General features: G+C 50.1%; 1 protein-coding gene across 1 annotated transcript; it reads right to left on the bottom strand.

Moving 5' to 3' along the window:
• Positions 1-21,605: 21,605 nt before the first annotated feature.
• LOC125424637 (AP-3 complex subunit beta-2-like) lies at positions 21,606-56,527 on the bottom strand. The gene is made up of 17 exons (XM_048482041.1): positions 56,283-56,527; positions 47,152-47,227; positions 45,843-45,917; positions 45,573-45,668; positions 43,910-44,070; positions 41,314-41,380; positions 39,803-39,985; positions 38,354-38,530; positions 36,851-36,948; positions 35,545-35,724; positions 35,201-35,277; positions 31,797-31,912; positions 31,390-31,621; positions 30,335-30,419; positions 29,208-29,305; positions 23,071-23,209; positions 21,606-22,149 (listed from the first exon to the last, which is right to left on the bottom strand). The coding sequence occupies exons 1-17, from the start codon at positions 56,510-56,512 to the stop codon at positions 21,999-22,001; spliced, it is 2,241 nt and encodes a 746-aa protein (XP_048337998.1). The 5' UTR covers positions 56,513-56,527; the 3' UTR covers positions 21,606-21,998.
• Positions 56,528-67,476: the final 10,949 nt, after the last annotated feature.

The following is a 67,476-nucleotide window of genomic DNA, read 5'->3' as shown; positions in this document are numbered from 1 at the left end:
ACCCAGTGTGCCGATCACCACTGGGACCACCTTTACGGTTTGTGCCAAAGTCTTTGTAGTTCAATCCTTAAATCCTCGTATCGTGTAAGTTTTTCCGGTTGCTTCTCATCAATTCTGCTGTCACCAGGAATTGCAACTTCGACTATCCACATTTTCTTTTTTTCCACAATCGTGAAGTCAGGAGTATTGTGTTCCAAAACTTTGTCAGTCTGAATTTGGAAGTCCCAGAGTAGTTTTACGTGTTCATTTTCAGTGACCTTTTCAGGTTTGTGATTCCACCAGTTCTTTGTCACAGGCAGATGGGACCGTTCTATCCCCGAAGGGCTCAGAGCGGCGTACAAATTAAACAAACGACAATAAATAACAGTATGCAAACAAATCGAATAACATCATTACAGTCCAATTAAAAACAGTAGCAATAATGCATCCCATCCTCAAATTGATAGATGGCATCCGGTCCCAACCCCGTGAGGGGGCCGGCAAATCGCCAAAGATAAACAGGTGGTACATGGGCATCAGAGGATCAAATGATTCATCTTCTCGATTTAACAGACTGAAAAGTGTGTTAGCCATGATCCATGGTTTTGCAGCTGTTGGATCAGTGAAAGGAGAGATTATCCCGATCAATTATTATTTACAGCTAACAGTTATGCCAGGATTGGACAAATCCCAGGTGCCATGGTGCCTAGAAACTTCCATTACAATGCTGATCTTTTTAATTACCGGAAAACACTACCGTGTTTCCCCGAATATAAGACGGTGTCTTATATTAATTTTTGCTCCCAAAGATGTGCTATGTCTAATTTTCAGGGGATGTCTTATTTTTCCTGTGTTCTGTTCGTCGGGCATGCTTCCAAACAAAAACTTTGCTATGTCTTACTTTCGGGGGATGCCTTATATTTTGCACTTCAGCAAAACCTCTACTATGTCTTATTTTTCGGGGATGTCTTATATTAGGGGAAACAGGGTAATTGCCGCTAGGGTGCCAAAAGATCACAGATGGACAATCCATGGCTGGTAAAACGGGCAGGAGGAAACTCTTCACTCCTTCAAAAAAAGATGGGGATTGAGGGATAGTGAATTCTAAGCTGTATGGGAAAACTCTTGAGTCCCACTGGTTGAGACCCACGGCTTTGAGCCACCGAAACCACCTCTAACTCCTGACCTGAAGCCTCTGAAAAGAGGCTTTCTTTTCTACCTGGTGTTACGTTTACCAGGAAACAGAATGGATTTTTATGGAAGCATAAAGCTGTTTCACAGTACACAACATCTGGCAACGACTGGGAATCTGCTGTAGCGGCTGTCTCTTCCCCCACCGACTGTCAATAGGCAGGCTGTCAACTGGAGTTCGATACAAGCAAGAGGGCCAGATGGCATTTCCGCCCACCGAGCGCAGACGAGGGTTCCTCACTACTGGAGCTTCCAGATCCCAGGAGTAAGCTTTGAAATGGGGTGGGAGGGCGGGCGGGATACATGGGGAAGATCCAGGATCCTTGGACTGGATCTAACCCAATGCAAGCGCACAAATGTGTGAGATTTTGCTATGTCGTATTAACCAAGTGCCTTAAGTACAGAAGTCAAAATATAATACGTTACAGCAATTCCTTGCTACGTTCGTGTTCATTCTCTCTAGCTGCTGGTTTTTATATAGTTTCTCTGTGGAGTACAGACCATCAGTGATCTGGAAGGCACCTAAATGGGATCCACTGCAAATCACTGCTCTGAAGGCAGGATCTGGTACGGATTAGGATGGAAAAAGACGGAGGATGTACTGCAAAGTTTATGAATTGCTGCTAAACACCAAAGAGTTCCCTTTAAAGAGCTGCTATTTATGCTTGTTTCTGGTTAAAATTTTGTCTGGTTTTTAGCTTTGCACAGGTTAGGTATTGCCATTTGCAATCCTTAAGTCCTCAATCAACTTTGTGGAATGGTTACCGGCGGAGTGTTGGGTATATATATTAGAGTAGAACAGAAGAATGGTTCTGGAGGGTTTTCCAGGCTGTGTGGCCATGGTCTGGTGGATTTTGTTCCAAACGTTTCGCCTGCATCTGTGGCTGGCATCTTCAGAGGTGTATCACAGACAAAAGTCTGTTTCTCACTGTGTCTAAGTGAGAAGGGAAAGTTTAGTGTGGTATATTATCCATGTCCTAGGGTGGGGAACCAATCATTAACTGTTTGGGTGGAACTTGCTTTGCAAAGGTGTGGTTGAGTGCACTGTTTTGCGGGTGGGGTTATCAGTCCATTTTTTAAGTACTAGGAGCCAGGCCCTGCTAATCTTCAAAGTCTCTTCTTTGAAACGTTAGGAACAAAATCCACCAGACCACGGCCACACAGCCCGGAAAACCCTCCAGAACCAGTTTGAATCCGGCCGTGAAAACCTTCGACAATACATAGAACAGAAGAGACAGATTCTCAGTTGCTTTTTACATATGAGTTTACTAACTATAAAGGGAGGGCTACATGCAGATAAAGTAAGAAATCCTTTCTTTCCTGTTACACATCTACATTATTGCACGTTTGGTTGCATCTTGGCACCTCTATCTGCTGTCTTGTGCTGGTTTGCTCAAACAAAAAAAACAGAGCTAACTTTATAACTTCAGATGTACGTGCTGACTAACATGTAAGCGATGGGTTATTTGACTGACCGATTGCTAATCAATAGATCAGGTCATCAACAGTGACTTCGGCAACTTGTTTACATACAAACAGTTAACCCTTTTATAACTGAGTTGTGACAGACGCTTGCAAAATCCCAACAGGCAGGCCCCTTCCGCCCATGCAGAATAATGCACTTTCAATGCACTTTGCAGCTGGATTTTACTGTGCGGAATAGCAAAAATCCATTTGCAAACAATTGTGGAAGTGGATTGAAAGTGTATTATTCTGCATGTGCAGAAGGGGCCTATAAAAAGGCGTTTTAAAACTGCCTTGAGTGTGACTAAAAGTCTGTTTTTAATGTATTTTTTAGCATTAAAACTGCACAAATTTCACCTTGGCCTCTCTCTCCAGCATGCACACATGCCTGTTTTACATGTACATCCAGCCCCTGGGGGTGTGTGTGTGTGTGTGTGTGTGTGTGTGTGTGTGTGTGTGTGTGTGTGTGTGTGTGTGTGTGTGTGTGTGTGTGTGAGAGAGAGAGAGAGAGAGAGAGAGAGAGAGAGAGAGAGAGAGAGAGAGAGAGAGAGAGAGAGAGAGAGAGTGAGTAGATGGTCTGCAGAGAGAGATGAGAACTGGTGAAAACGGCCAGTTCTTTCCCACAAATGGAAATGCTGTTCCCTCAAAGAAAAAGAGTTGGATTTATATCCACCCTTTCTCTCTTTTAAGGAGAATCAAAGGGGCTTACAATCTCCTTTCCCTCCCCTCCACCACAACAAACACCCTGTGAGGAGGGTGGGGATGAGAGAGCTCTGAAGAACTGTGACTAGCTCAAGGTCACCCAGCTGGCATGTGTCGGAATGCACAAGCTAATCTAGTTCACCAGATAAAGCCTCCACCAGCTCAAGCGGCAGAGCGGGGAATCAAACCCTGTTTTCCAGATTAGAGTTCACCTGCTTTTAACCACTACACCACACTGGCTCGATGTGGCTGGCCAGTGAATTCAGCTGCAGCTCCATCAATCTGGGGAGAGGGTGTGGCTTAGTGAAAAGAGAATTCGGATTCAGTTCTGCAGTTTAAAAGGACCAGGTGATTGGTGATGTGAAAGGCCTTCTACCCGAGGCTCGAGAGTAGACAATATTGCCCAAGTAGACAATATTGACTTTAAGAACATAAGAACAAGCCAGCTGGATCAGACCAGAGTCCATCTAGTCCAGCTCTCTGCTACTCGCAGTGGCCCACCAGGTGCCTTTGGGAGTTCGCATGCAGGTTGTGAAAGCAATGGCCTTCTGCGGCTGTTGCTCCCGATCACCTGGCCTGTTAAGGCATTTGCAATCTCAGATCAAAGAGGATCAAGATTGGTAGCCATAAATCGACTTCTCCATAAATCTGTCCAAGCCCCTTTTAAAGCATCATCTTTTGATGAACCAAAGATCTGATGGAGTATAAGACAGCTTCACTAGTGTTTTTAATTTTCTAAGCATAAGAAATGCATAAGTAAATCAAAGTAAATGGGGTTCAGCACAGCTAACCGGCCTTGTTTAAAGCAGCTAGTAAAAGCAAGTTAAGTTTCTTTTTGGAAATAAAGGGGCAGGGGGCCATGACCGAGAACCTTCTGTTTCAATAAGGTGTTAGCAATTCAGCTCTGTTTGCACTCACCAGCTCGCAAGCAGCCGATATGGGTCAGAACAAGCTACGAAACAGATCTGATGCTTCCCAGGTCAGCTTTGTCAACATTCTCGGTTGCAAAAACTGACTACAAGATGCAACCTGTGCAGTCAGATCTTCTGGAATCAGGACTAACAGCTTTGAGACAAGTGTGTGAGAAAGTAAAAACCAGCCGGGGAATCATGTCCACAAATTTCAGCCTCGTGGCAATTCATGTTTTGACAGACCATTCATCTCACCTCTTTTGGGCACGAGTTGCACATTTTTTTAGAAAGAGCAGACCGCGTTCCTTTTACATAGCTGTTACCTCATCATCCATCTTCCGCAAAAGTGGAATTTCCTTACTAACAAGGTATCCTCAAGAGATTTTGGCCACTGTCAGTCCAAAAACTCTCCCCACAAAAAATGTGCACATATAAATCATGGTACTGTGTGCCACTTTTAAAGCAGACCAGGAAATCTACTGCCTGGTGTCCTTTTACTGCTGTGCTATAGAGAGTGTCTTAACCTACTGCATCTGTGTATGGTTCTCCAGTTGCACAGTGGCGGATAGGAAGCCGCTCCAAAGGGTGATCACTACTGCACAGAGGATTATCGGCTACCCTCTCCCCTCCTTGGAAGAACTCTAGAATTCCCTGAAGCCTAAAAAAAAAGCCCAAAGTATCTCTCTGAGGAGACCCGTCTCATCCAGCACACTCTCTTTTTGAACTGTTACCATCCGGCAGACGATACAGGTCTATCAAAACTAGGACAAAGAGGCTTAGAGACAGCTTCTACTCTAGAGCTGTGGCTATGCTAAACTCCGCGGCTTCGTGTTGATGTGTCTGGGGCTGTGTAGGGATGGGTGGAGGAAGGGGAAAGTGAGGATGGGGTATGAATCTGAAATTGCGTGCATCGAGGAATGCTGCTGTAAATTTCGTTGTGCGTGCACAATGACAATAAAATGCTTATGCTATTACAGAACTACCACTAGTGCGATAGTAACAAAATGAAGAACCCGCTGTTAGTTTCCCCAAAAGTACTTTTTGCAGGTGGTACGGCCAGGGCAGATTTGGGTCCTATATACCTCTGCGGTCACTTCTTCTCAAAACCCACCGGTAATCCAAGAATATCATAATTCCTTTGTGGGGAAAAAGCACACCTGTGCGCGTGCACACAGAGACAAGATTTGGGTATGGCTGTTCTCTAGTGCTCAAACTCTCTCCTTGGGCCTTTTACATCTTTTAGAAGATGAGCCAGGTGTTCATTGCTGAGCTTACAAGCATTTGCACAAGACATTCTGTTCCTTTTAACATCAGGTCCTGCCTGGGGCTCAACAGAAACAGAAGAGTGCTTCCTTTTTCTAACAGTTGTTTTCAGAGGTTCGCTCCCATCCTCAGATCTGGCTCTTCTTCACCCATCATTTGTAGATCAAGCAACATTCGTGCGGACCGGCCTGCTTCTCTAGTTATGTTCAAGAATTGGTGCAGAACGTTATCGTGACGTAACTAAAATGCTTCTTACAAAAGACCTCCTGTGTCACTGTAAGCTATTTTGGATTGCTTGGTTTGAACACACGAATAAAAAGAACATAATTCAGGATAGCTACTGAGATTATTATGCGAGACGCTGTGTGCCCAGAGTGTGGTATGGCAGGCGGACGGACTTTCATTTTAATTCTCATTCCATTTTCATAAGCAACAACAGCTGTGGGGTGGTGCTGTTTGCCCCACTGCCAGGATCCACAAGTTTGCCCTCATATTTTGGACAGACAGCAGGGCAAACGAGCCCCTCCCCCAGCTATTTTTGCTTATGATAAAAGCAAGGTGTAATTCCCACCACCCCTCCAGAGCAAAATACTGCCCCACAGTGCAGAGAATCCCCCATCACACCTGAATGAAAGCCAGGTCAAGGGATATCCAACTCCAATTCATACCACGTCTCATGTAATGAGGGCCACATACAAGTCAGGAATACATCAACATTTCTGGCAAATGAAAACAGCAGCTTGATACATCTGTTTAAACTAGCCTTCTTCCATTAAAAGGTGGTCCAAACCTATGTTGTCTCTTAATAAATTATGGGTTGTGTCCTGATCTCTTGGCAGAAGGTGCGAAATCAGCATATGAATGAAATTAAAAGCATCGTATTTCAGGAATACTGTCTTCCAACACAGTTAACACTTCCCTTAGATCCATGGTGGCGAACCTTTGGCACTCCAGATGTTAAGGACTACGATTCCCATCAGCCCCTGCTAACATGACCAATTGTAGGAGCTGATGGGAATTGTAGTCCATAACATCTGGAGTGCCAAAGGTTCGCAACCACTGCCTTAGGTCATACTTTTAAGGGGAAAGGTTACAGAGACACAAATACTAAGGTGGTGATATGAGGTAAGCTATGGCAGTGCTTATACCAGTGTCTTCAGTCCTGGAGTAGTACTCCGCAGAGAATTTTATCTAAAAATTAACTGGAAGCCGGGAAATGCATTTCGAGTATTTGTATTGCCATTTACTTCATCTGGATTCCTTTAGGGGAGGTATGGTTATAAATTACCAGATATAATAAAGCCAATAAAAGCACAAAAGTGATGATGATGATGATGATGATGATGATGATGATGATGATGATGATGATGATGATGATAAAACCTACCTTACTACCCAATGGGGACTTAAACCAGTTTAGAAAAAGAAGAGTTTGGATTTATACCCCCCCTTCCCTCATGTAAGGAGACTCAAAGGGGCTTACAAACTCCTTTCCCTTCCCCCCTCACAACAAACACCCTGTGAAGTAGGTGAGGCTGAGAGAGCTCCAAAGAACTGTGACTAGCCCAATGTCACCCAGTTGGAATGTGTTGGAGTGCACAAGCTAATCTGGCTCCCCAGATAATCCTCCACAGCTCAAGTGGCAGAGCGGGGGAATCAAACCCGGTTCTCCAGATTAGAGTGCACCTGCTCTTAACGACTAAACCACGCTGGTTCTCATTTACAGTGTTCTCCCCTACTCTATCTTCACAATAACCCTAAGAGGGAGGTCAGGCTGAGAGTGTGCGACTGGCTCATGGTCACCCAGCAATCTTCCGTGGCAGAGTGGGGATTTGAACCTGGACCTCCCAGATTCTAGTCGGACACCCCAGCACTCACCAACACGGGATCTCATGCTGCACACAGACTCCTAAATGGCATAATAAGCCAAACAGTCTAACTTCAGATGCTGCCCTGTTGAAGCAGTCAAACAAGTTTAGGCTTGATACAGTACATATGACATACATTTTAATGTTGTCGTTCCCAGATTCCTGGGTTTTGTTCCCCCATTCTGTGTGTGTGTGTGTTGTTCTCCATGACGCCAAAATTTCCATTTCTCACCGACCCTATTACCTGGCAGCAGTTCCCTTCGGTCTCTCATGGTGGGCGTCGTGCAGACTCCTCTGAAGTCGAGAGAGTTATCCAGCATGGCGTTTATTCGTCGGAAAATATCTGCATTGCTGCATGTAGTCAGAGCAGGAACATCCGAGTTGTCCCAGCAGTCCTTTGTGGTCCTGCCAACCCCTTCCTTCTGGTAAAAAAAGGGACACTATTCAGACCACGGCATCAAAGTCCAGCCGTCAACTATGTAAGCGTTGTGAGCGTTGTTTGCCACCAAGCTGTTTCTGACTCATGGTGAACCTATGAATTAATGGCCTCCAAAAGTCCTATAATTAATAGCCTTGCTCAGTTCTTGAAGATGGAGGGCAGTGACGTTCTTTATAGAAGAAGAGGAGTTTGGATTTATATCTCCCCTTTCTCTCCTGTAGGAGACTCAAAGGGGCTTACAATCTCCTTGCCCTTCCCCCCTCACAACAAACACCCTGTGAGGTGGGTGGGGCTGAGAGAGCTCCGAGAAGCTGTGACTAGCCCAAGGTCACCCAGCCGGCGTGTGTGGGAGTGTACAGGCTAATCTGAATTCCCCAGATAAGCCTCCACAGTTCAGGCGGCAGAGCGGAGAATCAAACCCAGAATCAAACTGGCTCCTCCAGATTAGATACACGAACTCTTAACCTCCTACGCCACTGCTGCTCCTTATAGTCAATCCATCTCATTTTGGGCATCCCTCTTTTCCTGTTGCCTTTAATTTTTCTAGCGTTATTGTCAGGATTAACACATCTTAGAATCGACCAGTTTCAGGAATTTTCACACAGAAGATGGCTGAGCAAATGCTCACGTTAATACCGCCAACTTCAAGTACATTTGTTTATTTACTTTATACCTTGCCTTTCTCTCTGAAGTGGATTACACTATTTTCCTCTCTTCCATTTTATCCTTACAAAAACAACCCTGTAAGGTTGGTTAGGTTAAGAGTCTGTGACTGGCCGAAGAGAACTCAGCGACAGTAGGAATTCGAACTTGGGTCTTGGAAATCCTAGCCTGACACTCTCAGCTGCACCACATCAGCTAGAAATATATCACGCTGGTTAGAAATCAGGTCTAACAAGGAAGGGCTGGCTACTTTCAAACCAATAAATCCCCTACATCATAGGGTCAAATTCATGGCCCTCCAGATGTTATGGACTACAGTTCCCATCATCCCCTGCCAGCATCATGCTGGGAGGGGATGATGGGAACTGTAGTCCATAACATCTGGAGGGCCGTGAGTTTGACACCTGTGCCCTACATCTAATAGACAAAAGACGGCCCCCCAATAGACTGAAGCTTAGATGTAGGGACTTAGGGATTCAGAAAACAGCTTTTATTCCAGTGAGAATTCAGATCTAAATCGGCACCCTTGCAAGGTAGGTAGGATAATTGGATCATAGACCTGCACATTAACCTCTGTATTGTTCACTCCTGGCTTGCGATTAACAAATCTTGTCAATTCCGAAAATATACTTTTTATACATTTTCTTTCCCTGTGCAAAGAATGAAGCCTTGATTGCAAACCCTTTTTCCGGGCGATCGAAGTGGAAGAAGCTGGAATCAGTCGGACGCGGGTCATAAAAAGACTACGTTGACCATACACTCAGGTTCCAATTACCATAAATATAGACTATGCGCGTTCTTTCGGCAGTGCCGCGTTTATATTATACAAACAGGAGTGAGAGATTTAATGGCAGGGATCCATGCCTTTTGCTTTTCACCTAATCGCAAAGCACTTGTAGGGTCTCTTGCAGACAAGTGGAATGCTAAACCACATGGAGCACAGAGTCAGAAACTGAAGAGATTATCTATATAGGTTCTTGTAACGTACAGTATACAAGACTGTGAACCCAACTGGGTCTCTAATTCAGTAGGCAAAAAAATCAAATTGTAGGAAGTCTTGTCAATTCCAAAGGACTGCATGTAGAACCCAAAAGCTCCACTACTAATAAATATACCCAGCAAAAGGTCCCAGCTTGGAATTCAGTGGAATGGGAATTTCCTACCCCTTCCCCCCCCCCCCCACCGCCCCGCAGCCCGCAACACACAATTTCTTTGCAAGCCCAGCACAGGCCCTTCTACACTTGCAGAATAATGTACTTCCAATCCACTTTGCAGCTGGGTTTTACTGTGCGGAATAGCAAAATCCATTTGCAAACAATTGCGAAAGTGGATTGAAAGTGCCTTACTATGATTTGCGGAAGGGGCCCCACAGTGTCTCCAAAACAAGAAACATTGATTTGCATGCCAAAAGTCTGTTTACATCCCCAGCCGCCTGAAACTGAAGCACTTTTAATACCAGATGTCTAAAGTCTTTCTTCACCTAGAAATCTGTAGTACAGGTGTACAGTAGACCAGATGTCACCAGCCTTATTGAATTTGCACGCCCTTCTGCAATTTTGAAGGCCGGTACGGGCACTACATCAAAATGGTTGCCTCAGAATCCAGGTGCACAAAATATTGGAAGCCCCTCCAATATTAGGATGTTCCAAGCCAAAACTTATGAGGGAACCATCTCTTTCAAACAATCCACTCTCTATATTGTTCATGGTATGTTTTGCCTTGGTTTTCTCTTGGCACTGATTTCTAATTTTGAAATACTAATCTTGATGAATTGTTTGTTGGATGTCTTACTCTGCCTGCTTGCACTTTAACACCTATTTTGTAACCCAATTTACATATACATACATACACACACACACAGAAAATCCTTATATACATAAACCTATATATATATATAAACATCCATCCATCCATCCCTCCCAGTGATGGCAAACCTTTTTGAGACCGAGTGCCCAAATTGCAACCCAAAACCCACTTATTTATTGCAAAGTGCCAACACGGCAATTTAACCTGAATACTGAGGTTTTAGTTTAGAAAAACCGGTTGGCTCCGAGGCATGCGTTACTCAGGAGTAAGCTTGGTGGAAGTGAGTGGCTTTGCTTTGAAGCAACCATGCAACTCTTCCAACTGGTGAATCACGACCCTAGGAGGTTTACTCAGAAGCAGGCCCCATTGCCAGCAACCGAGCTTACTCCCAGGTAAAGGATTGTGCTTTAGTTCAGCGCATGAAAATCAGTGGGGTTTAACTGCGCTTAACAGGGTTACCTATACTGCTTCCCCGAAACTAGGTGTTAGCGTTTCCAATCGCTAATAATCGAAGCCTAGTGCGGCCCAGGCCACAGCCTAGATGTTGGTATCTTCTAGCTTTGTGCTCAGAGAGGGCTCTGAGTGCCACCTCTGGCACCCATGCCATAGGTTTGCCACCACTAATCTAAACCTTTACCACTACAGATCTACTGCCCTAAAAAAAGGTATAGCACTCCACACCTAAAGTCACTTCAAACTCTGGTGTCCGAAGAGTCCCCTTTAAATGGTGTGACACCCATCCCAATATACAAAGCAATTGAGTGCAGCATCCACGTCTCCACAGTAACAAAGATCACCTGCAGTTAAGTTTTTCTCCGACGGCAATCATCTAAAGTAGGTTATCCTGCTCACAACTTAATATATAACATATGCCCGTTTTATGCACCAATTATTTATGAAACAAGAATTGGTACATAAAACGGAATATATTGTATGTTTATGAGTTGTGAATGATAACCTACTTTAGATCATTGCAGCTGGAGAGCAACGGGTGGTCTTTTGTGACACCCATCCCACCAATACTTTCCGTCTGCTGTTAAAAGTAAAGTGGGGTCGTCAAAAACTCGCAAGGAAGACCCTACAAAATTCCACCCTACTTCCTTGGCAGTTCTGGAGGGCTCCTTTTTCTATCAACAAGAGAAAGACACGGAAAAAGGGGTTGAGGATTGGGGGAGAGAGACTGAAAAATGGCAGCATGGTGCAGTGGTTAAGGCGTCGGACTAGAACAGTGATGGCGAACCTATGGCACGGGTGCCAGAGGTGGCACTCAGAGCCCTCTCTGTGGGCACGCGCAAACAGAGTTCGTTGTGGGGGGGGGGGGGAATCGCCCCACCACACACATCTAGGCTGGCCTGGGCCGCTGGGCTCGATTATTAGCATTAAACTTAAGACCTAGTTTTGGGGAAGCAGTGTAGGTAACCCTGTTAAGTGCTGTTAAACCCCACTGATTTTCATGTGAAGAACTAAAGCGTGATCTTTTACCTGGGAATAAGCTCTTTGGCTGGCAATGGGCCGGGTTTTGAGGTAAATTAGAATCCCGCCTGATAAATTAGGAATCCACCCTATCAGCTCTTCGTCAGCATGGCCAATTGGCCATGCTGGTAGGGGCTGATGGGAATTGTAGTTCCTGAACATCTGGAGAGCCGCAGGTTCCCTACCCCTGGAGTAAACCCTCCTAGGGTCGTGATTCACCCGCTTGAAGAGTTCCATGGTTGCTTCAAAGCAAAGCCAACAACTACCACCAAGCTTACTCCCGAGTAACGCATGCCTCGGAGCCAACCATTTTTTTCTAAACTAAAACCTCAGTATTCAGATTAAGTTGCCGTGTTGGCACTTTGAGATAAATAAGTGGGTTTTGGGTTCCAGTTTGGCACTCGATCTCAAAAAGGTTCGCCATCACCGGACTAGAATCTGGGACGCCCAGGTTCGAATCCCCACTCAGCCATGGAAAGCTTGGCTGACCTTGGCCCAGCCACACACTCAGAAATTTGAATGGGAGGCCTGGAGGGCACAGGAGAGGCGGGCAATAGCAAAACCGCCTCTGGAAGGTACCTTGCCTTGAAATCCCTCCCCGGTCGCCCTAAATCACCTGCGGCTCGCCAGCAAAACAGGCCCACTCACGCCCAGTCGTTCGTGCACCAGGCTTAAAAAGCCGAGCCTCCATGCGGGCTGCAAACGCGTGCAGACATGCAGGAGACATTGCGCAGTCCGGGTCAAACCTGAAAACTGGGAGCCAACCCGGCGCCCCCACCCCCACCCCCACCCCCACCCCCTTTAGCAGCTCGTCTCGGTTGCAAACACCGACGGGAGCATTCAGGGGCGGTTGCATACCCCCGGACAGCCGCCTTTGCAGCCTTGCAAACGGAGAAGCAAACTCTTCAGCGCAGGTTTGCAAAACGCGCGTTTGCAACTATGAAACTATTAAGAACGATACGATATTTTTTTTTTTGCAAAAATTAAAAGTTGAACCAATCCCCCCCCCCCCTCACCGCCCTTGGAAAGAGAGAGAGGGGGGGGGGCTTCACTGCCCACAAGATAAACTTTGGGTAGCCCCCTCCGGGGAAGCGGGGCCTGCACTGCCTAAGCTTGGCTTTTGCAACCCATTACGGTGACCCCCGCTTGGGTGTCCCCACCCCACCGCTCACCGGGGACGCAAAAGCCATCTCGAGCCAATCCTGCGGCAACCCCACGCCGACGGCTGGGCCGGGAGATTTATACGCCTCCATGTGGACACGCGACTTGCGCTTCCCTCCCGCCTGCGCGCGCAAGGGAGGGCCGGGGCTGAATGCACGGTTTTTGCAAAGAAACGAAAAATGCAAGGCAGCCGGGGCCGAGGGGGGAAAGGACCTCGGCCACCGGCGGGGAGGAAATGATCGACGGTCCCTTGGCGGGAGGGTGCTTTAAAAAAAGGGGGCACATGTGTGCAATTAAGACGCTTCGGGGCTCGTGAGGTTTACGCACGTGAGGGCCCCCCCGAAGGGCACGTGATGAAAGTCCTTTTGGACCGCAGGAAACATAAACGCGTCATTTGGCCCCTTGGAAAAATAAATGCGCATTTTAGACCCCAGGAAACATAAATACGTCATTTGGCTTCTTGGAAAAATAAGTGCGCATTTTAGACCCCAGGAAAAATAAATGTGTCATTTGGCCCCTTGGAAAAATAAATGCGTGTTTTGGACCCCAGGAAACATAAATGCGTCATTTGGCTTCTTGGAAAAATAAGTGCGCATTTTGGACCCCAGGAAAAATAAATGTGTCATTTGGCCCCTTGGAAAAATAAATGCGCGTTTTGGACCCCAGGAAAAACAAATGCGTCATTTGGCCCCTTGGAAAAATAAATGCGCGTTTTGGACCCCAGGAGAAACAAATGCGTCATTTGGCCCCTTGGAAAAATAAATGCGCGTTTTGGACCCCAGGAGAAACAAATGCGTCATTTGGCCCCTTGGAAAAATAAATGCGCGTTTTGGACCCCAGGAAAAATAAATGTGCCATAACCACAGTTGGGAAAAATGCACAACAACCACTCCTGAGTGTGTCCATTCTTAAGACATGTTTATTTGTTTACACCTTGCTCCCCCCCCCCAAAAAAAAACCCCCACTTTCCTCCATTTTGTTTTCACAACAATCCTGTTAGGAATAAGTTTTGCCAACTCTGGGTAGGGGAATTCCGGAAAATTTGGGGGAGAGGACAATGATTAATTTCTAACCCGCTGACTTCAAAGGCCAAGGTGGGCATTGGGCCTGGCAGTCTTGCAAATGTAGGCTTCTTGGCCTAGGCCTGGCCTTTCAGTGTCAAAGACAACAACTGGCAAAATGTAAACAAGTAATGAAAGGCCTTTCCTTGGCCTGTAGGCCTGAGATGAAAATTCTCATCCTGTGTATAATTTAGTGGTGGGGCTGGGAGAGGAGGGGGGAGATACTTCCCTGTTAACCTGGCTTAAATTTATGGGGCATAAATTAGACTCCAGCATTAGTGGATAAATTTTCAGTGTCCTTGGAAGTTTGCCATTTTGTTAAATGGACCATGTTTGTTGCTAACTCCAGGTTAGGAAATTTCTGCAGATTTGGGGGTGACGGTCAACTTTGCTGAGGGAAGGAACTTCAGTGGGGTATAATACCACCAAACATTGGGTCTCAGACTTTTTGGTACCATGACCCACAAGTTCAAATGTCTTTGACGCATGGATTTTGGGCCGTAGGTTTTACGCAGCCATTGTTTTCGTGCATGTAAATGGCAAGTTTGCCTGTTTTATTACCGCTGCTTAAGTTACCCAAGCAAAAATGTACTTAACACAGCATGCTGACTTTGTTGAAATATTTATTGCACTTAGGAAGTTATTCGCGATTTTTTCTTATGCTGATGTGAAGAACTGACGAGATTACAGACCCAGCAGAAAGGATCTTGTTGAATGAACCCTGAAGGCTACCGGATCGGTATGTTCTTTGGCTGTTCAAAATTTAATTTAAAACACAGCATCAAGAATTCATACAGCCTTTTACTAAAGTTGTGTTTTCAAACATGCTAGAAACCGGCTTGATTAGGATGCATACCAAAATGTAAGTCTTGGCTGGTGTCGCAGAACGGTCAGTGCAATGCCCTTGAGATATGCAAAAAAACCCATAGCTAATTGGACAAAGCAATTAAATTGCTACGATGTGATTCAAAGGGTCCTACCCAAGACCCCTCAGGGATTACCCACCCACACCCCCAAAGCCATACTTCTCAGGCCCTCAAGACACGCCAGGGCCAATGCATTTTCAAACCACTTTCACAACTGTTTGCAAGTGGATTTTGCTATTCCGCACAGCTTCAAAGAGCACTGAAAGCAGTTTGAAAGTGCATTATTCTGCATGTGCGGAATGAGCCTCAGACTTGCTATAACTTCAACAACGTGACTGTATCCTGCTCCATTAAGCCCTCAAATGCACTGGGACCATTTAAGAATGCTATTTTTCTGGTTATCCAATTGGATATATTCGTCTTATTTTTATTTTCAGTACCAAGCTTCTTCAGAGCCAGCTGAAGAAGAAGAGGAGGAAGAGGAGGAGTTTGGATTTATACCCCACCTTTCTCTCCTGTAAGGAGCCTCAAGGTGGCTTATAGGCTTCTTTCCCCTCCTCTCCCCACAACAGACACCTTGTGAGATAGGTGGGGCTGAGAGAGTTCCAAAGAATTGTGACTATCCTAAGGTCACCCAGCAGGAATTTAGGAGTGCGGAAACACATGTGGTTCACCAGATAAGCCTCTGCCACTCAGGTGGAGGAGTGGGGGATCAAACCCGGTTTTCCAGATTAGAATCCACCTGGTCTTAGCCACTACACCACGCTGGCTCTCGGTGTTGGATGACTGGGCGAATTTCTAATCTGGCACCACTACAGGACCTGTTCTGTTTTGCTGGACTTGCTCTTTGGACAGGACCCCAGGGACAGGAGTACTCACTGCTCATGGCTCTGGCCTTCTCTGAGGATCAGCAAGGAATCTTTTTAAGAGTCCTTTTAGACCAAATTTCCTTGCTTTGTCTTGTCCCGATTCTTCTTTTTTCCTCAGCATTATGCCTTTGGTAGCTGGCAGATGATTTCATTTCGTAGTCACCCCTTTATAGGACCACTGGACTTCAATTGGATAGAAAAAGCAGGACTCTACTTCGGAGGGCATTGTTATCTCTTGGAAACTGGACACCTCTCGGATACAGTGGAACCTCGGTTTTCATTGTTTTCGGTTTTCATCAGTTTCTGTTTTCATCTATTTTTTTCAGTGAAAAATTTCTCGGTTTTCATCGATTTGCAGTCAGGTGCAGGGGTTTGTGGAGAAAAATCACCCGGACAAAGCTGTTGCAGGCCGTGTCTGCAACTTGTTTAATGACAATGTCTTGCCCCATTTCAGACAAATCTTAAAGAGGCGTCAGAAACAGACCTCTTTGGACAGCTTTCTGGTGTGACATTGGCCCACTGGCTCTGAAGCTGGTCCTAGTGCTATTGTTTGTTACTGTTTTCAGCATTAAACACAGAAGTGGGATCCAATCAGTTCTCACCACTTCTCTAGAAGTGGTTACTAATTTTTTCTGAATGCCGAGAAGGGGTTACTAAAGCAACCTCCCTGCCCAATAGGGACTGGAGGTGTGTGTGTGCGGCGGCGCCACTGTTTGAATCCCACCACCATCGGAACCTGTTATTAAAATTTTTGGATCCCACCACTGATTAAACACTATGTTTATTCACCCAAAAAATGTGTTTTTGGTATGTTTTTTGGAGTGCCTAGAACGAATTAACTGGATTTACATGGATTCCTATGGAAAAGTTTGCCTCGGTTTTCATTGGTTTCGGTTATCATCGATTCTTTTCGGACGGATTACCAACGAAAACCAAGGTTCCACTGTACCTTGATTCCTTCAGTACAGTACAGTAAACCTTTATTAGGCATAAATAATTCTACATACAGTATGTTCGTTTCATAAACAACAATACAACAAGGCATCCAATACACTAAGTTAGGATAAATTATACACAAACTTTCTGGAGACCTATTGTGATATCCATATGTTAATTAAAGCTGATATGAACAACTTCTCATGAGCCTCAGACATTAAATCAATGTAATTTAGATGATTTGGATGATCAATGTAATTTAGATGATTTGGTTTTGGTTATCATCGATTCTTTTCGGACGGATTACCAACGAAAACCGAGGTTCCACTGTACCTTGATTCCTTCAGTGAAGGAGGAGTACATTAAAGCTCAACTGACTTCTAGGCTAAGGCACTCAGTGTCCCAAACTGCGTGCCAATTTCCCTGGGCAGAGGTGGCTGGGAAAATTGATGCCGGCTGAAATGAGAAGGGGAAAACGCTAGTGCCCCTTTACTTGATGACAGGATCCTGGCCTGGAAAGGGCAAATTGCACTTTATTTGTTTTTATTCTACAACTCTGCTCAGCCAAGATTGAAGCTCTTCCTCCGGTGGGAGGGCCCTAAGATAGGAGGGAGGCTGTGAATTTGGCCGAGCAGAACGATAGTATGCACACCATAGTGTTTGTCAGTGCATGATAACCTCTGGGTTGAAAACTGGGTAAGATACAGTCCTAAATAGGAAAAAGCACCCCAGCGATTGACAGAGAGTACGTCATCCTTCAGAAAGGCCTGCTTGATGCAACTCCAGTATGACCGGTTCTGGTGGGTTTTCCGGGATGCATGGCCATGGTCTGATGGACCACGCAGCAGTGACGTAGTGGCTAAGAGCAGTGGCTAAGAGCAGGTGCACTCTGATCTGGAGGAACCGGGTTTGATTCCCAGCTCTACCGCTGAGTTGTGGGAGGCTTTCATCTGGGGAATTCAAATCAGCCTGTACACTTCCTCACACATGCCAGTTGGGTGATTCTTGGGCTAGTTCACAGCCGGAAGTTCTCTCAGCTCCCCACCCACCTCACAGGGTGTTTGTTGTGAGGGGGGAAGGACAAGGAGATTATAAGCCCCTTTGAGTCTCCTGCAGGAGAGAAAGGGGGATAGAAATCCAAACTCTTCTTCTTATTATTCCTAACATTTCGCCTGCATCTGTGGCTGGTATCTTCAGAGGTGTATCACAGACTTCCCTCTGTGATACGCCTCTGAAGATGCCAGCCACAGATGCAGGCGAAACGTTAGGAACAAGATCCACCAGACCACGGCCACACAGCCCAGAAAACCCACCAGAACCAGTTGAATCCAGCCGTGAAAGCCTTCGACAATATATCCAGTATGACTATCTTTCTCTCCCTCTGCTGCTGTGCTGATGTATTTTCAGTCTAGCTGCTCAAAATTCATAACCCTAAGAACATCACTTTGGTCTGACGTTAGTGGGATGCGCTTTCCCAAGCCAAGGCAGGGCATTCCAGCTTGGCAGGCGGTCTGTAGGAGCTACCTCATGTGTTCTTTGCTGGGAAGCAAGGTTTTAGCCAATAGTTTGTGCACAGTTTGTGTTCAGATAGCTGCATGTTTGAATGCCCTCCACAGCGACAACAAAATTCTTTCCAGGGAGGTAACTAACAGGCAGAAGCATTCCCTGATATTATATCTTTCTATATGCAGGTGAGAAGAAGAAGAAGAAGAAGAAGAAGAAGAGGAGAAGGAGGAGGAGGAGGAGGAGTTTGGATTTATATCCCCCCTTTCTCTCCTGTGGGAGACTCAAAGGGGCTTACAATCTCCTTGCCCTTCCCCCCTCACAACAAACACCCTGTGAAGTGGGTGGGGCTGAGAGAGTTCCGAGAAGCTGTGACTAGCCCAAGGTCACCCAGCTGGCGTGTGTGGGAGTGTACAGGCTAATCTGAATTCCCCAGATAAGCCTCCACAGCTCAGGCGGCAGAGCGGAGAATCAAACCCGGTTCCTCCAGATTAGATACATGCGCTCTTAACCTCCTACGCCACTGCTGCTCCCATTAAAAAAAAAGTTCTAAGAAAAAGCATGACACATTTGGTTTCGCTCTGTATAAGGTGGCCTGCACTGTTCCCTTTTGAAAGGGAAATGGAAAAGACAAACAAGAGGAAGCCAGAAGCTGTTGTCTGAATGACAACAGGAAATACTGAGAGCTTTCCTACTTTTTCCACACTCACTGTTTACAGATTGTACAGGGATAATTAACATGATAGGATAGAAAAGGTAGATTTGAGTCCAGTAGCACCTTAGCGATCAACAAGGTTTTGGGAGTGTAAGCTTTTGAGAGTAAAAGCTCTCTTTGTTAGATATAAGACAAAAGGAGTGTTAACTCTCGAAAGGTCATACCCCAGGAGCCTTGTTGGTCTCTAAAGTGCTACTGGATTCAACTGTTGACCAACATACCTACCTTTTGAAATTATTGTTAAGAGTATTTGGCATCCATGTATATTTAATTTTTGTAGGAGCAATACCACTTGCATCCTTGGGTTAATGCTGAGCAGCTGCCTAATTGGAGTGACCTTTGCCAGGTGCTTAATTGGGGTTTGGCTTCAGAGGCGGAGCTACAAGGGGATGCAAGTTGCACCGGGCACGCGTCTGGTGGGGGGGCAGCAAAAATTTCAGGTTTGTTTTTTGCATTAGTGTTTTCCAGTTTTTGGCCAGCAGGGGGTGCAGTTTTTAAATTTCAGGGAATTTTCAGGGGGTTAGGTGAGGTTTGGTCCAGGGGGTGCCCCCCACTCCCCGTTGTTTCCAATGGGAGCTAATAGGAGATGGGGGTTACACCTTTGAGAGTCCATAACTTTGGACCCCCTGAACCAAACTTCACCAAACCTGGCTGGTATCATTAGGAGAGTCTCCTAAAGATACCCTGAAATTTTGATGCTGCTAGCCTAAAAACTGCTCCCCCTGCAGGCCGAAAACTGAAAAAACAGTTAAAAAATACAAAAAACACAAACAAACATGAGGGGGGCAGCAAAACTCAGATTTTGCACCGGGCTCCATTTTCCCTAGCTATGCCTCTGCTTGGCTTCTACATTCTTCCCTACCTACTATTGCTACCTCTCTCTTCATTCATTCACGTTATTGTGTATGATTCTTCTTCCTAATATAGCTGTGTATGTTTTGTGCCAGTGCTTATGCACTCAAGTTTTTTTACTGCTTTTTTGTATATATGTTTTGTAGCCTGCCTTATCTTTTTAAACTCTACATAAAAAGAAGTAACTTTCTTAACAGTTCTGCTGCGTGTATCATTCAACTCTGCTAAGCAAACCTTTTATCAGGTTTTGCACCCAGGTTCTATCAATTATGATAGCCGGAAGCATGAAGTGCAGATTCACTAAACTGCGAGGAAGCCATTCTCCAGTGAGAACAGGAAGAGAACGATAGGGACATTATCTTATAATGTATTTAAGCCAAAATATATTTAATCACACCAAATATATTAGAAGCGACTTACTCACTTATAAAGATTAAACACTTTATAAGAAAAATGTATTAGTCAGAAAAGCATGGAGGAGAAACCCACAGAGGAAACACAGGCTGTACTTTTTAGAAAGTTTGGTAAGAGCATGTTGGAATTTGTGACCTCGCAGCACAGAGATAAGGTGGAAGGCAGAAAGTTACAAAAGACACAGACAAAGGCTTGATTGATATAGCAACCGTTGGTTGACATGACAACCTTTGTGCAAGATGATTTTAAATTTAGGGGAGGACCATAAGAAGGTGGATAGAAGGTGAGGAGATGATGACCAAGTCTGTACGTCTTCCTGACCCAAACCAATGGCCAGAAGGCAGGGAGGGATGTTTTGTGGAGGTATAAATTATGTTACGTTGACACTCAGCCCTTTGAACCTCCTCTTGCCTGCTTGTAGAGAGAGAGTTCCCATTCTGCGACAACAATAAATCTCTGAGCACTGACGAAGTTTTTGGATGGTTATTTTTGTAAACCGGTCAGACCTTTTGCTCTGAGGACAGAACTTGCTCTGTGCCTATCAAGAACGTACACACCTTTGCTTAATCTTTGCAAATACGGCGTCACAGATTGTGCAAAACTTATTACTTGGAAACCAAAAAGCATGTGAGAGTAGGACCGCAGTATGTACATCCAGGCCTTCCAGTCTGCACAAATATCAATATTATATGCCGGTGATGCATTTTTAAAGATGCAATCCGGTAGCCGTCAGCTTTGACTGATGTTTATAGTTCCTGTCTTTGCCCTTTTGACCTATGATGGATGACAAATACACTGAGGAGGGTGTGGTAGGGTGGGAGGAAATGATGACAAAAAGGGCGATTCCGCACACGAGTAAAATAGGTTCGACCCAGTTCCCTGAGAAGGGTACTAACCTAGGTCGAAGCCATTGTTGTTCCCCTACTGCAACCAGCTTTGATCCCAGATCGAGGGCTGAATCATCTCTGTGCTCTTCGGCCAGCTTCCCGTCTGAAGTTGGCTACTGTTCCCACGGCCATGTTCCGCCTCATCCTCAATAATATCGCTATTAGAAAAAAAAAAAAAAAAAAAAAAAAACCGCTACAGGAATGTGGAGGGACAAGGTGGCATTTTGATTGGCCGCTACATTGGTATCGCCGGAAATTGTGTGTCATGCAGTATTGGCTTGAATGAGGGACTCCTGGCAATCAGAGATTCCCGCGACTTTTACCGGAATCGAAAGCTGAGTTCTCGAGCGGGTTCCTGAAAAGTAGCAGTTCCCCAACTGGAGTCGGAAATGTGACCGCTACACGGGGCTTAAGCTGGTAATAAAACCATCGCCGATCCCAGTGGTTGTGCGGAGCACTTAGGTCGAACGCAGCTGAACTTAGGTCGCTATCACGCAAGTGCGGAATCGACCAAAGACCCCTTGCTCAAAATTCCACTCTCAGCTTCCACCCTGATTACTCCATATAGAAGAACCGGTAGAGCCAGCTGCAGGAAGAATTTTATTGAAACGTCTCCGCCAAATTATCATTAATAAATACAGCCACAAAACAGAAACTAGAGGAACGGAACAGACCCACCCCCCTGTGCAGCAAAGGAAACTGAACAAATTCTTCAGCATTCCCCAGAACCCCCAAATCCTTCTATTTTCTGCTGTGCTAATTCCCACCCCAGTGTCGGCTCTCCATGATCTATGGTGAATTATTCCCTGCTCCCCTCCTTTAGACTCAACCTGTACTTTACACAGGGACATAACATAGCAAGGCAAGCCGGGGACAGGGACGCAGTGGGCCAAACCACGGACTGGCTGCGGACAGAAAAGGAAGGAAAGGTGGGTTGTTGGAAGCAGCCACGGCTACAGAGAGAAGCCGCCCAGGTTACTGCGTCAAGGAGTGGATGATGTCCTTCACCAGCATGGTGCCGATCAACATCTTCTCGCTGTTGATGGTCAGGTGTGCCGCATTTCCGGCCTTCTTCTCCAGGGTGATAAGGATGAGGCTTCCACTGCTAACCGTCTTAGCAGCAAATCTACCCAAAGGGGAAAAGCCACACAGAAGCGATGAAGGGTGATGGTTTAAATGAAAGGCAACTTTCACAGTCCTCGTCCCACACCCCTGCTCTCGCTCCATCCAAGGATTGCAATGTGATTGTATGCAGCAGGTAGACCAAGTTCTCCCAGACATGGCATCTTTTCTTTGCTATGCCAAAGGAAGTTAGGATGAACATCCCTCCCCTCCCCCAAATTGATTTCCAGCTAGGAAAGGAAAATGCCAGCATGGCTTAACACAATAAGTAGTAATATCCCCGTCCTCCCAAATTTGTTCCTTATTTGTTTTCAGTGAGGAAAAACAAAATGCCAGCATGGCTTAACACTAGGATCTCTCAGCACTGGAATTACCAGTTCCAAACAAAGGACATGCTGAATTTGCAGTTTTTGAAATAGCAGGAATTTAGGTGCTGCAGGACATTCAGGTCATACAGTAAAAGGGAAATAGACCCAATGGGGTACGCTGGTGATTTCAGTCAGCCCTCCATCTGCAAAACCACCTAAGCTTAGCCCATCGAAGCTTGGGCTTATTCCAACCGTTACACCAACACAACTTGTATATCTACAATTCCAGATGATTCAGAGCAGGATGGTGAATCCCAGGTCTCCATAGCAGGATTACTATTGCCCCTGCCAGCATAGCCAATTGGCCATGCTGGCAGGGGCTGATGGGAATTGTAGTCCATAACATCTGGAGTGCCAAAGGTTCGCCACCACGGACCTAGAGGTAAGCTTGGAAATCTCTGCCCAGCTAAAGCCAATCTCTCTCTGGATCTCAACCAATGGCAGAGAAGACCAGGGCTTAGCCAATAGCAGAGGGATCTGGCAATGGCCCAAGAAAACAAGGATGGTATTAAGGGAAAAGAGACGGCCATTTTGACCAGCCAGAGCCAGCTTCTCACCGATATTCCTTGTCCGACCCACAGGGCACACGGCTAACGTTGGCGGCGGCTGTTACTTGTTGCACAAGCACATGGTCGCTCTGGCATTTTTCGGGCAGGGTCAGCTTCTCTGTGATCTCACTCATACCCGTCAGCTTTCCTGCAGGGCAGAAGAAGACATCAGTATACATTTGCTGGCCAAAGGCAAACCCATTTCTAAGACAGTGTGCGGCTGGGTCAGGACGGGGTGTCGGAGAGAACCCTTTACTGCCTCCTGGGACAGGCAACAAATTCGTCAGCTGCAAACTTTTGTCTTTATGCACCGGGCTAAAATTCCCAGCCTCTCCCCCCCCCCCCCAAATGTGGCGCTGTCAGCTGAGAAACGTAAAATATTTTCCTCCCACCTCTGTTTCTCCACCAGCTTCCTGAGATTTGGAAAGCTTAAAACAAAACATAACTGACTTGGCTCTGCAAATTCACCCGGGAAAAGCCTGCCAACACATTTCTCGTCTGGCCCTGAAGAGAAAGCGGCAGCTTGTAAACAGCTAAAGCAATCTCAGCAACGAGGGAATCTAAATATGACATTTCACAGCCACCACCTCTTCCTAGCCACACCTGGATGACTTCTGTGTCTGTTTCCCCATATTTGCACCATCATATGTCTATATCACTACCATCCTGAACAGATGCAAAATGTGGTATCTTTTTAAAGTCATAGCTGGGATGGCATCAGTGGCCACTAGAAACAGGGCCCTAGAAACTAGAAAACTATCTACACTCGCCTAAAGAGAAGGCCATTTCCTGCCTGAATTCCATCCGGTCTGCCATCTAGGATGAGCTGACCAGGTTGATGATGATGATGATGATGATGATGAAGAAGGAGGAGGAGGAGGAGGGGGGGGAAGGGGAAGGGGAAGAGGAAGAAGAAGAAGATGAGGAAGAAGAAGAAAAAGAAGAAGAAGAAGAGGAAGAGAAAAAAGGAAGAAGAGGAAGAAGAAGAGGAAGAAGAGGAGGAGGAGGAGGAAGAAGAAGAAGAGGAAGAAGAAGAAGAAGAAGAAGAAGAAGAAGAAGAAGAAGAAGAAGAAGAAGAAGAAGAAGAAGAAGAAGAAGAAGAAGAAGAGAAAGAAGAAGAAGAGGAAGAAGAAGAGGAAGAAGAATGTGGATTTATACCCTCACCTTCCTCTCCTGCAAGGAGACGCAAGGTGGCTTACAAGCTCCTTTCCCTTCCTCTCCCCACAACAGACACCTTGTGAGGTAGGTAGGGCTGAGAGAGCTCCGAAGGGCTGTGACCAGCCCAAGGTCACCTAGCAGGAATGTAGGAGAGCAGAAACACATCTGGTTCACCAGATAAGCCTCTGCCACTCAGATGGAGGCGTGGAGAATCAAACCGGGTTCTCCAGATTAGAATCCACCTGCTCCTAACCACTACACAGCACTGTTTCAAGTCTACCGAGCAAAATTACATAATCTGAACCTCGTAGAAGTGTTATTGGGGTCTTCAGTGGTCCTGCGAATGCAAAAGTGAAGCCATGACTGGGATAGTCTAGCCCAACAATTCTTTGCAAAAGTTGCAGCAGCTGCTAAATGGTTCCCCATAGCTGCTTACTGGCCTTCTACCCTTCCACCCACCCCTGATCTAGCTGTTCACTGATCTCAGCTAGAGGGGTGTTCAAATCCACCAACTGCGATCTGGGGCTCCAGAGAGATACAAACTTGTACTTTTGTATCGCAACAGCTGGTTTTTATTGCCCCTACTCTAATGTGGCACGAACAGGGCGATCTGCCATTTTACATACAGGGGCCAGCAAAGTGAAGTGCCAGCCCCTGCCGGACAACCCCATATTGCTTCTCAGCCCTATTGACTCCCAGTCATGGTTATTTGCAGAGCTCAAGTGAGTCTCTATTGTAAAACTGCTCAGCAATGCATAAGAGCAGGAAGGTGCCATGGTGGCGAACCTATGGCACTCCAGATGTTCATGGACTACAATTCCCATCAGCCCCTGCCAGCATGGCCAATTGGTGAAGTGCCAGCCCCTGCTGGACAACCCCATCTCAGCTTCTCAGCCCTATTGACTCCCAATTGGCCATGCTGGCAGGGGCTGATGGGAATTGTAGTTCATGAACATCTGGGGTGCCATAGGTTCGCCACCACTTGTCTAGAGGCAGAAAAGGGCATCCAAGTGAGATACAAACATCTACAAGCAGGTCCAGTTCCAGGTGTTGGGGCCCCTTGGGCAGAGAGTTTCCAGGAAGAAGAAGAGTTTATGTATACCGTGCTTTCCTCTCCTTTAAGGAGTCTCAAAGCATCTCACAAACTCCTTTTCTCTTCTTCTCCCCACAAAAGACTCCTTATAAGGTAGGTGGGGCTGAGAGAGTTCCGAGAGAACCGTGACCAGTCCAAGGTTGCCCGGCAGGCTTCATGCGGAGGAGTGAGGAAACAAATCCGGTTCACCAGATTAGTCTGCAGCTCATGTGGAGGAGTGGGGAATCAAACCAGGTTCTCCAGATTAGAACCGCTCTTAACTACACCACACGGGGCCATTGTCCCCACCTCTGCTCCTCTCACACCCTGCCTCTTTCCCACCCTTTCAGATGCCTTTCTCTGGACAGCGTGTCCATCAGCTGCCTGCCTGCAAGCCCTCCCATACCCAGTGCTCACAGTTGCTTGCACGGCCTACATCCCCTTCCCCAACAGCACTACCCATAAGACCATCTGGATGCCTGTAAGTGTGTGGGTGTGTGTGTGTGTGACAGTACTGCCCCTCCCAGAAACCCTAAGCCCCGGCAGCTACCCCATCTCAAGGTATGCAAGCCACCAACCTGAAAGAGCTGGGCACGCATCAGAATATCCTCAGAGGCAGAACTTCCATTAAATAAAGCATGCCTACAATTATCTTTCCCCACCCAGTTGTGGGTTTTCCAGGCTGTGTGGCCGTGGTCTGGAAGATCTTGTCCCTAACGTTTCGCCTGCATCTGTGGCCGGCATCTTCAGAGGTGTATCACAGAGAGAAGTGTGCTACACACTGTGTCCAGTCACCAGATTTGCCAGAAGTGTGCAACAGACTTCTCTCTGTGATACACCTCTGAAGATTCCGGTCACAGATGCAGGCAAAACGTCAGGGACAAGTATTGCTGAAGGATTTCACGGCCGGATTCAACTGGTTCTGGTGGGTTTTCCAGGCTGTGTGGTCGTGGTCTGGCGGATCTCGTTCCTAACGTTTCGCCAGCATCTGTGGCTGGCATCTTCAGAGGTGTATCACAGAGGGAAGTCTGTTACACACTGTGTCAGACTTCCCTCTGTGATACACCTCTGTGATACTCCTCTGAAGATGCCAGCTGCAGATGCAGGCAAAACGTTAGGAACAAGATCCACCAGACCACGGCCACACAGCCCAGAAAACCCACCAGAACCAGTGAGGGACAAGATCTACCAGACCACGGCCACACAGCCCGGAAAACCCACCACAACCAGTGAGGGACAAGATCTACCAGACCACGGCCACACAGCCTGGAAAACCCACCAGAACCAGTTAGGGACAAGATCTACCAGACCACGGCCACACAGCCCGGAAAACCCAGTTAGGGACAAGGTCTACCAGACCACGGCCACACAGTCCGGAAAACCCACCAGAACCAGTTAGGGACAAGATCTACCAGACCACGGCCACACAGCCCGGAAAACCCACCACAACCAGTTAGGGACAAGGTCTACCAGACCACAGCCCAGAAAACCCACCACAACTGGCTGAATCTGGCCGTGAAAGCCTTCGATAATACATTTCCCCACCCAACTTGATTTCTACCAGCTACCAGAAGGGCCCTCTCTAACAAGCTGGCTGAGGGTCAGTTATCCAGTGAGCCTTCTTCTCTTTGCAGGGAGAGTGTGGCTTAGTGTATTGGGGCAGGCGGGGCTCGTAAGCTCAAGGCCAAACATGCTAGGGGGGCTGCCTAGCCGGACCATGCAGAAAGTGTGGTTCCCCAAAAAGCAGCCCAGGGGTTGCCAGGTGCTCTGCCAAGGTAAAGAGGGGGCGGGGAGACGTACAGTAGGGCACAAGAGCAGGTCTGCCCCCATACCCCTGGATGCTTCTCTAGCTGCTTGGTAACATCCATGCAAGTAAGGAAACGCGACCACCGCAGAGGTAAAATAGACAAACTGGACTACATGCTAATGGGCAAGGATCGCAGAGTTACAAGAAGAAGAAGAAGAAGAGTTTGGATTTATATCTCTCTCCTGCAGGAGACTCAAAGGGGCTGACAATCTCCTTGCCCTTCCCCCCTCACAACAAACACCCTGTGAGGTGGGTGGGGCTGAGAGAGCTCCGAGAAGCTGTGACTAGCCCAAGGTCACCCAGCTGGCGCGTGTGGGAGTGCACAGGCTAATCTGAATTCCCCAGATAAGCCTCCACAGCTCAGGCGGCAGAGCTGGGAATCAAACCTGGTTCCTCCAGATTAGATACACGAGCTCTTAACCTCCTATGCCACTGCGTAGACAACAGTCAATAGACAAACTGGACTACATGCTAATGGGCAGGGATCGCAGAGTTACAAGTACAACAGTACGGTTCCGTCTATTAATTTGTAAATTTAGAAGGAAACAGTCAGTGATAGGATTTTAAGGGGCGGGCCGTTATTTAAATATATTACAACCACACACAGTAGTAAATATAGTTTTTTAGCTAGAAAGACAGAATTCTAATAGGATTTTTTTAAAGGAAGCATTCTTCCTGATGCTACGGTCTAAATTTCTTGTGTATATCGTACTTCTGCCGATGCAGATAACCGACTGTAATTTTGACTGTTCGTTTGGTCGTCGACTGCAATAAATTAATGAGGACGGTGATACCAATCTTGGTTTATGGCTACCAATCTTGATCCTCTTTGATCTGAGATTGCAAATGCCTTAACAGTCCAGGTGCTCGGGAGCAGCAGCAGCAGCAGCAGAAGGCCATTGCTTTCACCTCCTGCAGGTGAGCTCCCAAAGGCACCTGGTGGGCCACTGCAAGGAGCAGAGAGCTAGATGGACTCTGGTCTGATCCAGCTGGCTTGTTCTTATGTTCTTATACTGTAGAGCAGGGGTCTTCAAACTATGGCCCTCCAGATGTTCATGGACTACAATTCCCATCAGCCCCTGCCAGCATGGCCAAATGGTAGGGCCCATGGGAATTGTCGTCTATGAACATCTGGAGGGCCATAGTTTGAAGACCCCTGCTGTAGAGGTAAACAGGTGCAGAAAACCTGGAGGCGAGGGATGACTTGCCACTATGCAAACATGGTGCAGGCGGAACTGTGGCCTCCCTTTTGTTGTCTTTTTCACAACCAGCTGATTGGAGGCTTCCGAAATTTATGGCAAGCCACAGTTTGCCTGACATTAAAAAAAGGCGCCCTATTTCTGGCCTACTGGCCCCGGGGCAGGATAAGTCCAAAGGCAACAGATCAAAACAGCAGCAAGGAGGGACCCGGTGTGCCCGGAGCAGAAGGGGTGCTACCGGAAGGGGTGCGGAGGAAGGGTTTAGTGTCCCTGCGTTGAAAGCAAAGCTAGTGGTTCAGTAGCTAGGCCGGAGAAGAGCCCCCACCCCCACCCCAGGGCGGAAGCGGTGATACTACCACAGTTAGAAAAGGGGTCACCACCCAGTGGAAGCAGCACTAGCGCTAGGACTAAGAGGAGCAGACAGCATCCGCAGGGCAGTCGCTACCTGTGCTGGCACTTACCCACACCCATCCTTATCAGTTGCTCTAAAGGGGGAACAAAACAAAACAGAAAGCAAGAATGCAACAGGCAGCAGAGGAGAACGAGACACACAGTTAGCACCGGGCTTCCAGCACAACCTGGGGGGGGGGCACTCCCCTCACAGCCGCGGCCGGCGTGGGCGGGAGGCCTGTCCTGACGGGAACCTCTCTGCTAATTCCCTTGCCAGCCAGCAACGGTAGGGAAAGGGCCCCGGTGCAAACCTTCGTCAGGGGTTGGCAGGAAGGGAGGTCACAAGGTTAGCATTGCTCGTTCGGATTAGGCGACGGCAGCAATGCAAAGGAAGGCGGTGAGACGTGGCGGCTTTCCCCGAGTCCTAGCGTGGGAGCCTCTTTGTCAAGGGTTCCCCATCCCCCCCGGACTACCTGAACAGCGGTGGGGTGGGAGAAGAGGGGTGCCCCCCACCCGTTACCTTGTTCCTTCTTGAACTCATTTTCACTCATGAAGACAGGAGCCATGAGCTCTCCCACCGGGGGCTGGATGGACACATAAAACTGGCGCGTGTGCGTACTAGAGAGAGAGAGAGAGAAGCCAAGGTGAAATGTGTGCAGTTTTAATGCTAAAAATTACATTAAGAACAGGCTTTTAGGCCATACAAGTCACACTCAAGGCAGTTTTTAAACGCCTTTTTATAGGCCCTTTCCGCACATGCAGAATAATGCACTTTCAAGCCACTTTCACAATATAGACAATATACAATATACAATCAAAGGGAACAAAGGCCAGGCTACTTCTATTCGGATGCCCTCACCTATTGACCTTGCTATCTTCATTGTTGTTCACATGCTGCATACTTCATTGTTACTCACTTGTCAGGCTACTTCTATTCAGATGCCCTCACCTATTGACCTTGCTATCGTCATTGTTACTCACATGCTGCATACTTCATTGTTACTCACTTGCCAGGCTGCTTCTATTCATATGCCCTCACCTGAATTAAATCCAGTTAATTTGTTCTAGGCACTCCAAAAAACATACCCAAAACACATTTTTGGTGAATAAACATAGTGTTTAATCAGTGGTGGGATCCAAAAAATTTAATAACAGGTTCCGATGGTGGTGGGATTCAAACAGTGGCGCCGCCACACACACACACCTCCAGTCCCTATTGGGCAGGGAGGTTGCTTTAGTAACCCCTTCTTGGCACTCAGAAAAAATTAGTAACCACTTCTAGAGAAGTGGTGAGAACTGGTTGGATCCCACCTCTGGGTATATATACTCCACTTGCTTTCCTTTCCTACTATCAGATCCTCTGAAGATGCCAGCCACAGATGCAGGCGAAACGTCAGGAGAGAATGCTGCTAGAACACGGCCATACAGCCCGGAAACCACACAGCGCCCCACTTTCACAATTGTTTGCAAGTGGATTTTGCTATCCCACACAGTAAAATCCCGCTGCAAAGTGCATCAAACATGGATTGAAATGCATTATTTTGCATGTGCGGAAGGGGCCATGGTGTTACTCTTAACCTGTTAGGTTTCCAATTCAGTTTTGAGTTGGGTTTACCCCTTTTTCGCTGTTGAAGGACAGCTACTCACCACAACTGAAAGCTGGCTGCCTGGGTCGAGTCACAGAAATCAATGCCCATCACTACATTGATCGTCTCTCCAGGAGGGAGGGATTCTGCAAACACAAGAAAAAGGTCCCTGATCACATCTTTAGGGAGAACGGCTACACCTCACGCTGTTCCCCTCGTATCAGAGGGATCCAAAGTCCATGAAGTCCATGCCGCCCAGCCAGCATTCAACACTGAGCAAAGGCAGTGCTGCGTAGTGGTTAGAGCGCCTGGTGAAGGACTGGGAACCCCAGGTTCAAATTCTCATGCAGCTCCAAAGAAAAATAAGAAGAAGACCTTGGATTTATATCCCCCCTTTATCTCCTGTAGGAGACTCAAAGGGGCTTACAAGGTCCTTTCCCTTTCACCCCCACAACAAACACCCTGTGAGGTGGGTGGGACTGAGAGCTCCAAAGAACTGTGACTAGCCCAAGATCACCCAGCTGGCATGTGTTGGAGTGCACAAGCTAATCTGGTTCACCAGATAAGCCTCCACAGCTCAAGTGGCAGAGCAGGGAATCAAACCCGGTTCTTCAGATTAGAGTGCACCTGCACTTAACCACTTCCCACCCAGAAGGGGCTAAGGCTGATCTGAAAAGAGAGCCAGCGTGGTGTAGTGGTTAAGAGCAGGTGGTTTCTAATCTGGAGAACTGGGTTGGATTCCCCACTCCTCCACCTGAGTGGCAGAGGCTTATCTGGTGAACCAGATCCCTGCTGCTTTGGCTAGTCACAGTTCTTCTGAGCTCTCTCAGCCCCACCTACCTCACCAGGTGTCTGTTGTGGGGAGAGGAAGGGAAAGGAGCTTGTCAGCCACCTTGAGTCTCCTTACAGGAGAGAAAGGTGGGGTATAGACCCAGACGACAACAACAACAATCAGAAAAACTCTTCCTCTTCCCCTTCCCCTCCCCCCCTCCTCCTCCGCATCACTATCATGCAATCAGGTGGAATTAAGGGAATGGCAAATGCCACTTTGAAATGGGCAACTTGGATAACTAAACCTCCCAATACCAGGCCAGACTACCCCACATGAACCCGTACCGATTTCTTTGAACTCCTGGACGCGCATGCCGGAAAGGAGCTTCGGCTCGTTGATGCAGATATTCTTCACCTCGGTGGCCGTGTTGTTGGAAATCTGGATCTGGACAGCGACCATCCGCAGGTCGGCCGTAAAAGGCTGACGGCTGAAGTGATACTCAACAGAGAGTCCCTCCCCGGTCATACGGTGCAGCAGCTCGTAGGTCTTCACCGCGCCAAATACAGGGCTGATTAACTGCATTGGCGAGAGGAGGAGGAGGATTAGGGAGATGAAGGCAGGCGGCTAAATCAAGGTTGAGAGGAAATGGCTCCTTCCTTCTTTCCTCCCCCTTCTTTCCCTCCCCCTCTCTGAGCAGGTATCATAGAGTTGGCGGACTTAAAGATACCAGAGGGACATCAGGAAGAGCTACTTCACCTAGGGGGAAAAGATAACCCAAGATCAGTCTTGGGTTATCTTTTTTCCCTAAGTCAGGTAACTGTTCCTGATGTCTCTCTGCCATCTTTAAGTCCTCCAACTCTATGATACCTGCTTGGAGAGGGGGAGGGGAAAAAGGGGGAGGAAAGAAGGAAGGAGCCATTTCCTCACAAAGGTCAACAGGTAATGGAGGGGTACAGGTAGGAAAGGGAGTCCTGGAAGCGTCATTGGAATGCATTAGCCCAGTGGTGGCAAATCTTTGGCACTTCAGATGTTATGGACTACAATTCCCATCAGCCCCTGGGGGGGGGGGGGTGGGGGGGGGGGGGGGTGGGGGGGGGGGGGGGTGGGGGGGGGGGGGGGTGGGGGGGGGGGGGGGTGGGGGGGGGGGGGGGTGGGGGGGGGGGGGGGTGGGGGGGGGGGGGGGTGGGGGGGGGGGGGGGTGGGGGGGGGGGGGGGTGGGGGGGGGGGGGGGTGGGGGGGGGGGGGGGTGGGGGGGGGGGGGGGTGGGGGGGGGGGGGGGTGGGGGGGGGGGGGGGTGGGGGGGGGGGGGGGTGGGGGGGGGGGGGGGTGGGGGGGGGGGGGGGTGGGGGGGGGGGGGGGTGGGGGGGGGGGGGGGTGGGGGGGGGGGGGGGTGGGGGGGGGGGGGGGTGGGGGGGGGGGGGGGTGGGGGGGGGGGGGGGTGGGGGGGGGGGGGGGTGGGGGGGGGGGGGGGTGGGGGGGGGGGGGGGTGGGGGGGGGGGGGGGTGGGGGGGGGGGGGGGTGGGGGGGGGGGGGGGTGGGGGGGGGGGGGGGTGGGGGGGGGGGGGGGTGGGGGGGGGGGGGGGTGGGGGGGGGGGGGGGTGGGGGGGGGGGGGGGTGGGGGGGGGGGGGGGTGGGGGGGGGGGGGGGTGGGGGGGGGGGGGGGTGGGGGGGGGGGGGGGTGGGGGGGGGGGGGGGTGGGGGGGGGGGGGGGTGGGGGGGGGGGGGGGTGGGGGGGGGGGGGGGTGGGGGGGGGGGGGGGTGGGGGGGGGGGGGGGTGGGGGGGGGGGGGGGTGGGGGGGGGGGGGGGTGGGGGGGGGGGGGGGTGGGGGGGGGGGGGGGTGGGGGGGGGGGGGGGTGGGGGGGGGGGGGGGTGGGGGGGGGGGGGGGTGGGGGGGGGGGGGGGTGGGGGGGGGGGGGGGTGGGGGGGGGGGGGGGTGGGGGGGGGGGGGGGTGGGGGGGGGGGGGGGTGGGGGGGGGGGGGGGTGGGGGGGGGGGGGGGTGGGGGGGGGGGGGGGTGGGGGGGGGGGGGGGTGGGGGGGGGGGGGGGTGGGGGGGGGGGGGGGTGGGGGGGGGGGGGGGTGGGGGGGGGGGGGGGTGGGGGGGGGGGGGGGTGGGGGGGGGGGGGGGTGGGGGGGGGGGGGGGTGGGGGGGGGGGGGGGTGGGGGGGGGGGGGGGTGGGGGGGGGGGGGGGTGGGGGGGGGGGGGGGTGGGGGGGGGGGGGGGTGGGGGGGGGGGGGGGTGGGGGGGGGGGGGGGTGGGGGGGGGGGGGGGTGGGGGGGGGGGGGGGTGGGGGGGGGGGGGGGTGGGGGGGGGGGGGGGTGGGGGGGGGGGGGGGTGGGGGGGGGGGGGGGTGGGGGGGGGGGGGGGTGGGGGGGGGGGGGGGTGGGGGGGGGGGGGGGTGGGGGGGGGGGGGGGTGGGGGGGGGGGGGGGTGGGGGGGGGGGGGGGTGGGGGGGGGGGGGGGTGGGGGGGGGGGGGGGTGGGGGGGGGGGGGGGTGGGGGGGGGGGGGGGTGGGGGGGGGGGGGGGTGGGGGGGGGGGGGGGTGGGGGGGGGGGGGGGTGGGGGGGGGGGGGGGTGGGGGGGGGGGGGGGTGGGGGGGGGGGGGGGTGGGGGGGGGGGGGGGTGGGGGGGGGGGGGGGTGGGGGGGGGGGGGGGTGGGGGGGGGGGGGGGTGGGGGGGGGGGGGGGTGGGGGGGGGGGGGGGTGGGGGGGGGGGGGGGTGGGGGGGGGGGGGGGTGGGGGGGGGGGGGGGTGGGGGGGGGGGGGGGTGGGGGGGGGGGGGGGTGGGGGGGGGGGGGGGTGGGGGGGGGGGGGGGTGGGGGGGGGGGGGGGTGGGGGGGGGGGGGGGTGGGGGGGGGGGGGGGTGGGGGGGGGGGGGGGTGGGGGGGGGGGGGGGTGGGGGGGGGGGGGGGTGGGGGGGGGGGGGGGTGGGGGGGGGGGGGGGTGGGGGGGGGGGGGGGTGGGGGGGGGGGGGGGTGGGGGGGGGGGGGGGTGGGGGGGGGGGGGGGTGGGGGGGGGGGGGGGTGGGGGGGGGGGGGGGTGGGGGGGGGGGGGGGTGGGGGGGGGGGGGGGTGGGGGGGGGGGGGGGTGGGGGGGGGGGGGGGTGGGGGGGGGGGGGGGTGGGGGGGGGGGGGGGTGGGGGGGGGGGGGGGTGGGGGGGGGGGGGGGTGGGGGGGGGGGGGGGTGGGGGGGGGGGGGGGTGGGGGGGGGGGGGGGTGGGGGGGGGGGGGGGTGGGGGGGGGGGGGGGTGGGGGGGGGGGGGGGTGGGGGGGGGGGGGGGTGGGGGGGGGGGGGGGTGGGGGGGGGGGGGGGTGGGGGGGGGGGGGGGTGGGGGGGGGGGGGGGTGGGGGGGGGGGGGGGTGGGGGGGGGGGGGGGTGGGGGGGGGGGGGGGTGGGGGGGGGGGGGGGTGGGGGGGGGGGGGGGTGGGGGGGGGGGGGGGTGGGGGGGGGGGGGGGTGGGGGGGGGGGGGGGTGGGGGGGGGGGGGGGTGGGGGGGGGGGGGGGTGGGGGGGGGGGGGGGTGGGGGGGGGGGGGGGTGGGGGGGGGGGGGGGTGGGGGGGGGGGGGGGTGGGGGGGGGGGGGGGTGGGGGGGGGGGGGGGTGGGGGGGGGGGGGGGTGGGGGGGGGGGGGGGTGGGGGGGGGGGGGGGTGGGGGGGGGGGGGGGTGGGGGGGGGGGGGGGTGGGGGGGGGGGGGGGTGGGGGGGGGGGGGGGTGGGGGGGGGGGGGGGTGGGGGGGGGGGGGGGTGGGGGGGGGGGGGGGTGGGGGGGGGGGGGGGTGGGGGGGGGGGGGGGTGGGGGGGGGGGGGGGTGGGGGGGGGGGGGGGTGGGGGGGGGGGGGGGTGGGGGGGGGGGGGGGTGGGGGGGGGGGGGGGTGGGGGGGGGGGGGGGTGGGGGGGGGGGGGGGTGGGGGGGGGGGGGGGTGGGGGGGGGGGGGGGTGGGGGGGGGGGGGGGTGGGGGGGGGGGGGGGTGGGGGGGGGGGGGGGTGGGGGGGGGGGGGGGTGGGGGGGGGGGGGGGTGGGGGGGGGGGGGGGTGGGGGGGGGGGGGGGTGGGGGGGGGTCATCATCATCATCATCATCATCATCATCATCATCATCATCATCATCTGCAGTTTTTGATCTCCAGACCCTTAGCCTCGACACCCACCCAAGACAAACAGTGTTGTGTAGCGGTTAGAGGCCCCGACATTGATGGCGAGACTAGCCCAATCTTGTCAGCTTTCAGGTTGGCGGCCCTGGTTAGAATTTGGAAGGGAGACCACCAAGGAAGCCCAGGGCAGCTATGAAGAGGAAGGGAATGGCAAACCAGCTCTGAACACCTCTGAAAATCCTACAGAGCTGCTATAAGGTGGCTGCAATTTAATGGCAATTTTCCACATTACCACCAGTGGGTGGTTAGAGGGTCAAACGGGGACACCCAGGTATGAACCTTCACTCTGCCGTGGAATCTCGCTAGGTGACCTTGGGCCAGTCAAAAACTATCAAAAGCCAACTTATCTCACAGAAGTGGTGGCTGCATGGAGAAAATGCTACTTTGGGTGCCTGCTGAGGAGAAAAACGGGGAACAAAAATCTAAACAAACAGAATCCTTCCCCTCTCCAACGAAAAAGAGAAAACAGATACTCACCCTCCGCTTAATAGACATAGTGGCCACATTCTGGAGCACCACGTACTGGACCTCACTGCCATAACAAGGAGAGACAAGGAACTGACAATGAGGCAGAAGCACCGTAGGAACTCCCTGCCACCAGACGCGGTGACTGCCGCTAGCTTTTTCTCAGCCAAAGGCCAGCGCCTGTCTGCCCAGAGCAGGGAACCTGAATAATTCGGGGGCAAGAGCTTATTGACCCGCCCGTCGGTGAAAAAGCGACTGGAGCCGCAGTTCAATTTTGACATTTAAAATAAAAGATACCTACCGGTTATACCGGGTTTACCTTACCTGGCGACATGGATGCATCCGCTTCCTGCTCCGCAGGGCAGGCAAGGTATTAGCTGCCTCGCCCGGAGCCGCGAGTGCAAGCAGAAGAGCCGCAGGTTCCTTTTCTACCCCTGGTCTAATCACCTTATTAGCGACAGGCAAGGACGGCAACAACCCAGCCACCTGGGGAGTCATCAGACCTCTGCTATCGATACTGGCGGTATCGTTATGATTTTTACTGCTCTTTCGCAGCTCGAATCTGGAGAAGCCAAGAGGCTGGACTCAGGAAGCGAGAGGTGGGATCCAGCAGGTTCTCACAGGTTCCCGAGAGTAGGTTACTAATTATTTGTGTGTGCCGAGAGGGGGTTACTAATTGGTGATTTTGCCACGTGATTTTTGCCTTAGTTATGCCCCTCCTCTCAGCAGTAGCGCGCAGCCATTTTGAAACCAGCCTAGTTCAGCGATAGTGCATCGGCATGCGTAGCAGTAGTCATGCGCCTGGCGCGGCATTCGCTTCCCGCCCAAGATCCGGCACAGTGCCTGCCCAGCCCTTGCCACAGTTCTACCTGAATGCCCTGGTCCCGGAATGCTCCGTCGCGGGTCTTCCGCTTCAGTCCCATTGGTGTTATGCCATGGCTTGAAACCCCACCACCATGTGAACCTTGTTACGCACCCTTTTGGATCCCACCACTGACTAGAAGCCCTTTTGGGGGTGCTTTCTCTATGACGCTTACCCACTCCTTTCTTCCCAACGCTCAAATGGGATCACCAAATGCCAAGAGGCGAATACAGCGGAGAGTTTGACCAGCTTTCCCAACTATTAGCCAGGAACTGAAACTTTCAGGAAACGAAGAGGAAAATGGGGTGGGTTGGGGGCTTGATTCCCCTACCTGTGGCTCCTGAGGAGGCGAACTAAGGCCTTTGCGATGACCCCGACCTCGGCTTTTGGTGCTAAGTGGAAATACAGCTGGGCCACCGACATTACCACCTGCCAAGAGAAAGGAAAGGACAGTTAGGTCACAAAGTCCCAACAATAAGGGAGCAAGCTCAGGCTGTACATAAGAAAAGCCAAGCTGATAATGCTTATATTATTTACAATGTTGTAACATTAACTATATACTGTTTTTCTTAGATGAGTTAATACTAGTAATAGTGTCAATACTTTAAAATGCTGTGCTATTATAAATCCAATGTCGGAAAGCTGTGTGTATTATAGCTAGAATGTCGGGTTAAAATATTATGTTGTTTATTTATTCATGCCATGTTATTCACTTCCTGTTTATTGATGTTATGCTTTGTTGGTTACTATTGAAAGTTATGATTATTGTTGATTATTGTTGATGTTATCCTGCAGCTGTTGTTCACCGCCCTGAGCCCTTTGGGGGTAGGGCGGTATACAATTCCGTACTTTCCGCGTTAGCGAAATGGTATTAATTTTTGCTCCCAAAGATGCGCCATATCTTATTTTCTTTTCTGCTGATGTCTTATTTTTGCATTTGCCTACGGCATGCTTCCAACAAAACTTTATGCTACGCCTTCTTACTTTCGGGGATTTTAATATTTCTGGATTTCAGCAAAACCTCTACTACGTCTTATTTTCAGGGGATGTCTTATATTTGGGGAAACAGGGTAATAAACCAAACCAAACCAAACCTGCATACTGTAAGAATAGTTGTACTAAAATTTTCCTTTTAAAAAATATCATAACATTATGTTAGGCAGGAAGGATGGTGTAGTTAACCATATAGATGGATTGACAAACGACATTTTGGATGTTCCCATTAGGGCAGCCATTCTCAACCAGGGTTCCCTGGTACCCTGGGGTGCCGTGACCATGTCCCAGGGGTACCGCGGCAACACTACCGCCCCCCACCCTCATTTTTGTGGTGTCTCCCACCAGCGCCAGCAAGGACATGGAGCTGGCCACAAGGTCAGCAGCCACCACCACCCCCAGTGCTTCCCTTCACCCTGGGAGGGAAAGGTGGGGTGTGTGGCAAGCAGAGGCAATGGGAGGGGAAGGTGGAGGGTGGCGGCAGGGGTACCGTGAGATATGAAGAGTGAGGTCAAGGGTACCCTGACCTCGAAAAGGTTGGGAAACACTGCATTAGGGGAATAAATGTATAATCATTCTTTGTTTTTGTTTAATGTATGTAGTGTGTGTATTTATTAATAATTGCACAGTAAACTTTATTTTAAACTTTTCTTTTAAAAAGGCCAAGCTGGATCAGACTCTCTCCTCTTACGTTCAAATCGCACCGAGGGCACTGCCCTGTGGTTCTCGTTGTGGATCAGGAGGAGATGGGAATTGCTGGTTCTCTGCCTGGCTTTCAACAGGAGCTACATTACCCTCAGGAGGGGACTCCCCCGTTGAGGAAACCCAAGGGAAGGCTCACCGCAGCATTGCGGCTCTGCAGCAGGGGTTTGGTGTTACGCAGGAGCAGGCGGTGGTCAGGATCCATCACGTAAGGCTTGCGTTTCACCAGAGATGCCGGTTCCGTCTTGTTGTCCTTGGAGTCTTCCTCTTCGGACCCGTAGAAAGCTTTCTCAGCGTTTTCTTCCAGAAGGGATTCCTGCCAAGCAATGGGGGGATACGGGGGGGTCAAAATGCAGATCGGGTAAGGCTATCTCAGAGTGGGTCTCAGTACTGCAGCTGGCTCTATCAGAAGGTGGGAGATTTGGGGAGGGGGACAGTAGCGCGTAACCAACAGCCCACCTGCCACCCTGCCCTAAACCTTCCCCAGGCCAGCGTGCTGCAGTGATTAAGAGCAGGTGAACTCTGATCTGGAGAACCAGGTTTGATTCCCCGCTCTGCCACTTGAGCTCTAGGGAATCAGATTAGCTTGTGCACTCCAACACATGCCAACTGGGTAACCTTGGGCTAGTCACAGTTCTTCGGAGCTCTCTCAGCCCCACCCACCTCACAGGGTGTTTGTTTGGGAGAGGGGGAAGGGAAATGGATTATAAACCCCTTTGAGTCTCCTTGCAGGAGAGAAAGGGGGGATATAAATCCAAACTGTTCTTCAGGCTTCTTTAAAGACAAGATGGTAAACTACACATGACTGAGTAGAGACTCCTGGACTTTGCCTCTTTTGTTTGGGGGTGGGATTATTTTTGGAACAGTAATATCAACCTAAGTGCAGTTTAAAGGGCTAGGCCAGCAATCTTGACTATGATGATGATGAATAATAATAATAATAATAATAATAATAATAATAATAATAATAATAATAATAATAATAATAATAATAATAATAATAATAATAATAATAATATTTATAGGCCGCCTCATCCCTGAAGGGCTCGAGGCGGCTCACAACATGGCTGCTTCAACAGCAAATTAATACAACATAAAAATTAATCCATTAAAACTCAACAGCAATTAATAACATTAAATAATTAAAACAGCAGGTATAATGACTAACAGGTATAATGAGATCTGTGCCTTTAAGGATTACTTGATGGGCGGAATTAAGGGAACCAGGCCAGGGAGAGTTCTCTGCAGAAAAGCTGCACACCCAGGAGTGAGTGCCTCCTTGCATGTAAACAGACAAACACGAGGAGACCCCACTATAAGCCCCGCTGTGCAGAGAAGAGCCCTGAATAAAGTGTTCCATGTACAATGGGCCAATGAGAGTTGGGACAGTGAGGTCAACCAAAGGTTTCTCCCCGAGTCTTCTTCAAGCATGCAATGCTTGCAACTTTTCATTTCAAACCCTTCCTTCCACCAAAAAACCAACATATTGGGCAATACTGCTTGGAGAAAGGGGTGGAGAGAAACCCAGAGTCAGTTCGTTCCTCACGGTCCAGACAGTCTAGTTTCTCTGGCCGGCTCCTTCACTTACGTTTTGAGTAGGGCTCAGGAACTGGGTGCGAGCGTATCGCGTCAGCATGTTGATGATGACCACCTGCCCCCACTCCTCCACGTCGATCAGCAAGTTGCACAGTTTGCGGTAGTTCTTGTGGATGAGGTCAATCCGCTCCGGGCAAACCTCCTCGAAGGCCATCACCACACTGCCGGCCACCAGCTGGGCAAGAAGAGAACAGGAGAGGGGGGAAAGAAAAATGGAGAATTTGCTCAGGGCTTGCACAGAACCAGAAGAGCTACCTTTTCAGTGCTCTGAACAGCCAATTGAAGGGATCGGCAGCAGTGGTGGTGGTTAAGAACAGGTGCACTCTAATCTGGAGAACCGGGTTTGTTTCCCCACTCTGCCACTTGAGCTGTGGAGGCTTATCTGGTGAACTAGATTAGCTTGTGCACTCCAACACTTTAGTTCTTTAGTTTGGAGAGGAGTCTTTAGTTTGGAGAGGAGACGGCTGAGGGGGGATATGATTGAAGTCTATAAAATTATGCATGGGGTAGAAAATGTTGACAGAGAGAATTTTTTCTCTCTTTCTCACAATACTAGAACCAGGAGGCATCCATTGAAAATGCTGGGGGGGAAGAATTAGGACTAATAAAAGGAAACACTTCTTCACGCAACGTGTGATTGGTGTTTGGAATATGCTGCCACAGGAGGTGGTGATGGCCACTAACCTGGATAGCTTTAAAAGGGGCTTGGACAGATTTATGGAGGAGAAGTCGATTTATGGCTACCAATCTTGATCCTCCTTGATCTCAGATTGCAAATGCCTTAGCAGACCAGGTGCTTGGGAGCAGCAGCCGCAGAAGGCCATTGCTTTCACATCGTGCATGTGAGCTCCCAAAGGCACCTGGTGGGCCACTGCGAGTAGCAGAGAGCTGGACTAGATGGACTCTGGTCTGATCCAGCTGGCTTGTTCTTATGTTCTTAACACAGGCCAGCTGGACCTTGGGCTAGTCACAGTTCTTTGGATCTCTCTCAGTCCTACCTATCTCACAGGGTGTTTGTTGTGAGGGGGGAAGGGAAAGGAGTTTGTAAGCCCCTTTGAGTCTCGCTACAGGAGAGAAAGGGGGGATATAAATCCAACTCTTCTTCTTCTTCTTAAAGAGAGTTACCCCCTTTGGGGCCCACTGTTTTCAATGGACTTTGAAAGACATGACGCTCTGCTTAGGTGGAATCTGTCAAAGGTGGAATCTATCAAATGGGATCCCTCCTTCTATCAGGGAGGTGTCTGGCTCCTATTATCATCATCGTGAAAACAGCACACCAGGGGCCGGGGCGCTTGCAGTTATGCCTACAAACCCAAAGGACCGTCCCAGACACGACAAGCGATGACCTAGTTATAGGAAGAGGAAATGAACACACACGTGCAGAGGGTCGGAAGCGGACTAAGTTTGAACCAGGAGGCTCAGACTGCTGAGTGGGGTTGAGACCCGGTTAAGTGGAAAATGCTGGGCCGTGAGCCTGAAACCCTGCAGAGATACCGGCCTTACCGTGGTCTTATCCGCCAGCAACTTTTCGATGACCTCTATCAATTGATCCTTCTGATCGGAGTCGAGGCTGCAAGGAAGAGGACCGAAAGTCATCACTAGGGGGCGCCAGCAGCGGCAGGAACTAAGGCAGCCGAGACTTGAAGAGAACACTCCTTTATTTCAGAGGCAATTAATAGCGCGGGGGGGGGGGGGGGGGGGGATAGATCACAGGCCACCTTTTTTTTGAAAAAAATCCCCTATAGCAGTGATGGCGAACCTATGGCACGTGTGCCAGAGGTGGCACTCAGAGCCCTCTCTGTGGGCAATAGACGCATAAAACAGAGTTCGATCATGTGGCCAGGGGAATCACCTTGCACAATAATAATATCACACACACCTCTAGAAGCTGGCATCTGAGCCAGCTGGACTCCGGATTAGTTTCAAACCCTAAGACCTAAGTTTTGGGGAAGCGGTGTAGGTAACCCTGTTAAGCGCTGTTAAACCCCACTGATTTTCATGCAAAGAACTACAGTGCAATCCTTTCCCTGGGAGTAAGCTCAGTTGCTGTCAATGGGGCTTGCTTCTGAGTAAACCCTCCTGGGGTCATGATTCACCCATTGGAAGAGTTGCACGGTTGCTTCAAAGCAAAGCCACCAACTACAACCAAGCTTACTCCCAAGTAACGGACGCCTCGGAGCCAGCTGTTTTTTCTAAACTGAAACCTCAGCATTCAGGTTAAATTGCCATATTGGCACTTTGCGATAAATAAGTGGGTTTTGGGTTGCAATTTGGGCACTCGATCTTGAAAAGGTTCGCTATCACTGCCCTATAGGTTTTTAAAAATTCAGACTGCCTGGGTTGTCTTATGGACATCCTGGTTTAAATAACATAAATTGCCTTGAGGACTGTACAGGAAATATTATAATATCTCATTGTTCATTTAATTCATTAATCATTCGACTGGATCCCAAGTGGACGGTGATGGGGAAGACCCATCATACTCAAGCCCCTGGACAGCCAGAGCATCCACCAGAGCACAGGATACTGACCTACAGGCATATTATAGCCATATGTGGACGGAATGTATAGAAGTGAAAATTTTTGGGACAACTGTATCGTTATATATCGAGAAACTGGTGAAGATTAATATTGGGATAAATAATGATTTAATGTTCATGGGTTTAATGGAGGATAGAAGGGTAGAAAAAAATATAGCTACCCTGTTTCCCTGAATATAAGACATCCCCCAAAAATAAGACATAGTAGAGGTTTTGCTGAAGTGCAAAATATAAGGCATCCTCCGAAAGTAAGACATAGCAAAGTTTTTGTTTGGAAGTATGCCCGACGAACAGAACACAGAAAAATAAGACATCCCCTGAAAATAAGACATAGAGCATCTTTGGGAGCAAAATTTAATATAAGACACTGTCTTATATTTGGGGAAACACGGTATACGTATAAAATAATGATCAAAGCAGCACATGCAACAATAGCTTTAGGCTGGAAAGAAAAGAAAAAATGGACAATCCAGAAATGGTTGGAATATATCTGGGAACAAGTGACACTGGACATTTTCGATATAATAACAAAAAATAAACTGTGGCAAGATAAGCAGAGCGAAATTTTGAAGATATGGACAATATATGTGGACTGGATGAAAGAAGCTGGAGTCAATGAGGAGAAATGGGAGAAGAGATTACAAAGAATGAACTTACTGCTGTTTGTTTGATAAAACTATGACGAAAACACAGGGGGGAGGGGAAAAAGGGGAAAATGTATTGTTTGAAAATGAATGAAGAAAAGTATTAATATAAAATGGAATATTCAAATGATACAATAAAAAAATTAAAAAGGAAAAAAAAGATACTGAGCTACAGGGACCCATGTTGTGATTCAGTATCAGGGTATTTTGTATGTTTTGTGTCTTCAGGATAAGGAACAACAAAATTCCAGGCGGCACTGCATTTCGAATACTGCTTTTTGCGTAGAAGCTTTGCCCACTCCTACATTCCCACTGGGTGACCTTGGGATAGTCCCAGTTCTTGGGAAACTCTCTCAGCCCCACCTATTCGATTATGTGTTCCTGCATTGCAAGGGGTTGGACTTGATGGCCCTTGGGATCTTTTCCAACTCTACGATCTTATGATTCCGTTCTATGATTCTATCTCACAAGGTGTCTGTTGTGGGGAGAGGAAAGGAAGTGGAATTTGTAAGCCGCCTTGAGTCTCCTTACAGGAAAGAAAAGCAGGGCATATATTCAATCTCTTCTTCTCCATTGTGTTGGGACAAACCACAACAGATCTCACAAGACATAAAGGCCAGTTTGGGGTCGAGGGTTTGATTCCCAGCTCTGCCGCCTGAGCTGTGGAGGCTTATCTGGGGAATTCAGATTAGCCTGTACACTCCCACATGCCAGCTGGGTGACCTTGGGCTAGTCACAGCTTCTCGGCGCTCTCTCAGCCCCACCCACCTCACAGGGTGTTTGTTGTGAGGGGAGAAGGGCAAGGAGATTATAAAGAAAGGAGATTATAAAGGAGAGAAAGGGGGGATATAAATCCAAACTCTTCTTCTTCTAGGCGGAGGAAGGCAGAAGGGAAAAAAATGGGCTCTGACTTGCCTGTATAGTTTGGGGATGGCATGAGCTGCCGTTTTGCGCACGTAGGGGGACATGTCCGACGCTGCCTCTTTGATGGCTAGCATCATGATGGGTACAATAATGGGAACGCGGATGCTGGAGAGAACCCGCAGAGCACTGGCCCGGATCAGCTGGTTAGGGTCCTGCAGCACAAAAGAAATTTTCGGTTACAAGGGAGAATGCCCACTTCTTTATAACACCAGTTCTTCCGTCAAACCACTTCCTGATACGGCAATCAGGAGTCTCTCTTGAGCAAAGCACCAATTGGAGAAGGCAGACTCCTCGAAACTTTAGCCCTTTTCTGGCCGAGGTTCGGGGCTCAGAACAGGCTCCGTCAGTCTACAAAATGAAAACTGCAGGCTTGTGTTGCCTCGATTTGCCTCAGGAATGCGTGGGGACGACTGAGGTTTAACCCATCGACACCGGCTCTGTTTTGATCGTTCAAATCTAATCCCTCAGGTAATGCATTTCAAAAGGAAAAAAATGGGCACTGAAAACACGGCTTTCCTCTTTAAAAAGCTGAGGACAGAGATGGGGGAGTCCAAGTTTCGATTAGTAAACCTGAACAGATTTTGAAGGGTTAAACCCTCCTCTATCTTCTCTGCACGGCCTCAGAAAGGAAAATGAAACTCCATAACGCTGTGTCTTGAGTTTCATGGTGCCTGCAGTTTGCATTTACCCTGTTTCCCCGAATATAAGACATCCCCTGAAAACAAGACGTAGTAGAGGTTTTGCTGAAGTGCGAAATATAAGGCATCCCCCGAAAATAAGACGTAGCAAAGTTTTTGTTTGGAAGCATGCCAGACGAACAGAACACAGAAAAATAAGACATCCCCTGAAAATAAGACATAGCACATCTTTGGGAGCAAAAATTAATATAAGACACTGTCTTATTTTCAGGGAAACACGGTAGTAGAGTTCAGACATGTATGACCTTTAACTCCCTCCGGCCCCTTCCACACATGCAGAATTATGCACTTTCAATCCACTTTCAATGCACTTTGAAGCTGGATTTTACTGTGCGGAAGAGCAAAATCCACTTTCAAACAATTGTGAAAGTGGATTGAAAGTGCATTATTCTGCATGTGTGGAAGGGGCCTCTGTCTGAGCCCTCCAGGAACAAACTCTCTGTAAAAGCGTTGCTTATTTACAAGCCGCTTCAAACCTCTGACTACATTACTGAGCTGCAACCTACATACACCCCAAGTGACCATAAATGCCTGGGAAACCCACAACTTCCTGGGATTCCAGTGGTCAAAGCTGACCCAAAACCGGTTGCAGGCCGAAAAATGGCTCGGCAAACTGTCTTGCAGTACGCAAGTCCCGCCTAGGTGAGTAACTGTGTGGGAAGACCGTGACAACCAAATAAAGAAATGGATAAAATGCAGATTAGCTGACCTCCCAACCAGAAAGAATCCTGATCTCTTGCGTTTCTCCAACTTCCACCATGGAAACTTCCCATATGAGCTCCGTGGACTCACTGAAGTTGTCAGCACAGAAAGTTCTAACTTACCAGGCAGAGATCAGCTGGTGGGCAAAATCGCACGAGCTGCCCCATACGGGTCTTTGACAACCCCCCCTCCAAGGAAAACCCAGTGCCCTTCCATTCTGAGCGCCAAACTCTAGGGACGCAGCAATTTCTGACCTTGAGTCCGCGCTGAAAGGTAGAAATGGAGAGCAATGCCAAATCTTGCTGTTCTTCCGCGTATCGGACCAAATAGACGTACACGAGCTTCTTTACCTGCCAGAGAGAGAAGGCTGGTTAGCTACGCTTCTCTCCTCCCCTACAACTGGGCTTATTTTTGATTGGCAGGTGGTAATAAAATGCAGAGAGGTCAAGATCGCTGCCTCGGGGAGGCCAGTTGGGCTGTGCAGAGAGACTCCTTTCGGACTCAGCTCACAGACGATTGCTTACCTCGATATTCTTGCAGGCCACGTTTTTCACCACGGCTGGGAAGAGGTCAGATGCGTTCTTGCCTCTGGCTATCATCTGGGAGCAGAAGAAACAGCAGCGGCAAAGGTAGCCGGTCAAGATTGACGTCTCAAGGCTACGCCCCCCCCTTTTGAACACCTCTCCCCCCATGGGGTCTTCCCCTTCTCCTCTAAGGCAAGTTACAAACCTAAAGCCAAACTATCTTTCTTAGATGGAAGATCTGCAATCGGATCTCCCAACACGTTTTATTTTCAACCTCAAAAGCAGACAGGAGGTATACCAGGGCCACAACACTGAGCAAGATGGCTACCAATCTTGACCCTCCTTGATCTGAGATTGCAAATGCCTTAGCAGACCAGGTGCTCGGGAGCAGCAGCAGCAGCAGCAGAAGGCCATTGCTTTCACCTCCTGCATGTGAGCTCCCAAAGGCATCTGGTGGGCCACTGCAAGTAGCAGAGAGCTGGACTAGATAGACTCTGGCCTGATCCAGCAGGCTTGTTCTTATTTTCTTCTTAAGATGGGGCAAGCTCTTTCCTGGTCAGAATTACACAAACACACCTAACTGCGATTATTTCTGACACAGAAAGGAAATTGGCAGTCTCTTTGCCGCCATCTTTCTTTAGCGCAGCCCACTGAAGTGGAGAGGAAGAGGTTTCAAGAGGGGAAATGGTAGAGAGAGTTATCCCCCTTCTTTTCAGTCCAGGGCACGGTGAGAAAGTACGTGCCATCTCATGACCCTCGCCCCCTGCCATCCCGAAGGAATGAACAGCCTAAGAGAGCCAGAACTGTGAAGGAAGGGAAAGAAAAGAGCAGGGGCCAATTATGTTGGAATCCAAGGCCCTTTCCGCACATGCAGAATAATGCACTTTCAATCCACTTTCAATGCACTTTGCAGCTGGATTTTACTGTGCGGAAGAGCAAAATCCACTTGCAAACCATTGCGGAAGCGGATTGGAAGTGCTTTATTCTGCACGTGTGGAAGGGGCCCAAGTTTCAGGGTGCTAGTTGGATCTGGGCCAGAAAAGGGATTTTCCAAAGACAAAGCGAGGAAAACCGAGTCATTTAAAACAATACGAGCAGCTCGCTTACAGGTTTAGGCTCCTTTCCTGTTAATTTTAAACCGTACTTCTTTCCTTTTTGCAAATGCAACTTCCGGGGGTGCTTTATCGAGAGAGAGAGCTTCCCCCCCCCCACACACACACTTCCGCCCTGTTTTGGGACCCCTCTGTGACGGCTGAGGCAGACGGTCCCCAAACCTGACGCCTCAGCCAAAGAACAAGAAAGGGCTCACCGCTACAATCCGCTTCATGGCCTCCAGCTTCAGGGAATCCTTGTTGCTGTCCAGCATCTCCTTCAAGTCATCATGTCTGCAAAGGACAGAGGACTTTTGTCACAGAAACAGAGGTCAGCTGGGTACCTGTACAAGCTCACAGCCCAGCAAACACCAACAGTTTTCAATGGCATTTTAAGAGACAGTTTAATTCACCTCAGCGGCACCTTTTGGGGAATGGGCGCCGGTTTCTGTGGGATGCGCAACCACCTAACTCATTCGTTACAGGTGAATTCATTATAGAAGATGAAGGGACTTGGCAATGAAGCTCTACCTGGGCCAAAAACTCCAAGCTAGAAGGTAGATGGGAAAATACCCAACCTTCCAATAGCATCTGCACAACAACAAAGGGAACTCTTCACTCTTTGGGGGGAAGAATTAGGACTAATAAAAGGAAACACTTCTTCATGCAACGTGTGATTGGTGTTTGGAATATGCTGCCCCAGGAGGTGGTGATGGCCACTAACCTGGATAGCTTTAAAAGGGGCTTGGACAGTTTTATGGAGGAGAAGTTGATCTATGGCTACCAATCTTGATCCTCCTTGATCTGAGATTGCAAATGACTTAGCAGACCAGGTGCTCAGGAGCAGCAGCAGCAGCAGCAGGCCATTGCTTTCACATCCTGCATGTGAGCTCCCAAAGGCACCTGGTGGGCCACTGCGAGTAGCAGAGTGCTGGACTAGATGGACTCTGGTTTGATCCAGCAGGCTAGTTCTTATGTTCTCTCTCTCTCTCTCTCTCTCTCTCTCTCTCTCTCTCTCTCTCTCTCTCTCTATCTATCTATCTATCTATCTATCTATCTATCTATCTATCTATCTATCTATCTATCTATCTATCTATCTATCTATCTATCTATCTATCATTTTGTATACCACCCACCCCTGAAGAGCTCTGGGCGGTTTACATCATATAGGTAGAGCACAAGTTAAAACATCAATAATTTGCAATAGAAACTTGCGGCTCTATTAAGATGAAAACAACAAAGAAATCCCCATAAAAACGAAGCGTTCTAAGATACAGTGCCTTGCGTCCAGTCACTAACCTCTCCCCCCTAGATGGGGCGGTAGGTCCCTCAGATGGCATGGGGACCACCGAAAGGGGAACCACCAAAGGGCGCAACATCAGTGGCAGGTCCCCCCAAAGGCCCGGTGGAACAGCTCAGTCTTACAGGCCCTGTGGAACTCACCAAGGTCCCGCAGGGCCTGGACAGCTGGTGGGAGAGAGTTCCACCAGGCAGGGGCCAGAGCTGTAAAGGCCCTGGCCCGAGTGGGGGCCAGCCGCATCATTGAGGGGCCGGGGACCACCAGCAAATTGGCCTCTGCCGAACGCAGAGGCCGAACTGGGACATATGGGGTAATATGGTCCCTTCCACACATGCAGAATAACACACTCTCAGTCCACTTTCACAATTGTTTGCAAGTGGATTTTGCTATTCTGCACAGCTGCAAAGTGGATTGAAAGTGGATTGAAAGTGCATTATTCTACCTACGCGGAAGGGGCGGAAGGCAAACCCAGTGACTCCTTGGCACTTCAGAAAAACTCTTATTATACCGCAGTTGCAGGCCAGCCTTTTATCTGGGGTGTTAATGGTGACAAGGGGTTAACTGCTTGGGGCAAGTAGGCTGGGACCCCTTCTAACCCCAGCTGATGAGGACAGGAAGTCTCTGTCTCCACTGGAAAGGGTAGATCAGGGTTCAGCTCCAGCGCATCTGTTTCGCATGAGGAAGATCCCGGCTCAACACCAGACATCACCAGAATCCAGATTGGTGGTAGAAAGGAAAATGTGGTCCATGATTATTTGCTCCAGACCCAGTCCATATGTGCATGCAGCAGAAACTGGAAGCAGGAAACACAACAGAGTTCCCTTCGGTTTCTTACATAACTGTTTTCTTTCAGAGACTCTTGCTGTTTTCTGGTCCCAATTACTTATCAGTCCATGAACCAGCCCTTCCTGGCCACAGAAAAGAATTCTTGTATTAGAAAAGTCTGTTTGCATCTGCTGAACAGCTGGAATCACAAGGAGCTGCCGTTGATTCGGGAAGAGATCCGCTTTTGGACTCCATGCGCAGCTTCAAGGCCTTCCGGCAGGGCGGGGTGGGCAATTTGGTCGGCACAAGTGGGAGACTAGATTCTGGACTAGATAGACTTTGGTCCTGATCCCACAGTGCTCTTCCAATGGTCTAACTTCCTGCAACCTCCACACAGTGGCGTAGGAGGCTAAGAGCTCGTGTATCTAATCTGGAGGAACTGGGTTTGATTCCCAGCTCTGCCGCCTGAGCTGTGGAGGCTTATCTGGGGAATTCAGATTAGCCTGTACACTCCCACACATGCCAGCTGGGTGACCTTGGGCTAGTCACAGCTTCTCGGAGCTCTCTCTAGCTCCCCACCTACCTACACAGGGTAAGTTTGTTGTGCAGGGGGAAGAGGCAAGGGAGATTATAAAGCCCCTTTGAGTCTCCTACAGGAGAAGAGAAAGGAGGAGTATAAATCCAAACTACTACCTTCCTCCCTCCCTCTCCTCTCCTCCTACTACTACTCCTCCTCCTCCCCCCCCCTCCTCCTCCTCCCTCTTCTCCCCCCTCCCCCCCCCCTCCTCCCCCCCCCTCCTCCTCCTCCTCCTCCTCCTCCTCCTCCTCCTCCTCCTCCTCCTCCTCCTCCTCCTCCTCTTCTTCTTCTTCTTCTTCTTCTTCTTCTTCTATATTTTGAGTTTCCGAGAACTATCCATTGCTCCTCTTTGTCATTAAAATTAAGATGGGCATTAATCCTGGGGCAGGGCCCCTGTCTGCACTGAAGTAAGTTGTCTGTGGCCACACCTGAGGGCTTCTGAGAGGAAGTGAGCCTTCTTGCGTTACAGGGCTGGTGGCATGCACACGAATGGGTGACAGAGGACACCACATCCCTGTACAGCGTATAGGTCCTTTGAGCACAACATGCCTCTAGGGCAGTGGTGGCGAACCTATGGCACGGGTGCCAGAGGTGGCACTCAGAACCCTCTCTGTGGGCACGCACAGTGTGCCCCCTCCATCTAGGCTGGCCTGGGCCGCTGGGCTCAATTATTAGCATTAAACCGAAAACCTAGTTTTGGGGAAGCAGTGTAGGCAACCCTGTTAAGCACTGTTAAACCCCACTGATTTTCATGTAAAGAACTAAAGCGCGATCCTTTACCTGGGAGTAAGCTCGGTTGCTGGCAATGGGGCTTGCTTCTGAGTAAACCCTCCTAGGGTCATGATTCACCCATTGGAAGAGTTGCACAGTTGCTTCAAAGCAAAGCCACCGACTACCACCAAGCTTACTCCCGAGTAACGCACGCCTCGGAGCCGACCGTTTTTTCTAAACTAAAACCTCAGTATTCAGGTTAAATTGCCGTGTTGGCACTTTGCGATAAATAAGTGGGTTTTTGGGTTGCAATTTGGGCACTCGGTCTTGAAAAGGTTCATCATCCCTGTTCTAGGGCAGCGGTTCTCAACCTGTGGGTTGCGACCCCTTTGGGGGTCGAACGACCCTTTCCCAGGGGTCACCTAGACTCTCTGCATCAGTGTTCTCCATCTGTGAAATGGATAAATGTTAGGGTTGGGGGTCACCACAACATGAGGAACTGTATTAAACGGTCGCGGCATTAGGAAAGTTGAGAACCACAGCTCTAGGGAGAGTTCATGAGGTAAAAACCGTGCCAGGAGCAGCGGAACCGACGAGAAACCCGACACTGCGCACCGTGCCGCTTCGCACAAAGGAATCCAAGCCTTCGGCAGCCTGTGAAATATTTATCCCCACCAGGAATTTGTTCACAGCGGCCTGAAAAAGGAGCCCTCAGCTGAGAGGGAGTTGCCACAGCAACACCAACGGGGAGACATCTTCACATGCCCTGCAGCCAGCTGTACGAATGGCTCTCCCTCTGGGTCAGGCATTATGTATGAAGTAATGCTGAGAGGAAGAAGAAGAAGAGTTTGGATTTATATCCCCCCTTTCTCTCCTGCAGGAGACTCAAAGGGGCTGACAATCTCCTTGCCCTTCCCCCCTCACGACAAACACCCTGTGAGGTAGGTGGGGCTGAGAGAGCTCCGAGAAGCTGTGACTAGCCCAAGGTCACCCAGCTGGCGTGTGTGGGAGTGCACAGGCTAATCTGAATTCCCCAGAGAAGCCTCCACAGCTCAGGCGGCAGAGCTGGGAATCAAACCCGGTTCCTCCAGATTAGATACACGAGCTCTTAACCTCCTACACCACTGCTGCTCTCAGGAAGCTCTTCAGGACTCCCAGAACCAGTCTTGGAGAGGCTCAAGTAGAGCCATTTCCTCACAATACGACTCCGGGTTGGTGGAGGCTTGTCTTCTTCTCACAGCCTCTAGCCTTTTCTCTCAGGCCCGTTCCGCACAGGCAGAATAATGCACTTTCAATCCACTTTCACAATCATTTGGAAGTGTGTTTTTGCTCTTCCGCACAGTAAAATCCAGCTGCAAAGTGCATTGAAAGTGGATTGAAAGCGCATTATTCTGCCTGTGTGGACGGGGCCTCAGGTAGAGCCGTTTCCTCACAATCTGACCACAGGTTGGTTGAGGGCTGCCGCCTTCTCACAGCCTCTAGCCCAGGGGTAGGGAACCTTTAACACTCAAAGAGCCATTTGGACCCATTTTCCATGGGAAAAGAAAACACTTGGAGCCGCAAATAATTTTTGACATTTAAAATAAAGATAACACTGTATATATTGTGTTTTTTTCCCTTTTACTCCGCTCATTCTGAGAAGTGCATGGATGCACCGGGCTCACTGCAGGGCGGGTGCAAGGATAGGGCCAGTGTTCTGCCTCCAGCCGGCCACCAGGAAAGCCTCCTTTCACCCCGGCCTCCAACAGGGCAGCCGAGAGGGGAAGCTTCCAAGTGCCAGCTCTCAACCAAGGCAGCCGGCAGTTGGTGCGCCGGGCAAGGATGGGGCCAGCGGCTCAGCTTGTGGAGCCGCAGTGAAAAGGGCAGGAAGGAGGCCGCATGCGGCTCTCGGATGCCCCAGGTGTCCCTACCCCTGCTCTGCAGCCTTTTCTCTCATGTTAGAAAGGGTTTCCCAAACCAGAAATGCTTCTAGAACGGCAGATTGCCTCTCCTCACGCCAACAGAACAGCCACTCCTGGTCAAGATGGATGGAAACTGGGATTTAAGGCAGATCTGAGAAATGTAATACAGTGGAACCTCAGTTTTCGTTGGCAATCCGTCTGAAAAGAATCGATGAAAACCGAAACCGATGAAAACCGAGGCAAACTTTCCCATAGGAATCAATGTCAATCCAATTAATCCGTTCTAGGCACTCCACAAAACATACCAAAAACACATTTTTTGGTGAATAAACATAGTGTTTAATGCGGGAAACAGTAACAAACAATAACACTAGGACCAGCTTCAGAGCCAGTGGGCCAACGTCGCACCAGAAAGCTGTCCAAAGAGGTCTTTTTCTGACGCCACTTTAAGATTTGTCTGAAACGGGGCAAGACATTGTCATTAAACAAGTTGCAGACACGGCCTGCAACAGCGTTGTCCAGGTAATTTTTCTCCACAAATTCCTGCACCTCACTGCAAATCGATGAAAACCGAGACAAATTTTTCACTGAAAAAAATCGATGAAAACTGAAACCGATGAAAACCGAAGGCAATGAAAACCAAGGTTCCACTGTACTTCAGTGCCACATTAAAGGGGGAAAAAATACTCTACATGAACTCAGTCTAGCTAAGGCTCTTGGGTTTCCCACAGTCTCAAGAGACCAGTTCAGACGTGTTCCTCCTTTGAGCACAACTCTGAACAACAAAAGGCACACGAGAACGAACTCTATGACACGTGACGTCACTGTGAACACGTTGCTTTTGAAGGCCGAACACGTTGTGCATGTTGAAACGCACAGTGCCGAGTTGTGAGAGAGAAAAGGCAGATCATGCAGAGGTGGGATCCAGCAGGTTCTCACCAGTTCCCGAGAGTGGGTTACTCATTATTGGTGTGTGCCGAGAGGGGGTTACTATTTGGGTCCGCTTTCCCACCTCCACGCCCTCGCCTCCCCGAGAGGCATACTGCCTTTGAACGTGAAGGTTCCATATAGCAATTGCGACTAATAATGTCACTCCCTGAACTGGGTTCATCCCTTTCAGGTCCTGCAATTCATGGATTCTCAGCCTTTCGCACCTTTTATCTCACCAGTTCCTGTCAAAGCAACTAAAAAGTTTCACGCCGGTGCCCGTGACAGATTTGTGAGTCAAGAATTTAGTAATGTGATGATACGCATTTTAAAACGAATCTGGTGCAAAAAATTTTGGGGGGGTCATGGGGGGGGGTGGCTGCCCATGGGGGGGGCACCCAACTCAGGTTTTGCCCAGGGCTCAGGTTTGCCTAGGTATGCCTCTGCCCCCTTTGCTGGGTGGGGGCTGGCGAGGGAACCTTTTACTAAAATTTTTGGATCCCACCACTGAGATCATGCATGTGTGGACAGACCCTTAGGTCAACTAAATTGCCGGCTTGACCCGGAAGTAAACAGTACAGGAAGGGGAAAGTGGTGGAAATCTACTGTTAAGCAGCCGTAACTGCAAACCCGGAACTGAGGTTGCCTTCCTACGCACGCTTCATTGGTAAGTAAACCCTATTGGAACTTTGGAGCCAATGGGCCTCCCAGGTGAACTGGTCTGGAAGAGGTGAGAAACAGGTAAGTCCCATCAGAGTGCTGGAACAGAAGGTCTCCTCTTCCCCTCTTGCTGGGGAATTCAGATTAGCCTGTGCACTCCCACACACGCCAGCTGGGTGACCTTGGGCTAGTCACAGCTTTTCGGAGTTCTCTCAGCCCCACCTACCTCACAGGGTGTTTGTTGTGAGGGGGGAAGGGCAAGGAGATTGTAAGCCCCTTTGAGTCTCCTGCAGGAGAGAAAGGGGGGATATAAATCCAAACTCCTCCTCCTCCCTCTCCTTTCTTCTTCTTCTTTTCTTCTTTCTTCTTTTGTTTTTCAGGAGAGGGAGACCAGCTCTTTACCTGTTCCAAGTGGTCGGAATTCCCTCGCACCATATAGGAGAAAAATAAAGCTACACAGAGGAACTGTGTGTCAGCAGAGAGGGCTGGGCCCACAGTTTCCAGGCAAGATAATCTCATAACAACTTAACAGGCATTTTCAGATACAAGGCAGGAACTTGTATACAGGGTGAACTTGCAAACAAATGAACCTAACAGCTGGGAGGCTTTTGAGACCAGCCAAAACTGCAGTCCCGTACAGGCTGAAAAAGCATTAGATAGCAATGGATCTTTCACCCGGCCCTGTCCATTATTGGAAAAGTGCGCCGGAACTTCCCGGGAGTGCAGTGGCGTAGGAGGCTAAGAGCAGGTTTTAGGAAGAGGCTCTCAACTGAGCAGAAACCGGCTCCATTCCCAGCCCTGCCGCCTGAGCTGTGGAGGCTTATCTGGGGAATGCAGATTAGCCTGTGCACTCCCACACACGCCAGCTGGGTGACCTTGGGCTAGTCACAGCTTCTCGGAGCTCTCTCAGCCCCACCTACCTCACAGGGTGTTTGTTGTGAGGGGGGAAGGGCAAGGAGATTGTCAGCCCCTTTGAGTCTCCTGCAGGAGAAAAGGGGGGGATATAAATCCAAACTCTTCTTCTTTTTCTTCTTCTTGATTTCCAGTATAGTCCTGGGCAGAGTTACTCCACTTCATAGCAGCACCTTGAGAATTGATTAGATCAACCGATCAAGACTTTCTAATTAAGAAGGTGCCCAGAGTACTTGGGAAGACTGGGTCAGGGGGAGTTTATTTTCAATGCTTGTTTAAAATGCGCATGCAAAGGTGGCAGGCATCGTCCTAGAGGAGGTATTCCCCCCTTTCCCCAGTGGAATAGGGGAAGCCTCTTCTAAAAGAAGCAGAGGCTGGGTTGGGAATGCCACGACAAGGAGGCTCGGCGTGTTCCCCCCCTTTTAAAATATTTTTTATTATATTGTTTGAAATAAGCATTCTATTTACATCTTTCTGATATAATTTCCAAACAATACATTTCCCTTTTTTTCCTGCCACCCTCCCCTAATATTATGTTTTACTTTTCTTTAACCAAACAGCAGTAAGTTCATTCGTTGTTGTCTTCTTATCCACATGTCTTCTTTTGACTCCCGTCTCCTTCATCCAATTCTCATAACTTGTCCATATCTTCATTATTTCATTCTGTTTTTCTTGCCATGTTTTATTCTTTGATAATATTTCAAAAAATGTCTAAATGCCTTTCTATTCCCGTGATATATTCCAAACTATTTCCAATCAATTACATTTTTTTTCTTATCTTTCCATCCAAACGCTATCACTGCATGTATTGCTCTAATCGACTTTTGATACATATATCTATTTTTTCATCATCAATTATTCCCATAAATAATAGATCATTAAGAAATGATCTATTATTTATGGGAATAATTGATGATGAAAAAAATAGATATATGTATCAAAAGTTGATTAGAGCAATACACTTTATTTTTCACCAATTTCTCTATCCATAGCAATGCCTTTTCCCAGAATCTTTTTACTTCTTTGCATTCAATCCACATATGGCTATAATGTGCCTCTTGGTCCCCACAGTGCCACATTTGGGGGGCGTGTCCCCCCTTGAGTCCCTGGACACTGATTGTTGTAACCCACCCTGGGGTGTATTTGAAGGGTGGGATAGAAATCAGCTAAATAAATAAATGGGAGGCCTGTTGCACCTCCTTCATAAATGATCTTTCAACTATGCCTTCCCAGCTTTGGAGTGAGTGTGTTATATTCCCCCTTTGCTGCAAATGTCTACTGATGAAATAGCTCGATCCAATAAAGCTCTCTTGACTAATGAACTATTCAGGGGTTAGCACTGGTGTCAACTTACCCAAGAAAAACTCCACACCACCGTCCCTTCGCATGCAACCGACGGCAGCCCTAGCGTGCCACGCTCGCCACCCCAAAGGTAAGAAAGCGCATGCTTTTGCACATCCAGTACAAAACAGGAGTGTGGCGAGGTCGCCCGTCTGAGCAGAGAGATACAGAGAAGCCAAACCCCAGGAGATCAGGCAGAGCCAAGAGGAAAGAGTCTCTTGAGGAGTAGCCGCTTGGCTGGCCAAACTGCCCTACCGTAGCGGCTGGGCCACACTGCTGTCAACGCCGCCGTCTTGCGGGGCGGCCGCCTCCTGGTCGGGCGCTTTCAGGAGCCTCATCTCGTCCCCTTCCAAGGCACTGTACCAGGTCTGCTGCGGGCCATCGGCCACCAACACCGGACTCTTGGCCTCTTCGCCCTTCTTGCCATGCTGGGACTTCACCAAGTTGGCCGCACTGGCGGGCAGCTGCTGGAGCAGCTTCTGCATGGCCAAGAAGCGCGCCTCCTGGACTGCACGCGCCCAAAGGGTGGTGCCCAGGCAGAGGCTAGCTCCGGAGTGCCACCGGCGCGCCTCTCTGTGAGTCCCTGGTCGCACCTCTGCGCCGGAATCCCTGCCCACGGGCTCCTCGCCGGCTCAGCCACGTTTACAAAACCCCAGCTCCTGCCGCGGCTCGGCTGACTTGCAGGGAAGGGCGGGCTTCGCCGGAGCTCCCACCCGCTCCGCCTCCAGTCCGCCTCCCCTGCTGAAACCGGACTCCCGGTTCCTCCACGCCGAGATCCGGAGCGGCGGCCAAAGGGGGAGCAGCGCGCCCCCTGGCGGCCGAACGGGGAACGCGCACCGCCCACACTGATGCTCTACCGGAGCCGGGAGAAACGGAGACAATCACAGAAGTGAAACGAAGGAAGGCCGTCTAAAAAACACCACTGCAGGTTTATTTGCACCAATTCGGCGCGGGAGACAAAGGGCCCTTCCGCACAGGCCGGATAATGCACTTTCAATCCACTTTCAATGCACTTTGCAGCTGTGTGGAATAGCAAAATCCACTCGCAAACAGTTGTGAAAGTGGATTGAAAGTGCATTATTTTGCATGTGCGGAAGGGGCCAATAGTTATGCAGGCATCCGCGTCGCAATGGCTCCTCCAAGGCTGCAACAAGATTGATGGCATGGACATTGGAAATTAAGGGTCGAGGAGAAGAGTTCTCTTTGACAGGGGACATGAAGAAGAGTTTGGATTTATACCCCCTCTTTCTCTCCCAAAAGGGCTTACACTCTCCTTTCCCTCCCCCCCCCTCACAACAAACACCCTGTGAGGTGGGTGGGGCTATGAGAGCTCCGGAGAACTGGGACTAGCCCAAGGTCACCCAGCTGATGTGTGCTGGAGTGCACAAGCTAATCTGGTTCCCCAGATAAGCCTCCACAGCTCAAGTGGCAGAGCAGGGAATCAAACCGGGCTCTCCAGATTAGAGTGCCCCTGCTCTTAACCACTACACCATGCTGGCTCTAGCAAGAGCTTCACCTGCAAACTTTTTTGGGGGTGGGGGGGAGATGCACGGAGCTTGGGAAGTCAATTTTCCTCACTGGGTGGGGTGGCAAAGGCTCCAGCAGACCCTGCCAGCCAATCCGGACTTGAGGGTGAGGAATCATGACTGGGGGGATTCCTCACCTGTGGAGGAGGCAGTCCCCAGGTGGAAGGTGCTGGCAGTTCAATTACCCATTGACCACACCTAAATTAAGCAGGAGGCCACCTGGGCCTGAAATAATGAGTCAGTTTATTCCAGAGTAAACCTTTTCAGCAGCTAAAAGGGGTGGGAGCTTTTTGCTTCCTTCGAAACCTGAAAATTTCTTGAAAACTATGTCCTGTTCTTAAAAGTTTAAGTTTTATGTGGTGTGTTTGCTGTTTTGAATAACAGCCGTGCTGTGAGCCGCCTCGAGCCCTTTGGGGGCGGCTTATAAGTCGATAAATAAATAAATAAATAGATAGATAGATAGATAGATAGATAGACAGACAGACAGACAGACAGACAGACAGACAGACAGACAGACAGACAGACAGACAGACAGACAGACAGACAGACAGACAGACAGACAGACAGACAGACAGACAGACAGACAGACAGACAGACAGACAGATAGATGATAAATAAATAAATAAATAGATCTGCCCATGTCTCAAATTAGAAGACTTTGTTAGAAAACAACAATCTTAAGAGTAGGTGCTCTTGGGGATACACCCATTGGTCTCACCTTGATATGGCCCCATCCAGGGACCCAGGCCATATCCAGAAAGGTGAACTGCAAATACCCAGCCCCTCAGCAGCCCCACACAAGAAATGGGGCCGGGGTGGGGTGGGGTAGATGTTCCTTACCAGAAGTAGCATGTAGGTTTCTAAGGCTGGCATTGATGGGTTGGTAGCAGTGGCGTAGGAGGTTAAGAGCTCATGTATCTAATCTGGAGGAACCGGGTTTGAGTCCCAGCTCTGCTGCCTGACCTGTGGAGGCTTATCTGGGGAATTCAGATTAGCCTGTACACTCCCACATGCCAGCTGGGTGACCTTGGGCTAGTCACAGCTTCTCGGAGCTCTCTCAGCCCCACCTACCTCACAGGGTGTTTGTTGTGAGGGGGGAAGGGCAAGGAGATTGTAAGCCCCTTTGAGTCTCCCGCAGGAGAGAAAGGGGGGATATAAATCCAAACTCTTCTTCTTCTTCTTCTTCTTCTTGGTAGTAGGACAAACCACCGCATGATGGTTAAATGCTCATTCCCTTAAATGCAATTACAAAATGTCTTTTCATGTAGGATGGTTTACAACAGATTTTTTTGCGGGAAATGTCCAAGAGCCAGCGTGGTGTAGTGGTTAGAGCAGGATCTGAGAGACCCAGGTTTGAATCTCCATCACGGAAGTTTGCTGAGAGGTCTTGGGCCAGTTGTGCGCTTTTAGTCTAACCTACCTCAAAGTCTGTTGTGAGGATGGAGGAAAGGAGGAGGACGCGAGCCATTTTGGGTCCCTGGTAGGGAGAAAGGTGGGATGTAAATGAAGAAAATAATGGAACGTTAACTGGTGGCTTTCTAGGACAGCCGCAATACCTGCGTAGAAGACAGAGCAGAGTTGGGACGTGCCAAACACAATCTAGGAATCAGTAGATAATCGGTTATGTTTGTCCCAGATTGCAACATTTAAGGAATGAAACAGGGAGCAGAAGCACAAAGGGGCAAAGTGCATCCGGGGGGAAGCGAGAGAAAGGAACTCCCAAAAGGCATTCGGTTTGACGTTGCCAGAACAGGAATTGAATCACTGATATCCCTTCCTGCTCATCTTGGGGGAACCGAAGTGCCTGCAGGGGGCACATTTCTTAGTTCTTCCTAGGAACAAGTATTTTTGGCCCCTTCCGCACATTCATTCATTCATTCATTCATTCATTCATTCATTCATTCATTCATTCATTCATTCATTCATTCATTTCTTAAGCTTTTATACCGCCCCATCCCCGAAGGGCTCCAGGCGGTGTACAACATATAGAAATAATACAATATAGGATAGCTAAAACATTTAAAAGCAGCGACAAAAACCATAAAACTAACTCTAATAATTATGCCATAAATCTCAATTAAAAAATGAAAATATGAGTGGCGTCCAGCATTCTATTTTCAAAATTCCCTCCCCCCAAAAGGGAGGGATGGCGAGTCTCATTAGATGACAGGTGGCCTGGATGTCAGGGTCCAAAGGAGGGGGGGGCACCATCAGCAGCCGGTTCCTCCAAAGGCCCGGCGGAACAGCTCCGTCTTACAGGCCCTGCGGAACTCGCCAAGGTCCCGCAGGGCCCGGACAGTTGGAGGGAGAATGCAGAATAACATGCTTTCAATCCACTTTCACAATTGTTTGCAAGTGGATTCTGCTATTCCACACAGTCAAATCCAGCTGCAAAGTGCATTGGAAGTGGATTGAAAGTGCATTATTCTGCCTGTGCGGAAGGGGCCTCAATCCTGCTACCATGAAGACAGACAAAGGAAACAGGCAGCAGGGCCTTTTTCAGGGCTCCTCAACCCCCTGTCACCGACTCTCGACCCAGGTTCAAAGGAATGTTCTTGGGATTCAGACCCCCAGTTTGGGTGCAAAGACTTCTAAATATGCCTCCTGATTTCGGCTCCTTCACACATTGACTGCGATGCTTGATAACACTTTTGTGTCATGGGGGGGGGGGGGATGTCCCAACTGTGGTCAGAAGCTTGTGGCTTAAGAATGCAGTGCACAGGATCCATGTGGCCATGTGGCATCCTGTGTCACAGTCTTTACGGAAAGAAACCATCACGCTTTGGCAGCATCTTGGAGAAGGGGGCAGTCACAGAGATACCGCCTCTGAGCAGCAGTGGCGTAGGAGGTTAAGAGCTCGTCTATCTAATCTGGAGGAACCGGGTTTGATTCCCAGCTCTGCCGCCTGAGCTGTGGAGGTTTATCTGGGGAATTCAGATCAGCCTGTGCACTCCCACACACGCCAGCTGGGTGACCTTGGGCTAGTCACAGCTTCTGGGAGCTCTCTCAGCCCCACCTACCTCACAGGGTGTTTGTTGTGAGGGGGGAAGGGCAAGGAGATTGTCAGCCCCTTTGAGTCTCCTGCAGGAGAGAAAGGGGGGGATATAAATCCAAACTCCTCCTCCTCCTCCTCTTCTTCTGTGTGCTTCCCTTCTGGATACAGATAGGCAACGGATTAGATACCCTGTCAGCCAATGGGAAACACATGGATGCACATAAAACACATGGATGCACATATCGCTAATCTATGATGCCGGGGCTGAACGGACAAAGAAAATTGCCCATGTAGCTGTTCCTTGATGATTTCACAGGGGTGCTTTATTTATTAACCGCCCCTCCCATTTCTGGCTCGGGGCAATGTGCAACCAAAATTAAAAATACGTAAAAGACTGCTACAACAAAGGACCCATAGTTTAAAAGACGAAACAGCACCCAATTAATAAAATAAAATAACCCCCATAGTCCGTAAAGGCAGGAATTAAAAAAACGGACTATGCTCAAGCTATGAAACCAGTGGGGGAAGTGAAACCCACCGGTGGGCTACGAAAACACAAAGCCCCAGGCAAGACTTATGAGGCTGCGCTAGTGGATCAGACCAGAGGAAGGGGTTTCTCTCTTAGTATAAGAAGAGTTTGGATTTATACCAGAGGTGGGATCCAGCAGGTTCTCACCAGTTCCCGAGAGTGGGTTACTAATTATTTGTGTGTGCCGAGAGGGCGTTACTAATTGAGTCTGCTTTTCCATTAGAAATTCCATTCGGTCCAAAAATCATAAAGTCCTGTTGTTTCCTATGTGGCTGATTAGCGAAGGCAGAAAACGGGATCATTCTCCCTGTTGGGCTGTTTTAAAAACATGTTTTAGAAATATGGTAAAAGTTCCTTGTTTAAGGAAAGCATCCTTCTTTTGATTTCTAGAAACAAAATTAAGTATTTGAAAGTATTAAGTATTTGACAGGCAGTCAATTAGAGGAGAAGTAGTTGTTTCTGTTGGCAGTAGTCGAGAGGACTTGCTATAATGAGTTTCAATTATGGACAGAAAGATACCAGCTGGAAATTAAGAACTTTTTTTTTACAGTAAGAGTTTTTTACAGTAACAGAGAAATTATTAATGCCCCACCCCCGTCATGCCCGGCCATGCCCCGCCCAGCCCCATTGGCGCTACGCCACTGTATGAATCCCACCACCATGGGAACCTGTTTCTAAAATTTTTGGATCCCACCACTGATTTATACCCCCTGATTTATACACCACTGATTTATACCCCCTGATTTATACCCCACTGATTTATACCCCCTTTCTCCCCTGTAAGGAAACTCCTTTTCCCTTCCTCTCCCCACAAAAGACACCTTGAGAAGGTTCAGAGAGAACTGTGGCTAGCCCAAAGTCACCCAGCAGCAATGTAGGAGTGCGGAAACACATCTGGTTCACCAGATAAGCCTCCGCCACTCAGGTGGAGGAGTGGGGAATCAAGCCTGGTTCTCCAGATCAGAGCCCGCCTGCTCTCAACCACGACACCATGCTGGCTGCTAGCAATCTCCCTTTGGCAAAACCAGCCCAGCTCTTCAATCCTGCAGTCTGAACTGCAGCTGTGCAATAAAGAAGCCCGTCATGTACTAGTCCAGGCAGCCTGTACGCAATGAGCTGTCCAATGTACCAGAACGGTTCGGTAGCTTTTGCAGCACGAGGCTCCCAGGGAATACCAGGAGAAAACGCAAAGCTTTTTGGAATCGGAAAAGTCCCAGGGGAGACTTTAGGGGCGCGTGCCAGACGCAAGCAGCTCTGCGGGACACACAATGTGGCAAAAAAAATTATTCAGAATAAATGCAAGGCATTCGTTCTGGTGCAACCCAAATAGCACTCTTTTTCAAGTGTTAGATTTTGACGCCGGTTGCAAAGTCAGTGGTCAGAGAACCCCCATCTCTTATTAAAACCACCTTCAAGTTTCTCTAGTCCAGGGGTCTGCAACCTGTGGCTCTCCAGATGTTCAGGAACTACAGTTCCCATGCTGGCAGGGGCTGATGGGAATTGGAGTTCCTGAAGCCTATCTTGGAGAGCCAGCTGGAGTTCGTGCTGCAGACTCCATTTCTCTATCCATCATGCGTGTCAGCTGAACTTCACGGCCCTCCAGATGTTATGGACTACAGTTCCCATCATCCCCTGCCAGTGTGATGCTGGCAGGTGATGATGGGAACTGTAGTCCATAACATCTGGAGGACCACACGTTTGACACCTGTACTCTAGTCCTTACGATCGCAAAAGCAGGCTTGAAATCAGTGCCCAGTAAAATCGCAGAAATCAGAAGGTAGGCAGAATACGAGAGCCAGCGGGGTGTAGTGGTTAGAGGGTCAGGCTGGGATTTGGGGACCCAGGTTTGAATCCCGACTCTGCCATGGAAGCTAGTTGAGTGACCTTGGGCCAGTCACAGACACACACAGACACACACACACAGTGTAACCTACCTCATAGGGTTGCTGTTGAGGATCAAAACGGAAAAGTGGTATCGCCATTGGGAAGAAAGGTGGGTATAGATGAAGAAAATTCAAAAGCAGAAATGAAGAGTTCCACTGGCTGTAGCTTTCTGCCCTTGTGGTTAAGAGCCAGCATGGCGTAGTGGTTGAGAGCAGGTGCACTCTAATCTGGAGAACCGGGTTTGATTCCCCGCTCTGCCACTTGAGCTGTGGAGGCTTATCTGGGAAACCAGCTTGTGCACTCCAATACATGCCTTTGGCTAGTCACAGTTCTTTGGAGCTCTCTCAGCCCCACCCACCTCACAGGGTGCTTGTTGGGGGGGGGATAAGGGAAAGGAGATTGTAGGCCCCTTGCAGGGGAGAAAGGGGGGGATACAACTCCAAACTCTTCTTCTCTTTGTGCTCATTGCAAGCCAAAAATCACAAGCTTAAAGGACCACCTCCTCCTGTACCATCCAGGTAAGAGCCGCTTCACAAGCCCTGCTCTCTGTGCCGCCTTCGGAGGTGAGGCTGGAGGTGACCAGAGTCAGGGCCTTTTCTGCCATGGCACCATACCTCTGGAATGCCCCCTTGAAGCCCTCTGGTACCCGCTTCATTTTCTTCAAGGCGCCGGCTGACTCATTTGTTTTTTACCTAGCCTCTTCACTATGAGTTTTATCATACCAGTTTTGAAACAAGGCCTTTGATGTCCACCAACTTGTTTTCATATTGTTAAGTTGTACTGTAAGTCATCCCAAGCAGGGATCTTTAAAAAAAACGGCACAGGAATGCTCCAACAAACAGACACGCACATCAAGCAAATATCCACAAAGGAGACAACTTAGATGGTCGCACGGCTTGCAGAATTCACCGCAGCAAAATCGGGTGCCAGGGGTTTTTGGCAGAGCGCAGTACAGCCCTGATTCTCTCCCTGCAATCTAGGAAGGTGTCGTGGGGTTTCCGTGCTGTATGGCCGTGTTCCAGTAGCATTTTCCCATGACGTTTCTCCTGCATCAGTGGCTGGCATCTTCAGAGGATCTGATAGTAGGAAAGTATATATACTCCACTTGCTCTCCTACTATCAGATCCTCTGAAGATGCCAGCCACAGATGCAGGCGAAACGTCAGGAGAAAATGCTGCTGGAACACGGCCATACAGCCCGGAAACCCCACCACACTCCAGTGGTTCCAGCCACGAAAGCCTTCGACAACACAATCTAGGAAGGCCTTTACCATTCTTGAGATGACACTTCCACTAAAACATACTCACAACATTTGCTCCCACTTGTTCAATCATGTTGCCAAAGAGCTACCCAAGTGCAGCAAGAGGACACCCCAAAGGAATATTATCCGCAAGTTGCCCTGGATAGAACCACCCAAAGATCTGTAATTTGGGGCAGAAATCAACACGGGTTTGGGATTTTCCCTCAAGCTGCAGAAAGTGGCCCACGTTGGCCTAAAGGTGGTGGCATTGTAAACACTTTTTTTGAGATACAACTGAATCGGCGCGTACCCAAAACACTGTCTGCATCCAGAAGAAGAGGCTGTTGATTGCCTCCCCTAACCCCACAAGCCGGTACAGCTCTGCTGCGGCCTTCATTAAAAGATGAAGTAAGGGGGTAGTGGCTAGTGTCCAGGACCTGGAAAACCCATCTGAGTTCCATCTGAGCTTCAACTCAACCCCCCCAACATTTTGTAACTCGGTCAGCAGGGCAGAGTGGAAATCAAACTAAAGGAAGTCCCCCTGAGCACATGCAGAGGGCATCCCCCTCTTAAAGCGCCCACCCGGTTGGCATGATGGGGTGGGGTCTTGGGACAGGCGGCGCCCCCCCCCCTCCCCATCTGAGAGCGGCCCTCCAGCCAGGCTTGGCGAGGATTCCCTTTGATTTTGCACCTGGGTGGTTGGGTGGGCCCGTCTCGGGCGCGGATTGGCTCGCGGGGCCTCGACGTCACTCCGGAGCCGGGTGGGGGCTGGCTGGGCCGAGGGGGGAGGGCCGGAAAAAAAATCTGGGCCAGCTCTGCAAAGCCCAAAAGCGGCAGCGCAGAGCAGAAAGGGGGGCTGGGAGCCCATCTTCGCCATTCAGGACCTTGGAGCGATGCCCGGAGGGGGGGGGGCAGCACCTCCAGGGCACGATGCAAGGATCGGGGCCGCGCAGGTGTTTGCAATGCAGGGCGACCCCACCCCCCACCCCTGCCCCGGTTTGCTTGCTTTCCATGCAAAGGCTGAGCCGGGGGGGGGGGGGAGCTGCCTGCCCCCCCCCCCCCAACCCGGTGTTTGCCCACCTTTTGTAATCCGAGGAGAAGATGCCCCCGCTGGCCGGGTCGTGCCCATATTCGGGCTCCCCCAGGGTGGAGGAGCCGCCCTTCTCCTCGTTGTAGGCTTGGCCGGCCGACATGGCTGCCAGGCAGGGGAGGGGTCTCAGCGGCAGCCCCCCCGGTGGCGGGTCCGGGATGCGGCGGCGGCGGCGGCTGATGTCAGCGTGTCATGTGGGATCCGATGGTGCAGCCCGGCTGGGCAACGCCTCGCCCGCCCCTTAAAGGGGACGCGCCTTCGGCCCCCCCCCCCCCCCCCCCCCGGCTGCAAAGGACGGGTCGGGGCCTGCGCCCCCTCCCCCCCCCCAACACCTTTTGCCGAGTCGCATCCAACTGGTTGGGTTTCGCAGCACTGGTCTGGTTGGCGCTTCACGCAGCCGGTGGAACTCCCTGCCACCTGATGGAGGCATGCGAAGGGGGCTGTTGGAGGGATGGGCATGCTTTATGGGCATGCTGTATTGGGTGTTTTAAGGGGACTTTTTAACCTTATTATGTAAGATGCCCTGGGACACAGATGTAGGGCGAGGTATAAATGGAATGAATGAATATATATGAATATGTGTGTGAGAGACAGACAGATAGCATGCACAGAGGAGCCAGTTTCTCGCAGGGGTCTGCAACCTGTGGCTCTCCAGATGTTCATGGACTACAAATCCCATCAGCCCCTGCCAGCATAGCCAATTGGCCATGGGTTTTGTAGTCCATGATGGATTTTGTAGTCCATGAACATCTGGAGAGCTGCAGGTTGCAGGGGAACCAATCTCAGATATTTGGAGAGCTGCTGTACTTCCTGGACACCTTCAGACTCTACCTGGAGGATGGGAAATCAACTCACAGGGTTGTTAAGACAGGCAGGTAATTATTTCCTTTCCCAGCCGTTTGTTACTGTAGCCAAACCTCTCTCTCCAATATTTATACCCCATTTTCTCACCAAAGTGGCTTATAACATAATTCTTCCTTCTCACGACAACCCAAAGAAGTCAGCTCAGCTGAGGAAGACTGAAGAAGAGAAGTTTAGATTTATACCTGACTTTCCTCAACCATCAGGAGTCTCAAAGCAGCTTACAAGCGCCTTCCTTTCCTCTCAGCAAACACCTCTTGTGAGGTAGATGAGGCAGAGAGAGTTAGAACTGTGACTAGCCCAAGATCACCCAGCAGGAATTCAGGAGTGGGGAAACAAATCTGGTTCACCAGATAAGCCTCCGCCGCTCAGGTGGAGGAGTGGGGAATCAAACCTGGTTCTCCAGATTAGGGTCCACTGCTCTTAACCACTACACCACGCTGTCCCAAGGTCACTCAGTAAGTTTCATGGCACACTGGGGGGTCTCCCAGATCTTAGCCCGGCATGCTAACTACTAGGTAAAGTTTCCCCTTCAGTCGTGTCCGACCCTGGGGTACCACTGCGAGCAGTGATTTTATAGGCAAGCCTCTTTTGTGGGGTAGTTTGCCATTGTTTTCCCCGATGCTAACTACTACAATGAACTTAATGCTGAAATAATATGGAATCTAACACCACTTGAAAGAATCCCACGATTCTGTGGCCCTGTAGCTGAAAAAGTGGACTCCAACCCACAAAAGCCGATGCTGGAATCAAATTTTGTCCCTCTTTTAAAGGTGCCGGGCGGCGGGGGAGGGGGTGGGAGGGGGCTCTACATTTAGTTTTGCTTTGACAGACCAATGCCTTACTTCAATTCTCAAGGCCTGTCGATTGACAAGAATCAACCGAGCTGTTAGCTATAAATCAACGATGCTTCTCCATCTGCTGAAGAACACCCCATAATATGATATTATTTTTAAATTAAATGTATTGAAAATATTTACAGGCCCGCCTTTCTCCCAGGCAGTTTGGACTGAAGGTTGGGAGAGATTTGATCAGCTAAGCACCTATTATATTTTTATTGTTGTTGTTGTTGTTGTTGTAGATTTCACAGCTGCCAGATCTTTAGCTGGTTGTTGGCCTTCATTACAATTCGAGCCTCACCCAGAGGCCGAGGAAGTTGTAATGTATCGGCGTAGTATTCGTGCGGATCCCAGCAGGGCTGCCTTCTGAATTTGACAGATGTTAATTTTGTCAATTCGAAGATGTTTCAAGTGCTGCCCTAGTGTTTTTGGGATGGCGCCCAGCGTGCCGATTACCACTGGGACGACCTCAGCTGGTTTGTGCC

The sequence above is a fragment of the Sphaerodactylus townsendi genome, linkage group LG17 (assembly GCF_021028975.2).
Source record: "Sphaerodactylus townsendi isolate TG3544 linkage group LG17, MPM_Stown_v2.3, whole genome shotgun sequence".
Classification (NCBI taxonomy): domain Eukaryota; kingdom Metazoa; phylum Chordata; class Lepidosauria; order Squamata; family Sphaerodactylidae; genus Sphaerodactylus; species Sphaerodactylus townsendi.
The sequence above is the reverse complement of the archived record's forward strand: the minus strand, read 5'-3'. Positions and strand labels throughout refer to the sequence as shown.

Excerpts from the sequence above, each read along its gene's own strand:
- LOC125424637 (XM_048482041.1), bottom strand. The coding sequence starts at position 56,512 with ATGCAGAAGCTGCTCCAGCAGCTGCCCGCCAGTGCGGCCAACTTGGTG. Across the intron at positions 31,622-31,796 it reads ATCTTTTCCCCCTAGGTGAA|TTAATCAGCCCTGTATTTGG; the intron begins GTAGCTCTTCCT and ends TCGCCAATGCAG. Across the intron at positions 29,306-30,334 it reads GCAGCCAGCTTTCAGTTGTG|TACGCACACGCGCCAGTTTT; the intron begins GTGAGTAGCTGT and ends CTCTCTCTCTAG.